General features: G+C 48.1%; 6 protein-coding genes across 12 annotated transcripts; 1 reads left to right on the forward strand and 5 right to left on the reverse strand.

Annotated features, from left to right (window-relative positions):
* Positions 1-236: 236 nt before the first annotated feature.
* Positions 237-1,679, reverse strand: LOC135395915 (uncharacterized). The gene has a single exon (XM_064627001.1). It carries the CDS (start codon positions 1,677-1,679, stop codon positions 237-239), a length of 1,443 nt encoding a protein of 480 aa, XP_064483071.1.
* Positions 1,680-1,783: 104 nt separating this feature from the next.
* LOC135395916 (uncharacterized) lies at positions 1,784-3,535 on the reverse strand. The gene has a single exon (XM_064627002.1). It carries the CDS (start codon positions 3,533-3,535, stop codon positions 1,784-1,786), a length of 1,752 nt encoding a protein of 583 aa, XP_064483072.1.
* A 12,848-nt stretch (positions 3,536-16,383) lies between these two features.
* On the reverse strand, positions 16,384-25,109 carry LOC135394653 (uncharacterized). 2 transcript variants are annotated; one of them, XM_064625501.1, is made up of 2 exons: positions 24,986-25,109; positions 16,384-23,498 (listed from the first exon to the last, which is right to left on the reverse strand). In XM_064625501.1, the coding sequence occupies exon 2, from the start codon at positions 23,489-23,491 to the stop codon at positions 17,000-17,002; it is 6,492 nt and encodes a 2,163-aa protein (XP_064481571.1). In that variant the 5' UTR covers positions 23,492-23,498; positions 24,986-25,109; the 3' UTR covers positions 16,384-16,999. The 2 variants fall into 2 exon arrangements, with proteins under 2 accessions (XP_064481571.1, XP_064481570.1); XM_064625500.1 differs by having other exon boundaries at positions 24,857-25,109.
* A 3,696-nt stretch (positions 25,110-28,805) lies between these two features.
* LOC135395917 (N-acetylgalactosamine kinase-like) lies at positions 28,806-30,045 on the forward strand. Its single transcript, XM_064627004.1, has 2 exons — positions 28,806-28,815; positions 29,122-30,045. Exons 1-2 carry the CDS (start codon positions 28,806-28,808, stop codon positions 29,577-29,579), a joined length of 468 nt encoding a protein of 155 aa, XP_064483074.1. The 3' UTR covers positions 29,580-30,045.
* Positions 29,931-32,456, reverse strand: LOC135395918 (N-acetylgalactosamine kinase-like). Its single transcript, XM_064627005.1, has 4 exons — positions 32,317-32,456; positions 31,923-31,958; positions 30,259-30,416; positions 29,931-30,179 (listed from the first exon to the last, which is right to left on the reverse strand). Exons 1-4 carry the CDS (start codon positions 32,381-32,383, stop codon positions 29,931-29,933), a joined length of 510 nt encoding a protein of 169 aa, XP_064483075.1. The 5' UTR covers positions 32,384-32,456.
* A 13,671-nt stretch (positions 32,457-46,127) lies between these two features.
* Positions 46,128-63,890, reverse strand: LOC135394655 (uncharacterized). Of its 6 annotated transcripts, XR_010422956.1 has the most exons (3): positions 63,558-63,890; positions 47,118-47,505; positions 46,128-47,048 (listed from the first exon to the last, which is right to left on the reverse strand). XR_010422956.1 is itself a non-coding variant. In XM_064625502.1 (2 exons), the coding sequence occupies exon 2, from the start codon at positions 58,979-58,981 to the stop codon at positions 54,629-54,631; it is 4,353 nt and encodes a 1,450-aa protein (XP_064481572.1). In that variant the 5' UTR covers positions 58,982-58,988; positions 63,558-63,856; the 3' UTR covers positions 53,336-54,628. The 6 variants fall into 6 exon arrangements, 2 of the variants coding, with proteins under 2 accessions (XP_064481572.1, XP_064481573.1); XR_010422955.1 differs by having other exon boundaries at positions 46,128-47,505; XR_010422958.1 differs by lacking the exons at positions 46,128-47,048; positions 47,118-47,505 and adding an exon at positions 52,220-52,430.
* Between the last annotated feature and the right edge of the window lie 4,524 nt (positions 63,891-68,414).

Consider the following 68,414-nt stretch of genomic DNA (forward strand, 5'->3'; position numbering starts at 1 on the left):
GGATGCAAGGCGCGAGGTCACGAAGCCAGCGGTGACTCATCTTCCTTTACACTCCGCCGCCCGAAAAGGTGGTCAGCTGTCTGCTTCCAGTCTGTAGAGAAGCTGGACCGGCCTGTTGAGTGTCCGTCCTCCTGGCAGGGTCACTTCGCACGACCGTATCCTTCCGTCTAGGCTGACCCTGACCTGGCTGACTCGCCCTAGAGGCCAAGATATTCGTGGTCTCTGCTCAGCGGATATCAGCACCAGGCCACCGACCTTAACACTGCGTGACTGGACAGGCTTGCAGATGTTGGCCGATCGCAAGGAAAGGATATATTCTTTCGTCCACTTTTCCCAAAGTGCAACGAGCAGGAGGCTTCAGAAATGTTGAGAGCAGTTAACCTCCGCGGTAGGGAAACGCGAGCCAGTAGGGGTACCTGCCTGCACCACGTAGACCACGTGCTCATGAGATCTTCTGGTAGCCGGTCGTCCCAGTTCAGCTTTGCCAGCCAAATACGTTGTAGCAGAATCTTGGCCGTGACAACGTATGGCGTCACGTAGCCGAAGGGATCATAGATACGCGCAACGGCTTGAAGCACATAGCGCTTAGTGCCGGTGTTCAAGTTACTCTCGAGGAACTCAGTGATGGATTTCAGGGAGTACGGGATTTCATCGGTGCTGATGTCCCAACCGAGTCCAAGAACCTTCCTCTGTGACGTAGCGGATGGGCTTGCAGTTCCATCGGCCTCGAAAGTTCCCTGAAGCTCCGAGCGGTTGGTAGTCCATTTCACCAGCTTCATGCCAGCGTCACGAAATATTGCTTGTGATTCGTGGTAAAGAGTGAGCGCCTCCTGGACGGTGGCGACGCCGACAACGAGATCGTCCACATAAAAGTGGTTTGACAGCAAGGGAGCTGTCTGCGGGTACGATGTCTCTGCTGACTTTAGATGATGACGTATAGTCGCTGCAAGGAGGAAGGGGCTCGATTTCGCTCCGAAGGGAACCCGTGTCATCCGCCAAGTCTCAACCGGTGGCAAAGGTTCACCCGTCTTAGGAGGAGCGGCATACCACAAGAATCGCAGACAGTCACGGTCGGATGGGTCCAGTTGAATTTGAAGGAATGCCTTCTCTACATCCGCCGTTAGAGCCACTTCGTACGTGCGAAACTGTAGCAACAGTTGTAGGACGTCGGGGTTCAGGTTTGGTCCAGCGTGTGAGGCCTCGTTGAGGGAGATGCAACCAGGGGACTTCGACGACGCATCAAATACAATACGGACCTTTGTAGTCTCGCGGTCTCTTCGTATGACTGCATGGTGCGGCATGTGATACAGAGGTCCAGACACTGACTCAGGCGCAGAAACACGCTCAGCGTGATCGAGATTAAGGTATTGCCGAATGGTAGAATCATACTCTTCCATCAGTGCTGGATCTCGTCGTAGTTTCCTTGTAGTAGCCTCAAGTCGTTGAACCGCTAACGCCTTATTGTCTCCTAAGGCTGGTTGCCTTTCCGATTTCCAAGGTAGGCGTACAACGTAACGACCGTCAACCAGCTTTGTGGTGGCCCAAAAATCCTGCAGAACGGAATCGGTGTCGAGGTCAGATGGATAGGGGTCAGTAATGCCTAAATGTTCTAGTTCCCAGAACGCCTGTAGCTGAGAGTCGATACTCGCAGTATCTTCGGATAGCACCCCTACCCGCATCACCTCGACGTTTCGACTGCGGATGCTGCCGTCTCGACTTGCGCCTTGAACTGTCCACCCGAAGAGCGTCTCTGCTGCTACCAGGTACTCGGACAACCGGACTGTTACGCCGGTGCTTTCCAGTAAAAGTCGGATCCAAGTAGCAGGGAGATTTCGGTAGGAGCTGAGGGCTCGTCGGCAAGCTGGAGACCCATGCTTTTCACATGCTGTGCCGCTGTCGAATTCAAGGACGGTAAGCTGTCCGAGCAGATGTCGTCGTACTCCACTGCTTCGATCACGATACTCGAGGAGGAGAACTGGCTCCGTAAAAGCACTTGAACGCAACGGTACTTATTGCGGCGCGAAGAGACGTTGCCAAGAGTATGGACCCTCAAATTTTCGGTTCTGATCATGTTGCACCCGATCTTCGTCGATACTTCTTGACGGATGAAACTACGCTGGCTGCCACCGTCGAGAAGGATTCTGGCTAGGATCCTCCGGCCGTTGCTTCCTTCGAGCCACACCTTAGCAGTTTGCAGCAGTACATCAGAGCGTGGAGATGAAAAAATAGTTGATGACGACAAGGACGTCACAACGTTTTCGGTGGAGGTAGTGGCGGCAAGCGCAGAAGAGGGATTGGAGGCGGCAGGCTGTTCAGTCCTCGACGAGCCCAGGCATAGCTGAGTGAGATGTCGCCTGTGACAGCGTCCACATCGGAGCTTCCAGCAGACACGGCAGTCCTTGGAGCGGTGGCCCTTCTTTCCACAGAGGAAACAGCAACCTTCGCGACGTAGGGTATTTCTGATTTCATCTGGGCTCAGCCCTCTGTCACAGCCTTCGAGAAGATGCTGGGAGGACTTGCATAAGATGCATGAAGAGTCCGTTGCATTGGCCGTAAGTGACAATGCAGAAGGTGTTAAGGGTGCCCTGCGTTTCGGAAGCGGAACGTCCTCCGCTGAACGTCGAACTCGCTCGCGGCACTCAATCTCAGTCTCAAGGAAGTCCAGAAGAGATGTCAGTGTGTCAACAGTCGACTCTTCATCCTTCTGTTTATAGTATTCCAATTCGAGTTCCTTGGGGATCTTCCGCAGGACAGCCTCACGAACGGCAATCGCGTACTGGCTCAGCGTGACTCCGAGGCTCTTCAGGTTCCTTATTCTGACTGTAACCGTCTCGTGCAGCTCACGCAAACCCTTGACATCGCTAATAGACGTCACCGGCTTGAGATCAAAGAGCGATCCCATGTGTTCGGTCACCAGAAGCTCGCTCTTTCCAAACCGCTTCTTAAGGATCTCAACTGCAGTCGCGTAATTCCCGTCGAGGATCGTAAGGCCTTCAATGGCACGAGCTGCTGGTCCGGTAACGAGGGAGACAAGATATTTCAACCTGTTGACGTCAGTCAGACGCTGGTTATCGTGAACTGTTGCCCGGAATTGGTCCCAGAAACCCTGCCATTTAGACAGGTCTCCGTTGAAGGTGTCGATCTTCAGCTTCGGCAGGGTAATACCATCTGTAGGGGATGCGAGACGTTGGACTGTCGGCAATGATGGGGCATCACCTGTAGCGGGCGACACTTGCGTCGAGGTCAAAGTGCCCAGCGCAGCGCGGACTTGAAACCTGATTGCTATGACCGATTCCAGATAGCGGTCGCAGGCCTCGCACTCACTTTCCACAAGTTCGTCTGTGATGAGATTCTGAACCAACTGGTCTTGCTGGCTAAGGGCTGAAAACTTCTCATCCAGGAAGCCTAGTTTATCTCGTAGTTGATCGCGAGGCAAAGGCGTCGTAGTCAGAAGAGTCTTCAGTTCGGTGATAGTGCGAGTAACCGAAGATCGTGCTGACGTTCGAAGCTTCTTCAGGTGCTCGAGATTCGCCATTGTCCAGTTTCGGTACGGTCCCTCCTTCCAAGTCTTGTCAACGCTCCTTGGTCGTCTGTAGTCCGGGGCTCCCGGGTTTCGGCACCAAATATAGCAAGAAGTGAAGCCAAGACGTCCGTACCGAAGGAACCGTTCGGGTTTATTGCCAAAACGAAAAGGTTATGTCGGTGGGGGATGCAAGGCGCGAGGTCACGAAGCCAGCGGTGACTCATCTTCCTTTACACGTGTCATTGAATTATAATAAAAAAACTACACCACCTGTAATCATGCGGTCAACGGCATTTGTTCTTACTAGGTTTTTGCCACCTCCTGATGTGAATGTCGTGTAACGTTAGTTTAATTATGTAAATTTTTGCGAACTGAAGTCGGAAATTTGCCGAGTAAAGGTCACCTTTTTACCCCACCAATGTGAAGAACGTGTCTAATTTATTCAAATTAATGATAATTTACATGGATATTCAGGGCCTATCCCATCACAAAAATAGCCGAACATCATGCTCTACGGAGCTAGCGTGCGACAAATGTTTCAGCGCAGTCATTGTCATTCCGACGCCAGGAGGTTGGAAACCCAGCCCACACCAGCAACGCAGAAAGAGATAACACAGGCATGGCTTACCGCGTCCGACTTTCGCTGGGGATGGCACTTTCCGTCTCCCAATTTCAGGAACTGTCACTTTTTCTACTATCACTCTGTTGCATACCTGGGTGAATTACTTGTAAAATGTAATTATATTACATTACTCATTACTCCAGTTACAATTTAATTAAATTACATTATTCATTACTGCAACTGAAATGTAACGAAATTACAATACAATTACTACGCAAAAGTAATGACTTTACTTATCATTACTTTGCCATTATTGGCATACATGTTCCCGAGCTTTTGTGGAAGGCACAAGGGACAAAAACACAAAAGTTGACGAAACTTGCCTTCCCCCAAACTTTCCGGGAAATGTATGGTGAAAATGTAGCAACAGTTAGCTTGTACTCTTCTGTTTGTCTCTTCTACATGTCAGGCTAGTGTGCCACGTATGACGTATCGTTCCACAATGTAGAGACCAAGGTGACACAATCTATCACTACAACAAGAAGGTTGTCTGGAGGGCGGGGCCCGCAAACAATAAGTCTGCAATGCAACAAACCGTTGACCTGAAGAACGTTTGTTTGTGCCTGGCTCGTCGACGGGAACTGAAGTTCCCCGTGCCGAACAGCCATACCGGACGAGGAGATCAGCACGGAACACAAGTTGGAAGACACGGTTGGCACGGTTGGCACGGACACAAGCAACGCTGCGCAGCCAGCAGCCACCCCCACAGAAGCGGTCTATCAGGATCACAAATTAAAAACTTGGAGCCTTACACAGAAATCGTCGTGAAATGAACTCGAACGAGTTTTTGCGTGCTATTGCACACCATTTTAAGCACTGACGTTTTAAATAAATGGCCCGCGTTAGCTATGCAAGCACAACACAGAACGCCTATAGCTGTCGTAACTTTTCTGGTCTACATATTGAGACTGCTTTAGTAAGAAAACCTAAATGTCCCACCAGGTTGACTTCTCGTAACATGTCATCAGCCTGGAAAATTTTGAAGCCATTGAGTTACGCGACGATAGTGCGTTTTAGTACAGCGTAGGAACTGTACTATGCGTATGGTTAGCGTTTGAGCAACACGATATATGCGAGGTGGTATAGCGTGCTATACTAAAACCGTCTTGTGGTACCCCCCAGGTTCTGGCGCCTTCTCTGAAATAAAAGCGATTCGATGAATCGGCGTTCGATGAAATGTCACGGAACCGTCAACCCTCGATTTACGAACAGCCTTCGTTTGTCGAAAAATCGTTCATAAATCGAGGTGCAAGGTGCGCTGAAGAGAAATGGGCTGAATCGCGACAGGAAATGCACTAGATTACGTTTATTTGTGAAAACAGTTCGTTGTGCTCTGCACCATACATTAGGCTGTATTTATCCTCTACGGAAGAGACGATCGAAGTTTGGAACTTGACTCGTCCGCCTGGTCCTCGAACTGTAGATGTGATTCCACGCTAAGCGAGCTGTCACAGCTTCAGAACAATCCTGCTAGTTATCTTCACTGTCACTATGATCACCCTGGGTGCCATCATTTGACAACTTCACTAAAGCACCGCCATCGAGCGGCTCACATATGTGTTCACCGTCAGCACAGGAAATGCAGGTAGCACCCCGATTCGCCCAAATGTTTATTTCGTCCAAGTACTCACAACGTCCAAGTATACAGTACGTCCGAAAAAAATTGGACGTGGTGCGCATTGGACGAACTGAATCAGAAGGGGGAAAACTTGCCCAACCCGTCCAAATATCCGTATCGTCCAAACGCTTGTTTCGTCCGAAAAGGGAGGGGGATCCCCGAATACGAGTGAACAATTGCTTCGTTTACGATTGAAGGTAGGATTTAACATTTCCACCGAAAGATGCCATGCCATACACCGAGTAAAACGAAAAACAAATACCTGCTCTGTTTAATTATTATTACTTAAAAATTATTCTCATTACAACAACTGACTTATTAGTTGAAGGTAAGATTTAAAGATTCCCACTGAAAGATGCTATACACCGAGTGAAAGGAAAAACAAATTCTCAGCCTGCTCCGTTTATTTATTTATTTTTTCATTTGAACAACTAATTTATTAGTTAGCATGGCCCAGCAAGTGGGACATGCGCTGCAGGTATGTATTGATGACATGAGCAAACTGCTCTGTTACGTCTCTGAAGGGTGCCTCGAGCATCATTTCCCCTGAGCTGTATCTTCCGTACGCCCATGAGAAGGAAGCGCAGCCTCTTGTATCGCCGCGTTGTTCTCCACGAAATTGCGTCGTCTCCTGTTTGGCGAAGCCCCGTTCAGCAGCTGCCGAATGCGTACCTGCAAGTGGCGGTAAGAAGCATAAATACAAAGAAAGCAAGCGATGAAGTATATATGCTATATTCTATTAATTACACTATAACTATAATTCGGAGAATGTAGTTCCCTGATTATGCGAATTTGTTGCTTACAATTGCACCAATGCGAAAAGTTGTAAGATCTGTTGGCAGATCTTACCTTGTTAGCATTGTGTATGCTTGACTGAAATTCGACGAGGAACTTCGAAAGCGTCATGTGGGGTTGGCTTTTGAATTTCATGCGCAGCGAGTTATGCCACCCTTCGGCGTGATTGTTTGTGCGGAGATCGTCCTCATCCGCAAAATAATTCCAGAGATGAACGTTGGGAAGCCACTGCCGCTCGAAGTAGTCTACGTAAAGGCAAAGGGCCGCTTCAATCCTGGGGTCTTCCAACCGTGGTCTCGTTGGCTTCAGAGAAAATCTCCAGTGTGGCTCCACAAGTTCCGGCGGAAGCACACTGAGTGCGGCACACCTGCGCAGCCAAGCTCGGACGCCGTCGAACCCTTGAGCACCATAAGCAGTCTGTCTTTGAAGAGTTCCTCTGAGCTGCTTCCATCACTCGGGGGCTTTCATGGAAAGTTTTGTGAGGTGGTTTCACTAGACATAAAAGACTTGTATTACTCCTTAAACATTGGTATGTTGCTAAATCGCGTCCGTCACGTTATTGAAGACCAATTGATTCGTTTTCAGACGGCGGTGGGTGTGCCTGTCAGTGACTTTTTACGTCTCCTGGAATTGTATCTTGGCTCTACGGCTATGTCCTTCAATGATCAATTGTTTGTGCAATCTCGGGGTGTGTGCATTGGGTCTGCTGTCGCGCCGGCTCTCTCAGAAATTTACCTCAATGTTCTTGATGCTGCTGTCTGCCTAGCTTTGAAACCGTTTTCTTCTGACTGTATCATTGTTAAAAGGTATGTTGATGATATTTTGGTGCTGTCCACGCAGAAGGATCTTGTTACCCACTTAGTTTCTGTGATAAAGTCTGCCGCCCCCGAACTGGTGTTCTCGCAGGAGGACATGTCGAATCAAAAACTGCAGTTCCTTGACCTGTGCTTACGCTCAACCCCGGGCCTTTGCTGGTCCTACGGGAAGGCGGAAGCGAAACCCTTATTACCCGCCAATAGTTCTCACTCAAAGCTGATCAAGTCAGGTGTTATCATGGGTTACGCCCCATTTCGTCCAAACGTTTATTTCGTCCAAGTACTCACAACGTCCAAATATTTAATTCGTCCGAAAAAAATGGACGTACTGGACACTTGGACGAAATGAACAGGCGACTACAAACTTGCCCAGCGCGTCCAATACTCGTACCGTCCAATAGCTCATTTCGTCCAAATGAGGGAATGCCCAAAAGCCCTGCTGCTTTCGGCAGGCGACTGCATGGCTGCATTCATGAAAGCACAGGAATTGTCAGTTCGCCTCCACGGTGTTCCATTTTGACACTGGATGAACGGCAGGTGACTGTATTCATGAAAGCAAACGGATTATCGGTCAAACGGGGAATCACAGAAAACACAAACCCGTTCACAGGACCGCTGACCTACAGTGACCGTCCAGTTAACAATGTGTTGTTTTCTATATCTTTGTTCTCGCTGAGTACCGCGTTTCCCAATGTCAGTTATCTTTCCTGGAAATATCTAAGGATCTGAAAGGAAACTTGCCTTGAGTTGCTGTTTCCAGTGTGCATCGACCTTAGTACCGTGTGCAAAAAGATCAACGTCCTTTTCACAAACGGCGTGTTCCTAAAGAATTAGGCTTGGACTTGGTCATACAGGTCATTTTCCTGGTCCGCCAACCACGTACTTAAAACATCTACTTTGCGCGGTCCGTGCTAGACTGTACTCAGGTGGGGTCGATTCTGACTCGATGGCAGAGCTCCAGGGGTACCAATGGTCGAAGACCTCGAGAGGGAAGCCGCTTTTGCTAGTTCGCAGCCATGCAAATGAACGCGCGATGTACGCGTACGTATTCCACTCGAACTACACTGCACGAGATGGCGAACGTACAGCATACTATGTGTGCGGCGGATGCCGTTACCGAAAGGAACGCGAGCACGTCCAGGGATCCGCAATTCCCCGCCTCAAAGTCAAAGCCGGCGTTGGCTACGGTAGCCCAGAAGATTGTCATCACATCTGCAGTCCAGAGTCCCAGGCTGAACCAAAGGTTGGTATCTATTTCTTCAGATAACTATTTTACACCATCATGGCCCCGTTGTTGTATTGCACCTAAATTGTTTTCTTGTATAGTGTTTGACGTATCCCATCTATACATGCGCATATGTTCCAGGTATCGGCGAACCACTTCGAAAGAGCCACCAGGGAGGAGATATTCCAGGGAACGGTCAACAAGCCACGGGAAGCCTACAATGTTCTTCTGCAAAAAATTGTTGACCAGCACGCAGATGTCCCACGCGATAGACGTGCAGACATCGAAAGGCATCTTCCCGTGTTCCGGTATGTGAGCTGCTATCTTCAGTGTTATTTGGTGGACGGCCTTGTTCGGTTAACATCGACGAAAGGCCGCCGGGTGGGTGAGTGGATGGGCTGTGCGCCTGCTTGGGCACTCTACCCCGGATGGTCGTTAGTCCTGCAGCGAGCTGCAGTAGAAATTTAGGGCCCGCGGTTGTGGCGAAACGTTATTGTTAGCCTTTCTGGTCCCTATAATTGGGGGGGGGGGGGGGGGGGTTACACGTATTACAGGATTCCAATACAATGTCTCCCAAGGTAACCTGACCAGACCGTTTTACAATTAGAGCGGTAAACGGAAGCCTGAGGCGATCATTGTGGTACTTGAGTTAGAGACAGGTGCTACACCACGAGTTGCACCTGTTTCTAACTTAAACACCACAAAGATCGTAGCAGGTTTTCGTTTATCGCTTTATTCGTAAGACAGTCTGGTCAGGTTATCTCTGGACACACTGTATAGTAGATGGTAGACGCTCCCCGTGCCGTTGACTAATTATTTTCTTCTTATAATCTCTCTGCTTCTGACAGCTCGGTCCGTTCGACGGTACCCTGTTCTCCATGGAACTGGAGATCCTGCGGACACGTGGGAGGGGCTCACGAAGACGTGGGAGGACTCGCGGTCGGGAGCACCAGGATCGTACATGATACTGCAGCGTTCGGTTCCACCCTTTTTGGCCATTTCATCGGATCTGGACCTGGACATGTTACACGCTTCCCACCACTGGGTGTGTGATGGGACCTTCTCCTACAAACCGGCGATGTTCGCTCAACTCTATTCTGTTCACGGTTTCGTGAACGGTTCACGGTTTCGGCGAAGCCGTTCCACTCGTGGTGGGACTTCTGCCTGATAAAGCTGCAACGACATATGCAGCTTTCTTCCAGGCTGTTAAGGACGCACTCGAGAGGAGGTATGTATGCACTTATAGGAGACTATGTCAGAACATTCCCTGCTAATAAAATTATGCTTTATCTATGCCCTGTGCTACCGGACTAATCTTTCGGTAGCACTTGAGCAAAATGTCATTTGTCTTATTTTGCTTGCTCTCACGCACGATATATGTAAGTGATTTATTTGCCGCGATCCATCATTCACAGCTTCCATCGGTCACTTTGATTTTGAGCAAGCCGCCATGCGCGCATTTCATTCAGTCTTCCCACAGTCGACAACAAAAGGCTGTCTTTTCCACTTCGGCCAGTGTCTTCAAAGAAAGCTTGGCGAGCTTGGTCTAAGGTAACCACTCGTATGATTACTTCCGGTATTCTGTGTTATGCTGTGTAAATTTCAGAGATTACATGCCTCTCAGATATTTTGAACCAATATCAAGTGAGTTTGTCTAATCGGTGTAACCACTCTTCTCGCAGAGGAATGGAAAATCAGCGACCCAATATCCTTCACAGTTTTGCTCTCTATTTTGAGCTTGTGTCGTACTATGTTTGTGTATATACACAATATGTGTATAAGTGCATGGCTGTTATTTGTGTTGAAATTCTCTGCGCCCACATTTGCCAAAAGAAGAAGAAGAAAAAAAAAATGTCCTGTCATGTGTCGGAGGCGACAACGGACACATAATTTCAACAGATGACATGCTCTTCATTCTTATTTTTGTGTTTGTGTGTGTGTCATGAGAACGTGCCCATAAAAGTAAGGAGATATGTTATGCTCAATGCCGAGTCTCTGTTCCGGCAATGGAGCTTATGGTAAAAGGGCAAGGGTGCAGGCCAGCTGGTACATGGTGAAAAAAATTTGGAACCCGAGAAAAGGACAGAGGAGGGACGACACGACACGTTCTCGAAACACAGCAAACCCTTTAATAACAGCAACACCTACGTACCCAACAACTTCCGAATTGGTGGCGAGGGAGCAACCGACGCCACACTTACACAATTTCCCCTCGTGACAATCTCTTTGTACTCCTTTAACAGTCTGGCCACAGGGTCCCGAACAGAATCTAGGACACTTGTCTCGTCGAAGGCCGGGGAACAATTATTACAAAGTCTAAGATGGGCGACAAGTTCGGAATTCCCAGACAACGACTCCGCATTTCTCTTGTGTTCGCTGAGCCGAGTGTTTAGACACCGTCAAGTCTGACCTACATAACAAAACCCCCAACCAAGCGGTATACAATACACCACATCTTTTGCACAGGTCACGAAAGCATTTTTGTGAGAAATACTACAGCGGGTCTAGGACATCTCGGTGCAGGGCAATTCGGTGTGGGACAATTCGGTGCGGACATCTCGGTGCGCGGACATCTCGGTGCACGGACATCTCGGTGCACGGACATCTCGGTGCGCGGACATCTCGGTGCGCGGATATTTCGGTGCGCGGATATTTCGGTGCACGGATATCTCGGTGCGCGGACATCCCGCTGCACGGACATTTCGGTGCGCGGACATTTCGGTGTATGCGTCACATGTTTAGTCGTCGTTTCACGTCGTTACTGCGTCACATGTTTAGTGCAGACCCAACAGCGGATTTCCATCGCATTCACTGTGTGTATATTTCATATTGCGTCACTTTACTAAAAAAAAAGGAAAACTACCAACCTTCTTCGTTTGTTACGTTTTAGTAGGCGAATATGAAATGCCTGACGTAGCCTTGACGTTGGATCCCCACCAATTCGGGGTAAGGGAACATGGCAGGAGATGGGCAAATAATGTAATAAGCATGAGGCGAAATGGCGATAGGCGAAGTGGGAAGACACGTTTCATTTCGTTTTTCATTTCCGTCTGATAACTTTTTATTCATATAAACCCCAAAGACCCTCGTGGCACCAACATGGTAGCTACTATACAGGGTGGTATTTTCCTTTTTATCTGCAAGTAATTTTTATTCGAAAGTGAGTAATTAATCCGGCATCCCAATTGTTTCCCAGCGACGTGCGCCAAAGGTAGACTTTTACATTTGGTTACAAAAAAAAAAAAAGAAAGAAAACGCGCAAGACACGAAAAGTACCAGAGAGCGCTCCAACGTCTCACTCTCTCTCTTTTGTTCATGCAGAGCATCTTGTCGTTTTTAAAGACACGGTTTAAATAGACTTTTTAAAGACACCCTCTATATTCAAATGAACAAGGATATCGACGTAAAACATTAAGCTGGGCCTGTTTTTAAGATATGACCGATAAAAGCGCTAAAACCAAGACGAAGGACGAGATACACAGGTAGCGGTACCTGTGTGTGTCGTCCTTCGTCTTTGTTTTAGTACTTTTAGACGTCATAATATCGAATCCGCGTTTGCACATTTTACGAATGTGCAAAACTTGCTGCATAATTGTCTTTATGCTTGCAATGTATGTTTGCCGGTGCATTAATAATTATTTGCTAGAGATACCACGCAAATTATCACTTTCAGCGCTATCGACACAGCCCCAACACCCTCTTCGTCTTTTTCTTCCCTGTTGCCCGTGCACCGAAATGTCCGTGCACCGAAATGTCCGTGCACCGAGATGTCTTGCACCGAAATGCCCCTGCACCGAGATGTCCGCACCGAGATGTCCTGCACCGAATTGTCCTGCACCGAGATGTCCGTCGCCCACTACAGCCGAGGTTCTGTGAGAGGAAAGGGGCAAGTTTTGAGAGACGACATACATTTGAGAAGACAACCTGAATGTTAAATCTACGTGCGGCAGCCAAAATGTTGTGTGATACGGAATGATAGTACGGGATACAAACACGCGGCAATTTTTCTTTCTGAGAAACACGTGGACGAGCGAAACCATTAGCAAAATCTAACAACTTCCGATACAGGCAATAGCCGTAACCAGCTCTCTGCAAACGGCTCACTTGGCAACCAATACTTTCACAACCAAAGTGACAGCAGGACTTTTCGACGGCCGAACGCAAGAGGGGCATGATAACGGTAGCACCCCGATTCGTCCAAATGTTTATTTCGTCCAAGTACTCACAACGTCCAAGTACTCAGTACGTCCGAAAAAAATTGGACGTAGTGGGCATTGGACGAACTGAACCAAAGGGGGAAACTTGCCCAACCCGTCCAAATAACCGTACCGTCCAAACGCTTGTTTCGTCCGAAAAGGGAGAGGGATCTCCGAATGGCGAGTGAACAATTGCTTCGTTTTTCGATTGAAGGTAGGATTTAAACATTCACACCGAAAGATGCTATGCCATACACCAAGTAATGCGCAGCCTGCTCTGTTTATCTATTTTTCTTTTTTTCATTCCAACAACTGACGTTGAAGGTAAGACTTAAACATTCCCATTGAAAGATGTTATACACCGAGTAAAACGAGAAGAAACGCTCAGCCTGCTCCGTTTATTCGTTTTTTTTTTTTTTTTTTCAATTGAACACCTAACTTATTAGTTAGCATGGCTCAGCAAGTGGAACATGCGCTGCAGGTATGCATTGATCACGTGAACAAACTGCTCTGTTAGGTCGCTGAAGGGTGCTTTGTTTTCCAACATCATTTGACCCGAGCTGTATCTTCCGTACGCCCATGGGAAGGAAGAGCGAGCCTCTTGTGTCGCCGCGTTGTTCTCGGCGAAATTGCGTCGTCTACTGTTTGGCGAAGCCCCGTTCAGCAGCTGCCGAATGCGTGCCTGCAAATGGCGGTAAGAAGCATGAATACAAAGAGAGCAAGCGAGGAAGTATATATGCTATATTCTATTAATTATAATGATGTTGTTCCCTCATTATTCGAATTTGTTGCTTACCTGGTTGTACTTACATGGTGTATGGTTGACTGAAATTCGACGAGGAACTTCGAAAACATCATGTGGGGGTTGGCTCTTGAATTTCATGCGCAGCGAGTTATGCGTCCTTCGGCGTGATTGTTTGTGCGGAGATCGTCCTCATCCACAAAATAATTCCAGAGATGAACATTGGTAAGCCACTGTTACTCGAAGTAGTCTACGTAAAGGCAAAGTGCCGCCAAGTTTCCTTTCAGATCCCTAGATGTTTCCAAGAAAGATCACTGACATTGGGAAACGCGGTACGTAGCGAGAACACAGTTATAGAAAACAACACATCGTTAACTGGACGGTCACTGTAGGTCAGCGGTCCTGTGAACGGGTTTGTGTTTTCTGTGATTCCCCGTTTGATCGATAATCCATTTGCTTTCATGAATACAGTCACCTGCCATTCACCCAGCGTCAAAATGGCCTGTGCTTTCATGACTGCAGCCAGGCAGTCGCCTGCCGAAAGGAGCAGAGCCTTTGGGAATTCCCCCATTTGGACGAAACGGGCTATTGGACGGTACGGGTATTGGACGCGCTGGGCAAGTTTCTCCTCGCCTATTCATTTCGTCCAAGTGTTCAGTACGTCCGATTTTTTTCGGACGAATTAAATATTTGGACGTTGTGAGCACTTGGACGAAATAAACGTTTGGACGAAATGGGGCGTAACCGTTTTTCTTTGGAATCGAAGTACAAACTAAAAAAAGCGCTACGGCAACTTTATCATGGGATGTAGTACCTTTATATGTTCATGTACTGTCAAACTGTATGCCGCTGACTGCTTCAGCCCAGTGCCACAAGCTTTTCCGCTTAGACGGGCCTGTTTTATTATATTTGTAGTTTGCTTTCTTGAGTAAAATTATTATTATTATTATTATTTATTATTATTATTATTATGTAAGCGAGTGCAGAAAAAAAAAGGAATACCGTTTCGAGCAGATTTTCCAGACTGGCATTGTAAGCGCAGTGTGTAGGCAATGTTTATAGCCTAATTTACAGCCGCTGGTAGATTGAGCCAATTGAGAGCCTCCGAGATACCGGCATCCGTACTATCCGATCACACTTGTACGTCGGCATACAGTAAGTATGCACTAGTAAAACAATACGAAGAGCAACTAAAAATTCCATAATCAGTCAGTACAGGCGGTAGTGACTTGTGAAAACAATAATTGTAGCATGAATATATAAGAACAAAAAAATAAAAATAAAGTACTCATGTAGCAATAGGAGACAAGCAAAAAGACGTGAATGTCTCGAATCGAACTACGGACCTTTCGTGGCAAAGTCCGACACTTTACCACTCGACAAACAGCGCAGAGGGCGCGGGCCGCCTTAAACTCGCGAGGTCAACCATGCACAATGGGGATTATTTGAGTCGGTGGCGAACAGCGTGATAAGGACGAGCGTGGCGCCATCTAGAATCGGGAAAATCGTGAATCGGAGTTGCTGCCCGACTGGTATGTCCTCTTAATTAGAAAATTACAATTAAAGACTACGAGCAACACTGTACTAGGTATTCGAAATGAATCCGTACTCCTGACACATACGGCGGCAACCACATTGCATGCGTATGACACTGGGCCCGACATAACAATCCACCACAATCCACTATAAAATTCGCCCCTGCAATCCACACAACGATCCACATCTGAGGATAAACGGATAAGCGAACTGGAATGAAATGCTGAGCCGTTGAAAGAAAGTGTGTGAGACGTTCAAGAAGCCAGACAGCGTCGGGACTTGTTTGTTCACAGAGGTTCACAGAGAGAGTTTGTTCGTTCGAAAGAGGCCGCGAACAGAAGGAGCGCGCAGGCGTAGCAGAGAAGTAGGGAGAGCCTCCATCGAACAGCGACCAGCGCTGGGTTACTTCGCAAAAACAGGGGTTAACAGGTTAAACTGTTAACAGGGGTTTCAGAATGCATAGGTAAACAGGAAAACTAATAATATGGTTACTAAAATAACGAAGTTCCGATGTAATAGTGTGTAATACTAATTTTCAGTGTTGCCCGCTGTACAGGGGGTTGTTTGACACCAGGCGTCGCACCGCTCCACTACGCCGAATCTTTCATGGCAAATTAAAAATATTTATAGCGCGTTGTCGGTCGTATGGTTCCGCATATGGTATTTAGAAGCAACAAAGTCTCTAGTCACATCACCGGCATATCATGCTTGTCTACTGCTTTACAGTACCTTTAACGTAGTTGTTTTGAACCACCATGCTTGCCACTACTTAGAATGCGCGTTTTTCACCTGAGAAGTGAAAGAAAATGTACGAGAGTTGCCGCGGTGCCCAGTAACTTCTGAAAGTCGTCTGCTCACGCCGATGCACTAGCGCGCGCAAAAGCAGACGATTTCTGTATCCTATCACGGACTTACCCGCAGGGCGACGTGGCCGTTCTTATTGTTGCCAACACAGATCGCGGCATGCTCTGCAATCTTTATCAATTTAATTCGGTTATTTAATAACTGTGGCGTGTTCTGTTGGGTAAATTAGCAGTGTTCAATTTTTAACAAAGGACAATCCAATGGTACACTTTATGAAAGGGGCAGGGGGTACGAGACCGTCCCTTTAACCAATGTAGTAGACGCCAGCGTTCCCTCACGAATACCAAGTGGCATTGTAGCAAACAGTTGCAAACAATCAACAAAAGTTCCGGTGCAGAGTATTGTCATAGAGGCTATGGTATTGTCCAACGAACATGAATCCCTGAGATGACTTCAAATCAATGAAAGCCCACCATACCGGCAAGATTTAGGCACTGATTACACGAGTTGAGAAGAGAAGGTGAAACCGGTTTTCAGTCTGTCCTTTGACAAACTGCGCTTCCACGCACAGCTGAAATATTTCGGGTGCAGCTTGGAGCAATATATTATGCTTTCAAAATAGATGCTAACAGAAAAATTTCCGATTTCTCATCAGAGTCGCTTTAACCACATTTAACCATTATAAGCCTCCTTTCCTGCTCTAAGCACACGCAACGCTCCAGCCTGAAAAGCAGGCATGATGTGCAGCTTGTGTTGCGTAGTCTTCTTCTCCGTTCCGTGTCTTGAGGTTTTCCTCCATCGTCGTACTTCAACAGCTAGCCTGTGCCGCCTTCGTGTAATGCAACATATGCTTGCAGTGTGAGAACAGCGACACAGAAGGTTTATGCATCCAAATTTTCATTCTTCATTCATTCCAAAAGTTTATTCTGACCAAGCGTAAAAACAAACATATTAAAATGCTGAAATCAATTCCAAGTCAATTGTGTAAAAAGAAAGGCACTGCACACAGGTTGTGCACTTTCTACCCATCTAGAACCCGTCGAGAACTGAGTACTGCTTCTAGGAGGGTACCGCTTCTACGACCACCACCATGTGAACACTCCAACTTAGGTGTGCAGCCAAATTAAGATATGAGACATTTGTCCTTGCATTTCTGGCATTCGTGTAGTGGATGAACCCGATTGTGTGCACAGGGCAATGTGCACCGGTGTCCGCACTTTGCAACAACATTCGAACACTGCATCTGGCAACTGCTGCTGTCCAAGCACATCCTAGAAGCAGTATGGCCACATTCTAGACGTTCCGCGACAACCACACTGCACAGGGTGTCTCTGAAGTCTGTACTACAATCCACCCACAATGAGTGACCGCAAGCAAGTGTCCTCTCAACACGTTCCGTGCAAGGCGAATCTCTCCAAGAGCACCCTCGACGAACTAAGTGCCCACAGGGCATGCGTTTCTCCAATATTTCTTGGCAGCGAAACATTTTTCTCATGCAGCAAACAACCTCTGCCTTGTGGCCACAGTCAAGTGTGGCGCCAAGTTCTCTGCACTGGTAATTCAGGCGATCTGTTGATACGGACGAGCAAGGAAATTCCACGTGGTGTTCACAGTCTGGAAGCTTAGTGCGCACTCTTACGTTACAGGACTTTGATTTCCAATAGTTGGAAGTTGCCATCCAGCACTCAAGCAATACGGTGTGGCCACAGGGAAGTTCTTTCTCTACCTCCAATGTACACATGGATGTATCGCAACAAGTTCTGGTAACATGATGGCCACAAGGGAGTGTCTTGGTAACACGCTGCTGACACAAAAATCTTTTCTGCTCGTGACAAAGGATGGAAGCTGAATGCCCACAGCTTAGAGTGGACACACGCTCTATGCATTGGTAAGTCAAGCGATCCCTGTCCCTTGAAAAGCAAGGGAACTCTGCATGGTGTTCACAGTTTGGAAGAGTCGCTCGAACCATTACATTACATGGAGGAAGGCGTAGGCTCCTCTTTAGACGCCGCAAGGGGTCGGCAGCAGCGTACAATGCTGCATCGCTGCAGCACACCATCCTTGAGTGTCCGCAAGAGAGGGTGACACTAACTTCTTCTTTGCACCGCTCAATGTGTGCTCCCGTGTGGCATCTATTAGGACACGTGTGACCACAACGTAGTGTCTTGCCACATCGCTCTCTGCAGGTGCCATTCTCTGCGACTGCACTGCGCAAGACGCCTCTGATGTCTGTATTACAATCCACCCACAATGAGTGACCGCAAGCAAGTGTCCTCTCAACACGTTCCGTGCAAGGCGAATCTCTCCAAGAGCACCCTCGACGAACTAAGTGCCCACAGGGCATGCGTTTCTCCAATATTTCTTGGCAGCGAAACATTTTTCTCATGCAGCAAACAACCTCTGCCTTGTGGCCACAGTCAAGTGTGGCGCCAAGTTCTCTGCACTGGTAATTCAGGCGATCTGTTGATACGGACGAGCAAGGAAATTCCACGTGGTGTTCACAGTCTGGAAGCTTAGTGCGCACTCTTACGTTACAGGACTTCGATTTCCAATAGTTGGAAGTTGCCATCCAGCACTCAAGCAATACGGTGTGGCCACAGGGAAGTTCTTTCTCTACCTCCAATGTACACATGGATGTATTGCAACAAGTTCTGGTAACACGATGGCCACAAGGGAGTGTCTTGGTAACACGCTGCTGACACAAAAATATTTTCTGCTCGTGACAAAGGATGGAAGCTGAATGCCCACAGCTTAGAGTGGACACACACTCTATGCATTGGTAAGTCAAGCGATCCCTGTCCCTTGAAAAGCAAGGGAACTCTGCAAGGTGTTCACAGTTTGGAAGAGTCGCTCGAACCATTACATTACATGGAGGAAGGTGTAGGCTGCTATTTAGACGCCGCAAGGGGTTGGCAGCAGCGTACAATGCTGCATCGCTGCAGCACACCATCCTTGAGTGTCCGCAAGAGAGGGTGACACTAACTTCTTTGCACCGCTCAATGTGTGCTCCCGTGTGGCATCTATTAGGACACGTGTGACCACAACGTAGTGTCTTGCCACATCGCTCTCTGCAGGTGCCATTCTCTGCGACTGCACTGCGCAAGACGCCTCTGATGTCTGTATTACAATCCACCCACAATGAGTGACCGCAAGCAAGTGTCCTCTCAACACGTTCCGTGCAAGGCGAATCTCTCCAAGAGCACCCTCGACGAACTAAGTGCCCACAGGGCATGCGTTTCTCCAATATTTCTTGGCAGCGAAACATTTTTCTCATGCAGCAAACAACCTCTGCCTTGTGGCCACAGTCAAGTGTGGCGCCAAGTTCTCTGCACTGGTAATTCAGGCGATCTGTTGATACGGACGAGCAAGGAAATTCCACGTGGTGTTCACAGTCTGGAAGCTTAGTGCGCACTCTTACGTTACAGGACTTCGATTTCCAATAGTTGGAAGTTGCCATCCAGCACTCAAGCAATACGGTGTGGCCACAGGGAAGTTCTTTCTCTACCTCCAATGTACACATGGATGTATTGCAACAAGTTCTGGTAACACGATGGCCACAAGGGAGTGTCTTGGTAACACGCTGCTGACACAAAAATATTTTCTGCTCGTGACAAAGGATGGAAGCTGAATGCCCACAGCTTAGAGTGGACACACGCTCTATGCATTGGTAAGTCAAGCGATCCCTGTCCCTTGAAAAGCAAGGGAACTCTGCAAGGTGTTCACAGTTTGGAAGAGTCGCTCGAACCATTACATTACATGGAGGAAGGTGTAGGCTGCTATTTAGACGCCGCAAGGGGTCAGCAGCAGCGTACAATGCTGCATCGCTGCAGCGTACCATTCCTGAGTGTCCACAAGAAAGGGTCACACTAACTTGTTCTTTGCACCGCTCAGTGTGTGCTCCCACGTGGCATTTATTAGGACACGTGTGACCACAACGTAGTGGTTTGCCACATCGCTCTCTGCAGGTGCCATTCTCTGCGACTGCACTGCGCAAGACGCCTCTGATGTCTGTATTACAATCCACCCACAATGAGTGACCGCAAGCAAGTGTCCTCTCAACACGTTCCGTGCAAGGCGAATCTCTCCAAGAGCACCCTCGACGAACTAAGTGCCCACAGGGCATGCGTTTCTCCAATATTTCTTGGCAGCGAAACATTTTTCTCATGCAGCAAACAACCTCTGCCTTGTGGCCACAGTCAAGTGTGGCGCCAAGTTCTCTGCACTGGTAATTCAGGCGATCTGTTGATACGGACGAGCAAGGAAATTCCACGTGGTGTTCACAGTCTGGAAGCTTAGTGCGCACTCTTACGTTACAGGACTTCGATTTCCAATAGTTGGAAGTTGCCATCCAGCACTCAAGCAATACGGTGTGGCCACAGGGAAGTTCTTTCTCTACCTCCAATGTACACATGGATGTATTGCAACAAGTTCTGGTAACACGATGGCCACAAGGGAGTGTCTTGGTAACACGCTGCTGACACAAAAATATTTTCTGCTCGTGACAAAGGATGGAAGCTGAATGCCCACAGCTTAGAGTGGACACACGCTCTATGCATTGGTAAGTCAAGCGATCCCTGTCCCTTGAAAAGCAAGGGAACTCTGCAAGGTGTTCACAGTTTGGAAGAGTCGCTCGAACCATTACATTACATGGAGGAAGGTGTAGGCTGCTATTTAGACGCCGCAAGGGGTCAGCAGCAGCGTACAATGCTGCATCGCTGCAGCGTACCATTCCTGAGTGTCCACAAGAAAGGGTCACACTAACTTGTTCTTTGCACCGCTCAGTGTGTGCTCCCACGTGGCATTTATTAGGACACGTGTGACCACAACGTAGTGGTTTGCCGCATCGTTCTCTGCAGCTGCCGTTGTCGTTGGACTTTGTCGTAAAGTCTCGAGGGCTTGATATAAAGACAGGCTTCCCTGGGTGCCTGATGCATTCTAAGGTCAGGGGACCCAGTGAGATGTGCCTTGATGCGTTCACAATGTTCTGGAACTCTTCGTCCTCAGGAGGGACATCACCGAAGGCATAAACGGCGCACAGACTACGACTTATTGCAGCAGCAAACATTTTTCCACTAGACTTTGCACTAGCATAGATAAGAATTATCACGGCACAACGTGGGTACCATGAACGGATGGAAGCCGCCCTAATATCGATACCCCTAGCATCCAGGACTGATTGCACATGATGCACAGTGTCTCTGCTGGAGTCCAGGGTTAGAACGGCAAGACTACTGTTTCCATATCCATGACTTACAAAGTGAGCTGCAAGCTGAACGAGCATTAACAAGGCCGTGTCCCTTTGCTTTATGTTGAAGATCCTTATGTATTCCTTCACACCCCTTAAAGACAAATTTGTAGTAATCCGTGATACCATCCTTTCACCAGTGCATGCACTTAATACTGTGCAGATGTTCTGTGGCAATACATACTGCATGTTCAGCTCATAGTGCCCTGTAGTACTACCGCCATGATGAACCCGGTGCCACAAAGAGCCATTCACTTGTGCTGCATCAAAGTTGTTTCCAATGAGCACTGCTTGCTCGATGCTAGGAAACATGATACCTGGGAGCAGAAAGTCTCCAACTCGTTGGGCTCCAAGTACCATCAGAATCCGTGGGCAGAGTGCCTGTAGTAAAAATCTGTGCTCTACAGCAGCATGGGGGCTTACCACAACAACTGGCTTGCCAACGACTTGAGTTGTGGTAGATTCTTTTGAAACCCTGTTGTACACTTGACTTTCGCGGGTGACTTGCTCTTGTGCCATGCACAGTTGACGATGGTTAGAACTTCTGAAACGTGATACCCACAAGTTGTACAGAATCCACTTGTCAACAACGTCGAGGGAGTAGATACTCTTGACGTGCGCCAAATCAGGAAGACACTCATTTTGAGTGTTGCGAAGCTTCTTCCATACGTAAATGTTTTTCATGTACACATTCTGCAGGAAGTGCCCTCGCTGGAACTTCATTCTGCCTTGGACCATCCGTTTCCCAAACTTCTTGTTGGAGTTTTCATCATGTTTCAGAACGTCCTGGTAGCGTTTACATTCTGCATCGTAATTCATCGCTTCAGCATTAGCAACATGCTCGACTTCTTCAGGGATCATCCCATAGAAGAGCCAATCCCGTACATAATTTCTCTCTTGCCCCAACCTGTCAGAAAATGATCTTGTGAAGTCCTTCAATTCATCCTGATGCAGGACGCGAAGTTCTGAGGCCATAAGGACAGACGCAATGTTGACAACTCTTGCGAGAGCTTCGTCAACTTTACGTTTCGCATGAACAACATCAGGAGTAGCCGTTGCGGTTTCCCTTACAGAGTTAGGATGCTGAACCACAACGAGATGTTTACCAAGCGTGAAGACTTGCAAGCCAGAGACGCAAGCACTGAAGGGAGAGACGTCTTCTGTGACAATCAATGCCGGCTGCTTTTTTCCATACCAGACAGGTAAGTTGTCCAAAAGCATTCGCACAATGCAGGATGCAAGACGAGTAGCTCCACTTCCAGGCGGTGCATGCACCGTGGTTATGGCATTCGTAATGGCAGAACGAAGGGCACCATACTGCCGTTCGTCCAGTGTATTTACATCGTCTGGCCAGTAACATCCCGAATGTCCGAGGCTTTCAAAGTGGAGTGGTATTTGGTGCGAAAATATTGAAGATGCTGGAACAGCAGCTGTATACCCACTCAAAATATCGAAGTGTGCTCTCACGGGCTGCTCGCTAAGGGCTGTGGTTAACGCCCAGAAAAAAGAAGCACTCATCCCAGCATCTGCACCCTCCAACTTACTGGCACAGTTCATGGCAAGCTCAGAATTATACAAAACAGCGAGCACTTCCTTGTTGTGCCTGACCACTTCCCCGTAATAGATCTGCCTCTTTTCGGTGTCTTTTAAGAGTATTACTCTCCCACTGGAGACCTGCGGCTGCGGTTCTAGTGCCCAGCCAAGGCCGCGACCTGGTACGAGCCTCCGCTCTTTCAAGCAGAAGAAACCGATGGATGCTGTTGCTCCAGTGAGGCACGACCTCAGATGTTCATTAAATGCTCTCAATGGCCCGCTGTGCATACCTATGCCATCAGAGTCTGCAGTACGGAGAATTAGTTGCTCGTAGGTAGGCAGAAGGGGAGTTGTTCGTTCAGTGTTGTTCAGTCTTCCGGGCTCCAAAGTGTCTTGTCCCAAAGTTGATGCTTCCAATCTCCATGAGCGAACGGTTTTTGGTATTGCACCTGCAGAGGTATCCCTCTTACTTGCTCCTGAACCTCCATTTCCTTCAATATCCTCTTCTTGATTTCGATGAAGAGGGCCCCGGCTTCGGCAGGCCGATCCTTGCACTTGAGTCTGTTCAACTGTGGCATCTAGGATGGACGGTGCAGGGCCATCTCCTTGCTGAGCATGTTGATAGCTGAAGAGCAATGTGGCATTGGAAGCAGAAGGAATACTAGGTTGGTTTTGAGCTCGGCCTCTGTGCGCCCGTCTCCTCCGCCGTCCTGGCCCGATTTGCTGGTGCTGAAGTGATGCTGCATCATCCCCGGCAGAGCGTTGCTGATCAGAGGCGTATGCCACCCTATGTCTGCCACTGCCGCGACCACGGCCACGTTCGCTGGCAGCAGACATCTATCAGCTGTGGGCAGAGAAAGAACACATTAAAGGGGCGAGCAACTGTCATTTAGGACTGCCCGAAACTCTGCTTAATTCACAGTGCTGCCTGCCACGTAAAATATTTTTATGAATGTTAAGAAATAATTAAAATTAAATAAGTAAAATATTAAGAAATATTGTTGATGAATAATGTTTAATCACTGCAAAATCAATCGACCAATCAATCAAATAGAGTTCACTGTTGATCAAAGAAAAATACATAGTGAATATACAGATGGGGGTCCTACAGTTAAAAACCAGTTTCCAATCCAAAAACTAGTTCCAATCCAACTGAAAAAAATGCCCTGAAAAATTAACAATGTGCTGAGCAGCGAAACCTTGGAGGCAAGGTAGGGAATGACATGGGATGGGCTGGCCCGCAGGCACAGCACAAGCCTATACAGGCTACTCACAGCTTTTGACCCTGCGATAAGGGACAGCACTTGATCCACTTTATGAGCCTTTATTAGGACTCCCTTTGCTACACCCAAGAACAGAATATGAATGATGACTAAAAAGTCTCCTCGATAGCCCACTAACATCGTTTAGCCTCCATCTGCTCTCAATGTTCAAAGATGATCAGACAGTGACCGTGCACCTGGCTGCTTAAGACATGCTGCCGTCTAAAACCAGGCGCTGTGGCTGCCCTCATGAACTAGGGGAGGGCCCAGACCCCGAGGTGGGTTCACGTCCCGCGTGGATTCCCAGCGCCTGGGGGCTAAGCAAGTATCGTGCCCCCAAACAAGACACGTAACAGGAATGCATCAGAACCGCCTCCCTCCATCCAGCAGACCCCCCAATACATGGAATTTGCGCTTCAGTTAGCTTCACTTTGGGGCGCCTAGAAGATCGTTCCAACAGCGCCCAACGTTAAAGAATTGAGATTATTCTTAAGTGATAAACAGCTTTACTGTTTTTATTTCCAACTTTATTTTCTCTCTGTCAATTTGCGCCTCAAAAAAAAAAAAAAAAAAGAAATCTTGGGCTCGGGGTGACCGCCCCTACGGCCCCCTCACGCTAGGCCACTGGTTCTTTGCAATGCCTACAGTCACTTTACATGAGACCCCTTCACCATTTGCTTGGTGCAGTGTCTGCCTAACTACACAAATGCGCACAAGAAAAGTTATAGCACAGTTTTCCGTGATACATATTTTTTTTTTTAAATTCCGTACGTAAGGCTCTTTCTCTTCCATGTATTATTTCACTTGTAAACGGGTTCACGAACTTTTTAAAGCCGTAAACTACACTACACCACACTTATTGCCACTCCAGTCCAGTCCATGCACGTGCATGTGCAAAACAAGGTTGCAAAGCAAAGTACTTCAAACATTGTGATCTCACCTGACTTGTGTAAATAGTAATCATATGTGTGCAGCGACAAGTTTACTAGGCACCATGCGTGGTGAATACACGAAAGCAACTTGATCGAACTTAGACTGGACCGCTTGGACTTTGACCACTTCGACTTACGTCAGTTGACTTGATTTTCCCACGTTGCCTCTCCAGCTACCTATAGAGGCGCTCGCGTCGTCTTCAAGATGGCGCAGAAAAGAATGATTGCCGATGAACCGATGAACAAATCGCCCTGCTTCATGCCTTCTTCCACGAGACACGCTTCAAAAATTGTCCAAATAACATAACTCGCGCGTGGTTTCCTGCTGTCTTCGTTGTTTTCGTTCACGCCGCTCCTTTGATAGTATATTTTTCCTCTTCCCGACATTGAATATTCTTCTCCGCAGTAGTTTTGCACCGCGAAATTTAGCAGTTCTGTTGCTGTTTGAGTTCTGTAAGCCGGGACACTCCATCGCACACGAAGGGAAGTTGCGGCAGTTTCGGGTTAGCGCGAAATATACCTGTCGTCTGCTGTTACGGCTGTTACTATCATTCATTGAGTGCTTCTGCTGGGGTCCGCTAGGTGGCGAGCAGCCTGCTGGAGAGGGTTTCGGAATAGTTGGCGTGGCACAGCCCTGTTCAGAGTCTACAACCCACAACCATGTGCACGTCGCCGAGCAACGCAGTAACGCCAGATCGTGTTTTCCTGTCCCCAAGTGACTTCCGGGCGGGAATATCACCGTATCCATGAAGAAGACCGAGAGACACGGACACAGAAGAGGACACACGCAGGTGTGTCGTCTTCTGTGTCCGTGTCTCTCGGTCTTCTTCATGGATCTATACCAGCTAGCCTGCACCCTTTCCCTTGTTTCTATATCACCGTATCGCGTGGAAAGCGCCTGCTGCTCCTGTTTGTGGTGTCAACATTCAGATTCAGTTGCTGGTATTTGACTCCGAAGAAGCACTTGAACTGCACAGATATGGGAGAGCCGCAGTGAGCACTTTTTCCTGATGTTATTTAGTTAAACACATCGCAACGCCCACTAAAACATTAGCGTATAGATTCACACCGTAGTTGCCAGTTTACGTGTTCGCTTTTTTATGATGGCTTTTGAGCGTGATCGCGTGATGTGCTGGCCTATAGTGAAAGAGCACATTCTACAACAATTCATCGTGTGTCTGTAGTGTATGGCATGCACATAAACGCAAAGATATTCCGAAAGCCGGGACTAGACATAATGAACTAGAAAAGAAATTACACCGACTTCACATAACAAGCTAACCATTTACTGAAACAGACGTTTCATCTCCTGTCCAGGAGACATCACAACGTGCGGTATAACATGTCACGTTATCAGCCATTGCCCCATCCTCCAGTCCTCAATTGATATGTTGTGAACATCTAAAAGCGGTAAAACTTCAGTGCAGAGACAACGCGAACCACTGGACTAACAACCAACCTCTACCCGGATTGGCTAATTCTGCAGGAGAATTCCTTAAATCCTCCAGGCATCCTATCGTTTGAGAAAAAGCTGCCACGAAATCTGACATAGATGTTGATGAATGACTTAAAAGTTAATAAAGAAAAACTGACAACGTCAAGTCAAACACGAAAACAAGCTTGCGGAGATCTAGATGTCTGAACATAAGGATAAAGGAGCACCAGAATCCTCAGGCTTGTGGGTTACAGCAGATTGACTGAGCACCTCAGACACTGTCATGGATGCATGGCTAAGTTTAAAGAAACAGAAACCCTGTTTAAAAGCAAAAAAAAGTAGGTGCACTATTTTTTAAAGAGTGCACTGTCAGTTGTCTTACCTAAAAAGATTGAGCAATTCGTAATGGAGAGTGTGGTCCGACAGGGATATAAAATTTCACAAAAATAGGGAAAATTGCGACTATGCATTAGTAACTGCAGAATCCGCCAATCCAAATGGAGGGTGTGGTTTTGGCCATGCTATATAAGCTGTACGTTTGTTCAGTAAAACTTTCTTTTTTTTTTGCCGTTGGCCCAGCGGCTTGTGTTGCAGTGGCGTATCTAGGGTGTGGCAGGTGTGGACAGGTGCCATGGGCGCCAGGTGAACAGGGGTGCCATTATGTGGTCGGGTATGAATGTGCCAGGTCGGGCACTCAACCTGGCACATTCATAAATGATCTTGTAGCAGCCCCAGCGGTGCTATCATCATCCTCGTTCATCATCTCGCGCCCGCGTAGCCGCGGAAAATAAATCAGTTGGGCTCTCACCGTCAAACCAGCCGGTTCTCTTTGTCTCTCCTTGAGTTCCAACAACTGGTGACCCGAACGTTCCGTGACCGAACATTCTAGAACCTTGGCCCGTGCTCCGCCATGCCTCTCGGGGACCCGCAAGCCAGCTCTGCTCCATCCCCGACGTCTTCACTGGCTGCCGTCGCCGTGAAGCTGCCCCCGTATTTCGACCGCAACCCAGCTGTCTGGTTTCTCCAAGCTGAGGCGCAATTTAACTTGGCTGGCATAACCGCACAACAGACCAAGTTTTACCATGTCATTTCTGCCCTCACTCCCTCTGCTGCGAATGAAGTCTACGACATACTGGCAAGTCCTTCCCCTTCTACGCCGTATGACCAGCTAAAGAAGGCTCTTCTCCAGCGAACGACATTATCAAGCCGCTCACGCCTGCAGCAGCTTCTCTCGACAGAAGAGCTCGGTGATCGCAGGCCCTCTCAATTACTGCGGCGCATGCGACAGCTGCTCGACGATCAATCAGCTTCCGTGGACGATGCCCTTCTGCGTGAGCTCTTTCTTCAGCGACTCCCGCAGAATGTTCAAATGGTCCTGGCCACAGCGGCTGACATGACTCTCGACCAGCTGGCCACTCTTGCTGACGCGGTTGTGGAGGTGGCCAATCCAGCTGTAGCTGCTGTGTTCCCTGCATTGCCCCCTTCGGAACCTGCCCGACCTCAACCGCGCCAGCCCCCGCAGTCCACCATTGACGACCTTTGTCGCGAGTTCCGCTCCCCGGCCGCGCTCATAGCCGCTTCCCACGCGTCAAGACCAGGCGCCCATCCTCCAGCAGCTGGGCGTCGGCGCTGCACATGGTGCCTAAGAAGACCGGCGACTGGCGCCCCTGCGGGGACTACAGAGCCTTAAATCGCGTTACCATCCCCGACCAGTACCCCATCCCCCATGTCCATGACTTCACAGCATCCTTACATGGCGCTACTATATTCTCGAAGCTGGACCTCATACGGGCATACCATCAGATCCCCGTTGCCGAGGCAGACATCCCCAAAACGGCCATAACGACCCCTTTCGGGCTCTTCGAATTTCCACGGATGCCATTTGGCCTTCGTAACGCAGCTCAATCGTTCCAACGGTTCATCGATCGTGTCATCCGTGGCCTGCCGAATGTCCATGCCTATATCGACGACATTCTTGTGGCCAGTCCAACACCCGAACAGCACGACGCCGACCTGCGCCAGCTATTTTCCCGCCTCACCGATTTCGGCATAATCATCAACGCTAACAAGAGCGAGTTCGGCGTTCCCGAATTGGACTTTCTGGGCCATCACATTTCCTCGGCTGGCATTTCTCCTCTACCATCCAAGATCCAAGCGATCATAGATTTTCCGCAACCCACCAACTTGCAGCAGCTACGGACATTTTTGGGGATGACCAACTTCTACCGCCGCTTCATCCCGCACTGTGCGGAGACATTAAGACCACTCGAATCGTTCCTGTCCATCAAGCGCTCCGCCACCTCGTCTCTGTCCTGTATCATCATCCTCGTTCATCATCTCGCGCCCGCGTAGCCGCGGAAAATAAATCAGTTGGGCTCTCGCCGTCAAACCAGCCGGTTCTCTTTGTCTCTCCTTGAGTTCCAACAATCTAAAGCACCCGCCATTAGAGAGGTAGTAGTGTGAAACCTAGTGCGGACCACACGAAAACGCATCCCCAAGGACATCATGTTAACCATGTTGCCATGGGCGCAGGTAGCTCTAGATACGCCACTGTTGTGTTGTCTCGCGTTGTGTTGCGGTCGCGTTGCCACTGATAATGAACTGGTTGCCTTCGATTTATGGTACTAGTAGTTTGACATGTGCCGTTGTTTTGTTGTTCTCGATAGCGTTTCTGCTTCATTTCCAGAATTGCAAACATAGGGACAGGGGTTCTTTACAAATTACTGCTAAGCACCAGACTGCTTTATTTTGTCGTACAATGCATTTTTTTTTCTTGTCCGCAGCGTATCTGACATCCCTCCTGAAGTTAAACTTCCTTCTGCAGAGAGCAAATATGAGAGCCGAATTTCCGCAGCTCGTTCAGCATCCGCAAGGCTTATGGACAGGACCCACTTTTCTTCACTCATGCCCCTGGAAGGGTAAACTTGATTGGGGAACACGTAGACTACTGCGGCTATGCTGTTCTTCCAATGGCCCTGCAGCAGAACATCGTTGTGGCCTGTGCCCCAAATGGCTCCAACACGTTAAACCTTGTCAACGTTGAAGACGGACGTTACCCCAGTCACTCTGAGAAGATGGACTTGTTGAAAATCGACGACATTGCACCGCAGTGGTATCACTATTTTCTTTGCGGCGTCAAAGGAGTCGTAGAAGATGAGGATGCTGGTGATAGGCCGAGTAGAGTGACTGGGATGGATGTGGTGGCGCATGGCACTGTGCCTCCGTCTGCTGGGCTTTCGAGCTCCAGTGCAGTCGTCTGTGTTGCTGCTTTGGCTACACTTTGGTTACAAGGGTAAGTGTGACATGGTGCCAAGGCAAGATGTTTGAGGATAAAAGTGTCTGAATAGTACAGGGCAAATTTAGCAAAGGCTACACATTTTGATCGAGTCGTAAAAATCCAAGATAACGTCCCTGGCGTTTCAAACTCTGCAGGCTGATACTCATTTGCGTGAAGTTTGCGTGGACCACAAAATGGAAACTTTTAGTGCGAAAGTCACATATTGTAAATTTTGCACGAATATTCGATTCGGAATTTTTTCCCCCGTTCGATTCGATATTCAACTTAAAATATTCGGATTTGCACACCCCCTAAACATTGCACTAAGGGGAGTACTTTACTACCACAACGTCCATCCATGATTTGTAAGCTATAGATTACTGTCACATCTTGCCTTAAACTCTTGAAGATGCTTTGTGTTCTTTCCAAGCACCAACGCTTCAAACTCTGCATCATTCATTTGAAGTAGCTGGCACAACTCTGATCTCTTATAGGGCTCTGGATGCAGCACGTTCTGTACCAAGGCCACCATTTCTTCAAAAGGTGTCTTGAGCATTGCTTGAACATCGGCTAGTTGAAGCTTTTTCTTGTAATTGAGGCCTTGAGACTTGGCAATTGACTGGATGGAAAAGGAGAGAAGCATTTTTCAGTAAAAAAGAAAGCATTCTCAAACCGTAAAAGCTTCATTTGATGGTTACCTTAGCTGCAAGGTGACACTCGACAACACGAGCGTTGAAGTGGGAGGTAGGAACTTTGGTCATTTTGACGCAGCTATTGGCTACAACAAAGGTTGCTCCACTTGGTAAGGGAACGTTGGTTGTTTTTAGGGGGTTGAACTGGATTAGCTTTGCACTTCCTGTAGCATATCAACTTAAAATTAGAGCACCAGTGTTGCACTGAAGAATGATACAAAACTTGGAATTAATGGACCAGCAGTCCACCATCTCCCTCAGAAGTGCTGCCCTTCTATACCACGCAGGAGACTTTGTCCACTACAGACTGAGAGGAAACATGCATGGGCTCAGCCAACACCACCTACTAGATTATAACGACCATGTCATAATCAGCAACCCCTATGAGAAGCTCATCCGCACAATCGCTAGGGGTGCTACTCATCGGCCCGTGAGGTCTGCATCATGATTGGACAATTGAAGTTGGAACGCGCAGAAGCAGACGACAGCAACATCTCCTATGGACGCTCCTATGAAAACGCGTAGGATGATGATAATCAACTTTTCAAAAAAACATTTCCTGCGGGACTTGCACCGCGTGTACAAAAATACTAAGGTGAGCTGAAATACAAAGTATTACAGAAATTAAGCAAGCAATAACCGGGTCGATGAGTAGCGCCACCGCTAGCCTCCAAATGCGGCACTTGGGAAGGGTTCCTATGACCTGGTTGTTATAATGTAGTAGTTCGTGTAGGTCGTGCCCTAGATACAGAAAGCCTGCTTAATGCCTCCTGTCACTGCTCATGGACTACCTGGACGGTCCGCTGCCGCTGACGTTTTCAAAATTCAGCCTGTCTGTGGCTACTGGTGGCTGTTCGTGCAGCTCGTAGTGGCTTGTCACCATAGCTACGGCTGCAGTCATGATTGACAGAGTCCCAATGACTATTGCTGTCTTCGGTACGCGAAAAAGTGCAAGAGACAGTGCAAAGGAGTGCAAACGAAGTGCACGACAGGTGCTGCTGTCGTGCAAAGTACACTGAGCCCTTTCGAATAGAAAAGTGTAAGCCTCAGATAGTTTCTCACAGACATCTGCACTGCATCGCAATTTTCTGAGTGATTATTGTCTATAAATTGACTCAAAGAGTAAAAACAGGCCCATCTTAGCAAACATTTACCGACAGTATGCTCCATATCGATGACAAAACATCGTCAAAAATGACAGTACTTCATGTCGTCTGCTCCACGTTGCACGGACGTCAGAGACGGTGCAGCATTTTCGTGAACCCGTGCTGCACTACAGCTGCACTTTTTCCAATTAAATAATAAAGTGTAATGCAAAGGCTGCACCATCATTGAATCGAATGCAGGAACTTGCACAGTTTGCACTAGTTCAAAAAGTGCAGCCCAATCGAAGACAGCATATGTCACGTCTTTCGAGTGATCAGGTCTTGTTTACCTAGATATGGCAGGGGTGAAGCAGGGGGTTGTTTAGGGGAATTAACACCCCCTATATCAGTAGGGAATTTGGGAGAGGGAAACAAGGGCAGAATCCTCCTTCCCCATTTAAAGTCCCCATAGAACCCTCTCCCCCCCCCCCCAAAAAAAAAAAAAGTATCTGGCTACCACACTGCTAGATGGGGTTGGATACAGACACATTACACTGCCCCGTGAAGATGGCAAATTTTACTAACCTTGCTCAGCGAAAAATGCAATAGCCTGATCCATGCAGTAAAGTTTCCCCAATAGTTCAGGAAAATAGATTGCAGCAGTCGATGTTTAACAAGCACATACTTTATGTAAAGAAGTCTACATGTACAACTTAGAGAAGGCACGTGAGTGTTCGACCAACTCTCCTTGATGGCACCTGAGCTCCTTCTGCCTCGTTCTTTCCTTCCTCTTGCTTCCATCATCATTTTCTAGGTGTTGCTTACATCCCGTCGGCTCCTTTGAGAACGCACCGCTCCTAACTGTCGGTACCTGACACCACGAGCCACTTCATCCATTCTCACTGCCATATAAACACAACGTTCACATTCCAATCCGCATCCGTTTCCAATTCTAACACGTTCCAATTCTAACACATGCCTCCCCCTTGAGTTCCAATGTATCGTTCACTTTTTGCGCACAGCGTAGCGAGCCTCAACTTGCTCATTCTGGTGCTAGAGGGATTTCAGGAGAAAAAGCATAAAGTACGACACTACAAGAGTGAGCCAAACAGCTTCTTGCATTACAATCTCTATAGAGAACACAGCAACCCTCATCCACACCGTGCGGTAGTTTTATCTGCACTGCATTGAGTATAACTGTACGATTAGTGGTAACATATTCCAAACAGGGACTGTTGTCCTGAAGCTCAGCTATTGGAAGCTTGTGGCCCAAGCCTTCTTGTTTTGATCTACCTTCACACATTTGATAGTTTCCACTTTTCGACCCTCTGTAATTGAAACTGCATGCCTCTTAGGCCCGGCTTCACCAACGCTGGTCAACTTTGAATGGAAATCTGGTTGCTGAAACTTGAAGTTAACACTCATTCTTTCTTATGGTGACGTGATGAATGTTTCAGTAATAATACACCTTCCTTTAGTGAAGCAGAGTTAAGCGTTAAATTCAAGTTAAGGGACCGTTGATCTCGGTTGAAATGTCAACCATTGTTGGTGAAACTGGGCCTCAGTGTACTTCAATGCCTATGCCTATATACATGGTTCCCACTGGTGCTTGAAACCCTCGAATACTCTGGAATTTTCTACAGTCCTCGAAAATCCTTGATTTTGCACCTCCTTAATCTCATGGAGTCCGAACTATAGTTGCAAAACCACAGGTGTTAGCACTCGGTGCTGTAGGAATCAACCAGTCATGGGTTCACAGGAATCAACCACATATGGGTTCACAGACGATAGCGTGCCAGGAGAAGGAATGCATCCTCGACATGTCCTGGCATGGGCGTTCCCAGGATTTTCTTTTTTTGGGGGGGGGGGGTGGGAGAGGAAAGAGCTTCAAAGGGGTGACAGAACGAGCAACCAACAGATACTACCCTAGTAAAAATTCCAGCTGGAAATGCAGTGACAACTCCAGCTGGATTATTGGACTGGTTCCAGCCTGGAATATGACTGGATCTAGCCTGGAAACAGGCTGGTTCCGGCCTGGAATTTGACTGGATCTAGCCTGCAAACGGGCTTGTACCAGGCTAGAAACAGGCTGCATCCAGCCGGAGAAAGAATGGTCTAGAACTGGTTCCACAGTGGACGCAGGCTGGAACAAGGCTGGATATGCAGCGTGTCTCCAGCCGGATTATCGGGTCCCGATGTAGGAGTGCTTCCACTTCAGCCTGTACCTTCTGCTGGAACTTATGTTCCAAGGCAGGAGGTTCCGCTGAAGTAGAAGCAACTTATACAAGATATATTGCTACACAAAGCAGAAATCGGAAACACACTATAACAAATGAATAAAGTGACAATCAGCAATAAATTCAAATATTTATTTTAACAACAATAACTAACACCCCATAACAGGTATGATAATAGACATACTACAAATAGTGTACATGCAGCAACAGTGGCAACACTATGAGACGATAATGTGTCAGTTTGATGCAAAGTTTGGCATGTGCGAAATCACAAAGGTCACTTCTCAATCGCTCGTTTTCATTTAACTGTCCGAAAAAGTCCGTCCCGTGCAAGCGGGACAATGACACATCATGAAGGCAGTTCAGATAACTATAGTTAAGTATCGGGTCACTACTGCACCTCTTGTTTCAGATTTAGGACTTTGGGATCAACCGTGCTACACACGCCGCTTACCCTTTGTCGTAATAGAGCTCGTGCACGAATTCAGGAACAAAATGCATAACAGAGCACACGACTACACAAATGCAAAGACGTTCACACTTTTATATGGTCGGCGAAGGTGAAATGCAGGAGGAAACACCTAAATTACCAGGCTGCGACGCCAACACAACAACCGACGTTTCCAGTTCAAAGCAGATTCTGAGTTAATGCCGATGGCGGTTGGTCGCATTTTACGATGAGAGCATTATGGCTAAAGTTCCGGTTTGACAAACCGGGAAAACTCACATTTCGCAGGGTGAAGCTAATCAACAATTTTTTTTTTTTTTGCAATCTACTCATGTACGTGGAGTTCTGTGCATAACATTGCACACCTTTGGGTATTTATTTTATTATATTTATTTTATTATTTTATATATTTGATTATATTTGGGCATAAATTATTTGCACACATTTGTGAAATTAATTTCGGCTTTTTTTCCCCGTATATAAGCCAACATTATCTTCACAGTGTTCACAGTGAACAATCTCGCACATTCCAGCGTAGTCGCTGGAATATCTCATTTCCAGCTCGGCTCCAGCAGGGAACCATCCTGGTTTCAGAGTGGAAGTTGGATGGTTTCAGAATGGAAATCAAACAGCACTAGACCCAGCATGGAAACAGCCTTGGCCAGCCTGGGATGGCCTTTCCAGGCTGGTTCCACAGTGGATCGAGGCTGTTTTTTTTACTAGGGTAGGCAACAGAAGGACATCAGTCGAAACCTTTGATATGCAGAATATGAGATTCGGGTTATTGTGACGACATCGTGACGACATTATGAGGACGACATCGGAGTACAAATCAATCAATTCACAAAATCCCAGAGAGCTTCGCGCCGCTGTGAACTATGGGAACTTGTCAAGGGAAACGAAATGTAAATGTCAGCGAAAACGAAACGTGAAGGACCGTTCTCACTTCCTCGTGACAATAATCTCCCAGGACGCAACGCGTGCGCAAGGAGCACTGGGATTTCCTGAACTCGTGTATTTTCACGGGTGATCTTGGAGCTCCAGGAGAGGGAAAGGGGCGCCCCCCCCTCCCCATTGTTCCTCTGTCGGAACGCCCTGGTCACATGTCAGTGCACACGCCAACATACACGTGACCATAAAAATCGTCGCGTCCATGATCAGCGACCACATCGCCTGTAAACAAACTCGTTTTGATGTTTCTGTGCGTCGTTTTGTAACTTATTTCCACCTCAGGAATTAGTTGTATCCGATATCCTTGCAGTAAAACACGAATATCTGGAAATAAGGTCGTAATGCTAACCACTCCCAACGACGCCGGCGCTAACTCTCATTCAGCCGGTGCGTTGCACGCATACTTCGAAGGAACCAGCTACAATGTCGCATAAGAAGCGCCGTGATGATTTGCACAAGCAAAATATGTTCACCATATGGTCTCCACGATATATGTTCATATCTTCGTTTTACGCAAATGGCAACATGTTGGTAACGGTTAAAGCGAATATAAACAACGTCACACGACTACAAAATGACGTTCCCCATGACGTATGACCAGGACAAGATGATGGTGATTTTACGACAAGGTTCAGGGTATAGCTACGAAAATGGTGGACGTGGGACTGAAATATTGCAGCCGTCGAAAAATCCAGACAACGGCACGAATCAAACCCGCACGACTCGATTGCTGGTTCACCGTTTTGCTGCACTGTCACGGCTTGCCGACGACTTGCCAAGCAGCTTCCATTAAACGAACTCTTCTGCATGTTTTCTCGCACGCACAATACAGGACGAGGCCGCAGTCCCGCTTGATACAGTGTAAACAACCTGCCAGGGCCTGCCGTTCCGCCCCGGTCGCTACGGCTCCGCTCAGAACAGTTACTCTCCATCACGTGGGTCTAGGACATCCCTGTGTTTGCATGCCCACGGGCACATGAAAAGAGGACCATGGTGTCACAGATCTGTTTCATCGTTGCTGCGTACACATCAGCTAGAACCTCTGTAGACAGCAAAAAAAAAAAAAAAAATGTAACACTAACCCTCACACAAATTGGAGTCAAGATGGAGTCAATTGGTGCAAGGTGGTTTTTATTGTCCCCCTACTTCATCGCCTGTGTAAGTCCTGCCTTTTTTTTTCTTTTACTTTTAACGTTGCTCTTTTATATATATTTTTCCTCGTCGTCGTCCTCGAGGCTGTTGTCCTGTCGCTGGAGTGGTGCTCGGGACAGGCAGTCGGCGTCGTTGTGTTTTCTTCCTGACTTGTAAGTGACGGTTACGTCATACTCCTGTAATCGGAGGCTCCATCTCGCTAGGCGTCCTGAGGGGTCCCTTAAGCCAGCCAGCCAGCACAGAGAATGGTGGTCTGTTACAAGTCGTGTCTGTTACTACCTTGAACGGCCGTCCGTACAGGTAGGGGCGCAACTTTGTGATGGCCCATATGAGTGCAAGGCACTCTTTTTCGGTCGTCGAATAGTTCTTCTCTGCCTTGGTTAGCGTTCTGCTTGCGTAAGCGATGACACGTTCGACGCCGTCATGAAGTTGAACGAGCACGGCTCCTAGACCATCGTTGCTTGCGTCGGTGTGTATTTCTGTTTCGGCGTTTGGATCGAAGTGGGCAAGCACGGGTGCAGTCTGTAGACGCGTCTTCAATTCATCAAACGCCTGTTGCTGGACTTCACTCCAGATAAACGTGGATCCGTCCTTCGTGAGGGCATTCAGGGGTGACGCAATTCTTGAAAAGTTCGGAATGAACCGTCGGTAGTAGGCGCAAAGGCCAAGAAAGCTTCGAACGTCTTTCACGTAAGAAGGAACACGGTAATTTGCAATGGCCGCCGTCTTCTCGGGGTCGGGGCGTACGCCGTCGCTGCTCACGAGATGGCCGAGAAATCTGAGTTCCTCGTTGCCGAATCGACACTTCTGAGGCTTCAACGTCAGCCCTGCAGTTCTGATAGCCTCGAGGACTTGCTTTAGTCGTTCAACATGTTCTTCGAATGTTCTTGCGAAGACGACAACATCGTCGAGGTACACCAGGCAGGTTTGCCACTTCAACCCGGCGAGAACTGTATCCATAACACGCTGGAACGTCGCTGGTGCTGTGCAAAGGCCGAAGGGCATAACCTTGAATTCGTAAAGTCCATCCGGAGTGACGAAGGCAGTCTTCTCACGGTCCCGTTCGTCGACTTCAATTTGCCAGTACCCCGTCTTGAGGTCCATGGAAGAGAAAAATTTTGCATTTTGAAGGCGATCGAGCGTGTCGTCGATGCGCGGTAACGGGTAGACGTCCTTCTTCGTTATCTCATTGAGTTTCCGGTAGTCGACGCAGAACCTGAGTGTTCCGTCCTTCTTCTTCACTAGTACCACCGGCGATGCCCACGGACTGGTCGACGGCTGGACAATGTCATCTCTTAGCATCTCTTCTACTTGCGTTCGGATCGTTTCTCGCTCTTTGCAGGAGACCCGGTACGGCATGCGGTGAATTGGACGGGCCTTTTCGTCGACGATGATGCGGTGCTTCGCAATGGGCGTTTGTCTTACTTTCGACGATGCAGCGAAGCAGTCACTGAAATCGTTGAGCATCTGGAGAAGGGTTTGCTTTTGAGTTGTATTGAGTTGAGGGTTTACGTCGAAATGTTCGGCCTCGTGTTCCGTGGTGACCGCGATGCGAGCAGTGTCCATCAGGCAAACATCCGTGGTGGAGTATTGGTCTACGATGACGGCTATCTTCGTGCCGTTCGCCAGGTGTTGTGGCTCCGGGCGAAAATTTGTGACCAGGAGTTCGAATATTCCGTTTCTTACGGGCACAATTCCTCTTGCTATCCCAATTCCTCGTTCGAGGAGAAGTTGCGTGTTGCCTTCAGCGAACAAACAGCCAGTCGGTGCTCTCTCGCACGTAGCGGTCACAAGGACTGACGACAAGGGAGGCAGGTTGACGTGCTGAGTCGTCACGGCGGTTACGTCCGTGTTTGCGCGTTTCTCCGGGGTTATTCGTGCCCACCACTTGTCTTCTGCTGTTTCCGGCGTTTTAAAAGAGATGACTCCATTTGTGAAGTCGATGATTGCTTCGTTTTCAACTAGAAAGTCCATTCCGAGTATTACATCCCGTGGGCAGTTCGGCAAGACGGCAACGCTGACGACGTACTGGATGTCACGCACTTGTATGACTGCCGTGCATCGGCCAATCGGTGTTACGACGTGTCCACCAGCAGTGCCGATGTTAGGCTCATCCCACTTCGTTTGCACCTTGCGAAGCTTTTTAGCCAACCTACCACTTATAACAGAGTCGTCGGCTCCGGTATCGATTAACGCAATCATCTCATGGCCGTCGATGAGTATTTTCAGGTTATTGGTAATTTTTCGGGCGTCGTGTTGGTGCTGCGTTGCTGTTCGTCGAGTTGGAGGAATTGTAACTTGTCGTCGGTCCGCAGCTTCACCTCCCGGAGCTGCAGTCTTCAGTTTTCCCGGTTAGGGCTGCGCCACACAGGTCGTCTTGCCGGTGACGGTGAACGTGCTCTTCCTGGCGACCTGCTGCGGTGGGGGACGCTCGGGGACAGGTCGCGTCGCGAGCCAGCAGAAGCATTCTGCTGCCGTAGATAGTCTTCAATTGCGGCGGGGCGACTACCGGGCGGGGGGCGTCGGGTGAAAAACCGGGAAGGCCAAGTCATCGGTAGGGACATCGGCGATAGACGTGGTTGGCCTCTCCGCAATGGTAGCAGAGCGGTCTGAAGTCGGGAGTCCGCCAAACGTCCGTTTTGCGAAACGGCTGAGAGTGTGGCGGGACGCTCGGAGTAGGTTGGACAGGCCGAGGAGGCGTCCAACGGTTTCCGTAGTACGACGGACGAGCAGGTGGCACCTGTCTCACAGCGGCGGCGTAGGTTGGTCTCGGTACTTCGGCGTCGGGGTTGGCGGTTGACGATGTCTGGATTGCCTGCTGAACCTCGTCCTTGACGATCGCACCGATCGAAGACAAAGGGTCTTGAGCCTTCTCAGGACAGAGGAGAGCTCGTACTTCTTCGCGTACTTCTTCCGTAAGTAAGTCCATGGTACTTCTTCGCGTACCACCTCTCGAATCAGCTGTCTGAGCGATCCGACGTCGAGGCCAGCGGTCGTGGAGAAAGCCTCGTAGCCCTGGTGTCGTTCGTTGACGGTAGCGCGAGAGAGCAGGGTCCTCTCAATGCGGACGGCTTCCTCCAGAAAAGCGTCGGTCGTGGCGGGTGGATCCCGGGACAGGGCGCGAAAAATTTCTTCTTTTACGCCCCTCATGAGTCGCTGAACCTTCTTCTCCTCGGATGCTTTGGGGTCAGCTCGCCGGAAGAGCCGCAGCACATCTTCGACGAAGCCTGTAACGCTTTCGTTTGGCAGCTGGATCCGTCTCTGGAGCAGATGTTCAGCGCGTTCAGCTCGTTGTTGAAAAGCGAACGCCTCGCGGAGTTTGCTTTTGAAGACGTCCCAGGACGTGAGCGAAGTCTCCCGGTTCTCGAACCATGTCTTCGCGGTGCCCTCCAGGGAGAAATAGACGTTGACGAGCTTCTGGTCGTCACTCCAATTGTTGAACTTGGCGATCCGCTCATAGTGGTCGACCCAATCGCCCACGTCGTCGTAATACTCCCCACTGAATGTCTTCGGCGACCGTGCAGGGGCTATGGGCGTGGCAGCAGGTTGCGCCACTTGGGTACTGGTCTCCGCAGTCACCTTCTTCTTGCGTTTAGGGGGTTCTAATGGACCGAATTCTGCAGGCAGACCAAGCTGTCTTCTGCTTTGTCGCAGTTGGTCTTCTAGGCCGTTGGACAAGGAATGCCCCGCACCTCCACCAGAAATGTCACGAAGCGAAATGGGTCGGCGAGTCGTCGAATAAACAGCGAACGGTTTATTATACTACTTGGTAGCAAAACACAAGAGTGATAGCTCTCTGAACACAACTGAGTCCAAAGAATGAATGCTCCAGCTTGGAGCGCACAAGCATTTAAGCGTCGCGCCGAAAAGTCTAGAAACAGCACGTGCGTTTGCCAGAGAGCAGGCGATGTGTCTGGAAGCTTCTTGCTTCTTCTTCAGCATGCGCCGGGATGAGATGTACCGTTTCGTGCTTGCCCTGGAAGTTTCGCGATGATGATTCGTGGCAATATGAGACAGCATGCATGTGGGTCGTAGGAGAATCATTCTCGGTGGCTGTATCTTAATCTGAGTAGCCCGCGTTAATCACCTTGGAGACAAAGCTGTCGACCTCTGGCGACGGAAGGACGAATTCGGATAATGAAATTAATGTTTTCACCCTTGCGTCTCGCTAAAGGTCGCTGTTACATCGAGGGCATGCAGTGCTCGCTCTGTTTGCTATGTGCTTTGATATATTCTCGCGACACGGAAGTCAAGTACTTATTATACCTTTTCATTGACACTTCCTATCCCCTATCAACGAGCTCGAAGTGGTAGGTGTGCGGAAGGTTGTATTTCAAGTGAGAACGTGTGTGGGTTCGGGATAGTGCGTATGCATTTCGAGTGGACTTTCTTTTTTCGAGTTAGTCGATGCATCAGCATGGGCGTACCGAGAGGGGGGCAAGGGGGGGGGGGCGTGGCTTCCCTGGAACTCCAAGGTCGCTTGTGAAAATAGTGCGCTCTTTAGTCATAGGTCGTAATGATTATTTTCAGATAGGATAGGAACCTCTGAACACCCACACAGTGCGCAACGCCCGCCTCCAGAAAAAGATGTGGTGGTGGGTGGAGGTTTGTATGGTTTGTACTCTTGCCCCCCCCCCCCCCCCGCCGGAAAAAATCCTGAGAACGCCCATGTGCATCAGCTATCATACAGATACCGGTCCTGATGCCTGCATAGTTGCTTGTGAAGAACAGAAATGAAATTGCTCACTCACCAGATGTGGAAGAAATAGCGTTCCTGTGCCGGAGTCCTGACAGACGGTGATGGAATATCCCGGAGGTCCGGAAGGCATCCGGATGAGGTCCGGTTGAGATCTCAACCGCTGGCTCGCGACGCGTATACCATAGAAACCTGGACATAGAGCATTAGTCGCCTATGGGAGAGCCGTCGAGGGTTAGTTACGCTAATGGCCGCTAGAGGCGCCTCTTAGACTCCGTTATTGGGTAGGGTGCCTGAATATATACTAGTCGTCCGGCACCCTATTATTGGCGAAAGAAAATGGCATGTACATTGTCATCATTGCCGCTGTACAGCCTATCCAAGCAGCCTGGTGCAACCAGCTCTCGTGGCTAAGTGGTTAGCGAGCTGGCCATGTCTCGTCTAGACCGGGAGGTATACCGGTTCGAATCCCGGTGCAAGCTGTGTTGTCTGGAGTTTTTCCTGGGTTTTCCTCAGACGCTTTCTGACATATGTCGGCACAGTTCCCTTAGAAGTCAGCCCAGGACGCACATTCCCCAGGGCGTCAATCGCGATGTTGTCCAGCTCTGTGAAGCCGACAACGGCGAGTCCTTTCACCACCACAGCCTACTGCTTACTATATGCACGCACTACCTTCGTCGTCCTGGAACACACGCCTATGGCCTACCATATACCTTTTTAGGGCGACTGCACCTGTGCTAACGCGGTCTGCCTGGGTGGACCGTGTCTTGGAAATGGCCTCACGGTCAAGGTTTTGCTCCTCGGGAGATTTTTTTTTCTAAAAAAATAAACGTACACGAAGGTATAAATACGTACGTACGTTCTCCTGAAATCTTCTACGAGGAGCTCCTCGAAATATTTCTCCTAAAATGTTTTACGTGTTTCACCGCAGGTCGTCAGTCCTCCACAAAATATCGCTACGTGACGCCATCCCTTCGAGAAAGATGGCGCGCAGGGGTATATCAGGCGTTCATTGAACTCGACTATTCAGTCGCTGTATTGCTGTGCTGCGGCAGCTCAAATTTTTGAATTTGCCGGCCCTTTTCGGGATTCGACTGCTAGCCGCCGTGGTACTACAGTCGGTTGCAGCTTTTAGCAGTTGTTTCGACCCTTCCAGCGATAATTCAAGTTGCCATCACACGGCACGCGTTTCGCTTTCTGCGGAGCGGATCCGTCGAATGGGTTAGTAGGTAGGTCACAACATACACCGAATCCGGGATCTGTGCGGGTTGGAAATATCAGCCGTGCCTGAAAAGTGGCTCAACTCTTTGAGACGCTATGCGCGTCGGAGTGCCCTGCCTGTGCTTTAGTTCAGCTATAGCGGAGCATTTTCTGGGATATACCGCGACGTGGCTTCCAGACTTCGGCCTAGGGCGGAGATGCTCCCTGCCCATTTTAATCCATGTTTAATCCAGGTGTAGCTGCAGTGCAGCGCCTGCGCGCTCAACACACAGGTGCAGATATTCCCTTGTGAGACATCCATGAGTTCTATTCCGCCATCGGGGAAATGCAGTCGAGTCCCCCAGGAACAGCAGAAACTGTGGAACATACATTTTTTTTTTTTTTTCCGGTGCCATATTTCGTTTTTACTGTTGAGTTGGGCAACGCAAATATTCGACCTCCCAACTGCCGACTGGACCACTGTATAGGGAACTTGGAGCCGTTGCCGGTAGCGTGCAGAGCGCGGAAAAGTTGTCTTCGTTGATTGCAGAAATAAGTTTTCAAATTTCACCGCCGGTTTCGGTAGTGCAGGTGGTGGAAGCACGGATCCCTTCCATGCAGTTAGAGTCGCACATTATCCGGGTTTCCCAAATCCCACATTGTACGGGTTCGTGAAGTATCACGACTCGGCTCTTTGATCATGGTCAAGGTAAGCGGCTCATCAAGTTCCAGCAAGCACAGTAGGAATGTACTACTCTCCCGGAGCATCACGATTGTTCACATGACATGGCACGTACAGAAAGCAATCTCACCTTGGGAACGTTGTTACCCGGTATGTGAGATACAGTTCCTGCCAGTCTAAAGGCGTCTACCTCTAAAGATGTAGTTCTCTTTAATTGACGACAACAAACATAGAGGGACGTAGAAAAGCATAATACGCGATCCGGCAAGGAAATGTTAAGGAAAGAACCTCAGTAGGAGATTTGACGATATTTCGAACGTTCGAACTGAGACAGAGAGAACCGGAGCAGTCTCTGTTCGAAATGTCAGCGGCTGTCTACCTGAACACTTAACGAGAGTCAGTATGAGGCGTTATAGGCACCCAGCCTTTACCACTGTACGTGCTGTACGTGCACGTTGATGTCAATATGCATCAGGAGGAGTCGATCCGTGTAACCCGATGTCCGTCGACTAATGCAGTTGAAGATTAGTACCACTATGCGTCAGCACTCAGCAGTAACACTACTGTGCCGCGTGAAGCCAATGGATGTCCTTTGCACACAAATGTTTCAGATGTCGATTACACTCTTGGGGTGCGCGAAATTTGAAGCGAAAGAGTGTTAGTACACAGTGAGCGAGGGTCCTGTGCTGTTCAGGTCTTGAGCTTGGCGGTGAAAGTGCACATGCCACACCAACAGTATATGCATTGTAAGTATATATGCGTGGATGTTGCACGACATTGACCAAGGGGACGGCAGGATGCACTAGTTGAATCCTGGCGCGCAAGTATACCGGAACAACGGGAAGTGACGTCCTCGTTCGTGCGTTATTGTCGTTCCCGTCTACGCTAAAGGCCATCATTGGTCGCTTCCCCTGGTACTGCTTAGCTTGCGGAAATCTGAGCTTCGTGGCAGCGACTTCCATGTGCGCCTAGTTCGGAGATCTCCAGAATGAACTGCCATATTTGGAAGCGTTTCCTCAGATGCGGCGTGCGGAAACTTCGCCTCAGCTATACTATACGACATTCAAGTCGGGCATATAAGAGCAGGATAATTACAGAAGCAACAAGGTGTGCATGGTGGGTCTATGCTCTTAGGTTAAGCAGAAGCAGAATCATGTATAACAATAGGGAGGGGTGGGGAAGGGGGCGTACGTGCAAAAAGGATACTCATCGAGTCCTTAAATTCTTTCATTCGACCACAGCACGCTAGAAACGCGTCGACACAATCTGTCTATGTCATGTTCAAGCTAAGGACGACATTGCTGGTGCCTCCTTTTCTCCCTATACCATACGTAGCTCGCCAGTTTCTCTCTTTCCTCTATTGCCTGCGGAATGACCTTATTGGTACTTTTCCCCAAGTAAGGGGCCACCATTTCATGGTGAGGCGCACGAGGCCTCTTCTGTGGACCCGTGCTGGTCTACGAATACGTACTACCCTTTTGCTACCTTGCGAGCGGATAGACACGTCGTCACGTGGTTTCTTGAAACTTTGAGCTCTAAGACAAATGTCGGCACAGTTCCCTGTGAAGTCAACCCAGGACACACAATACGCCCCCTCCCCCTGCGTGAGCGTTGCTGATTACGGCAGGCAGTCCCATCGTCACCACCACCGCCTCAAACTTTATCTTATGGTAATCTTCGTCTCATCATCATCTTCTTCATCCAACATCAGCCACAGCCGTGACGATGCCCACAGCAGTGAGGCAAACAACGGCAAGTTGCAACACAACCACCATCCTTTTGTACCTCGTCCTCTTCCTTAATGACCCACTATTACAACCATTACCAGTGTTGCGTAGTTTCCGTTCATTGAATAATTCAGCTACCGATGGCCACCGACCTGACCGTCCGTTTTTGAAATCTACGATGGCCGCAGTGAAAGTGATGGTCGTCGGCAGAACGGGTTAGAAGTCGCATCATATGAATAGGTCAATGAAGAAATATACAATTGAGATTAGCTGAACGCACTCGGAGGTCTTCGCGAAAATTAGATGATTCCGCTGTGAGATTGGTTTCGCGAGAACGGGTGTTGCAATATCAGACAAAGCGTTTCCATTCCGTTCATTCGAATAACCGGTCGGTAAGCATGCTTTAACCGTCGCGTACATATTTTAATACTGCTTTGTTAGAGAAAATATAGTGTATATTATACATATACTTTGAAGCAACCAAAACTCCAGGCTCAGCATTGACTTTCGATTTCGATTTGCGGAGGTATCCACAACAGCAGTTAAATGCATTAGCAGCGCTTTCGTGACGCGCGCAGCGACGCACAGCTTTGGGTGTCTTCAGTCATGCCACAAAATTATGCATCTGTCCAATAGTGTTCTACGAAGTCGCTCTCGCCTAATAATCACTTCGGCCTATTAATTAGAAGTTTCCAGTTCGTGGGACGTCCTGTTTGGCAAAAGGGCTGTGGTCTCCAGAGCACGTTCGCTGTCTAAATAGATCGGCTTTAACGCCAAGCATTCCGCTACTTTGCTACATTTCAAGCTTATGTAAACTGGTCCCTTGTTCTTTTTATTCTGCACATCTTGCGACTGTTCCAGGATACCTCTGCGCAGAATCCCGTGGCTTCGAACATTCGCTCAATAACCACAAATTGGCGGTAAATTTCTTACCGCGCATTTCTGCATGCGCATGAAGAATTCGCCTACTGCTGGGAGGTGAGGTCTGGACATATCTAGCGGCTCAGTCACGATATAGAGGGCGTCTCCTTTTACTTGTTTTTTGTCGCTTACAGATTTTTTGTAATACAAAAACCTACACGAGCAACATAGATGTCATTCTTGCAGGTAAGACATACGTCCAGGCTGACACCCTCTCGAAGAGGGTACGCATGTACAAGATAACTAATTACCTCAGTTAATTACCTCGTTATCTGGGGGATTTCTGGCAGAAGCGATATAGAGCGGAATGGGAGACAATCCTCGTTGAAAGTAAAATGAACAAAACCCCAGTGCCAGGGAACACAGAATAAGCGACGCGACACACAACATTGCATTTATTCTGTGTTTCCTGGCAATGGGGTTTTATTGATTTTACCATGGACAACCGGGCAGCCCAGTTTTTAGCAATCTTTGGCCTACTCGTTGAAAGCAGTTCCATTTTTAAATACCCTGAAACTCGTACCTGCGTTGAAATATCCACCGACGGATTTTGCTAATGAAATGAGACGAAACCTAAAGCGCGACGACCGGGAGCGCAGGGAGCACAGCGATCACTCACGGCCACGTGCTCTTGAGCGATGAAAATGTTGCTAATAAGGTAGTAGTTGGAGTAAATTTACACGCAAGGATACGTAAGGTGTGTCAGCACCAGCTCGCGTGGCCGAGTGGTCAGCGTTCCTGGCTGTGACAGCTACAGGAATGCTACAAAACGAGACTGCTGCCCGAGAACAAGTGTTTAATGTCAGATAACCAAGATGGCGACCGAACTACGTGCGCCAAACCGTGACGCTCGCTCCCACGCTCCAGGTATCAGCTTCATCCTTCAGCTACTACACTCCTCCCCCTCACGTTGTGGATACCGTACGGGAGGCCGCCTACGTCGTTGAGGGTACCGCGATGCCTCGATGGCGGAAGCTGGCAGCGATGGTTCCTATGACATGCATGGCGTTTGATCACAGGCATAGTGACATAGTTTGACATAGTGGCGTTGGTAACTGCTGTCTGGAAAAATTGGAAACAGGCGGTGAGGACACTCTAGCCTTCAAGTGATCTGCGCGGACGCGACGATGTTTCAGGCCTTCTAACTCCACCTCGTAAATAACTCGACCAATCCTTCTCCGAACAACACCTTTTACCCAGTGTTGCTTTCGTGTAGGATCCTTAGCCCACACATTGCCGGCAGCAGCAAAAGTCCGTGAGGCTTTCGTGCAACCATCCTCATTTACCGGCGCTTGTATGCGTTGCGGACGTACAAAATCCAGTTCTGTTCGAAACCTCCGCTTATTCAGCAACTCCGAAGGTGAACATCCAGTTGCGATATGGGGAGACGCTCGATACATAGAAACTTTCGTGCCTCTGCTTCCTCTCCCGTAATTGGATTCAAACGCTTCAGTGCAGTTTTGAAGGTAAGAACAAAATTCTCCGCTTGCCCATTAGGCTTGGGGTGGTAGGGCGGTGAGAAAATATGTCGAATGTCTTTAGACTCTGGGTACTGTTTAAATTCTGCGCTGACGAACTGAGGACCGCTGTCGGAGACTAGTTGATGAGGAAGTCCCTGCCGGAAGAATATTTCCTCAAAAGCCTCTATGGTGTCCTTCGCAGTTGTCTTGCTCAGCCTAATAACTTCTGGCCACTTGCTGTATGCGTCGATCACAATAAGATAGTGCTTACCGGCGTACTCAGCAAAATCTGTATGGAGTCTATACCATGGTGCTTCCGGACGTTCCCAGCGATGAAGTGGAACTGGCTCCATGTTGTCCGCTATGGACGCGCAGGACTCGCAGCTTTGACTTGTGTGCGCAATGTCCTTGTCGGTTCCAGGCCACCATACGTAAGATCTCGCCAGCATCTTCATCTTGGTCCGGCCCAAATGTCCTTCATGTAGCACTTCTAGCACTGAGCTGCGAAGCTTATGCGGTATGACCGTTCGCATTCCGAGCATAATGCATCCATTTAAAACTGACAACTCACTTTGTCGTTTGCGAAACTTCTGGAACTCAGCCTTTCATTTGGTTCCATTCTAGACTTCCAATATGCAACGATAGACGTCAGACAAAACGCTGTCCTGGGCTGTCTCCTTCGCTATTGTGGCAGCTGTAAGTGACGAAACAGAAATGAGTTCTGAGCAAACAATGTTAACTTCCTCCACTTCTACTGAACCAATGTGCTTGTCGAAATCGATATCTGGACCTTCTGCCAAACGTGAAAGGCCATCAGCATTTCCGAACAGTTTTGCTGACTCGTACTGAATGTCGACACTGTACCCCATCAAAATTAAAGCCCAACGTTGTAACCATGGGCGTAACCATAGGCAGGAACGGTGCTAGGGGTGTGCGGGGCCTGAGGCAAAGGCACATCGCGGGGCCTGTTTCACACCAGCGGTAATGAAAAGATAAGAAATGATAAGATTTTCGCAGTGGGAGACATAAGCAGTGCGGGAAATGGCGGCAGGAGAGAAGGGTGCGAAATCCTCGGTATATAGCTTGCAGGGTTGGCGGATTTTTCTTAAAAGTGGGACTTTTTGTCATCACATGACGGAAAGCCACATAACACATTCTTCTGTCATTTCTGTTTTAGTCGAAGATCGCGCCTCCGATGAAGTGCATACAAAAAAAAAAATAAAAGTAATCCCTGGTGAGGGCTTCGTGCGCGGGGCCTAAGACGGTCACCTTACTCGCCCCCCCCCCCTTATCACCGGCCCTGCTCATAGGGGTTGTCGATTATGCCATGGTCGTTCTAGTATAGGTCGTGGCTCAGACACGCCGTCTTCAGCGAGGGACGTTAATGTGGTGTGCCACGTGTCGAGATTTCGGCGCCCATTAAAGGAGCAGTCTAGAGACATACAACTTTATTTCTGTTTTTGGTCGGTACGGAATGTTTGGTGGCCGAACATAGTTTTCCCTCTTTCGCCTTCACGATAGACACGTGATGAGCGCCGCCACACGCGTCACAATGTGACGCAAGTGGTAGGGACCTCCTCATTGGACCTGGAATCACATGAGCGAGGTGAGCAACACCGCGCAGGCTGAAGCGTCCGCTGCCGCTTGGGAGACGCCATGCGTTCTCCGGCTGCGTGATGTCCGAAACGGAGGATTTGAAGGCTGTCAACGACACGACCACGATTTTTTGGGACCGCTGACACCACAAGAAGAACGAGTGGTGCAGCCCGAAATTAACTGTGTGTTGTACAGCGATACCCCAGCGCTTCCCTACAGTGTGCAGCCGTGCAGCCACTCCGACAGTTTTCACCGCACAATTCGTTGGTTCAGTGGCTAACAGGTGGCGCCACAATACCGCCGCGATCGCTTGCTTTCTGCTACTGTGAGGTCTGAGATTGCACGAAGCCACGGATATATTACTCTTGTGATTGCAACCTTATTTTGTCAGGCTGCATATATGTTTTGTTGTTTGTTTGTTTTTTAATAGAAAACGGCCAGGGAACGACTGTTTAATCAGCATGCATCCAGGATTGCCAGATTGGGCTATAAACCGCCAAATTGGACTACTTTTTGTGGCGGGGTCTTTTCATCTTGGCTATTTGGCTGTTTTTGGGCTATTCCAGCGTTCCACGCGCACGTGCGCTCGGACGACAGCACATAACGATTTTCACCCCAGTCACCCCACTTCTCTACACTCTATTAAAGCTTTTACTTTTTGTAAGCACGTGGCAGGCACGCATTCGTGTTCCGGCACATAATGCACTGCCGTCTGTCGAGACTGAAAAAAGTAATGCGTTCCCAGGTCGGACGTGTTAATGGACAGCAAAATAGATATGAACAGATACGAAGACACACATGTCGGAACCATTTTTCGGAATTCGGTGATCCTGTGGCGGACACAGGCGGTGATACTGCAGCGCAGCTTTTGTTCGTGTACAATCAGAATTTCCAAGTTCAAAGGAACCAATTCCCGTGCAACTTTATTCTTCTTCTGAAGGTGCTGAGTTTGAATTACTTACGCAAACTGGAGAGAGTGTGTAGTGCTCGCTGGTGTTCCATTATTAAAAGCCCGAAAACTAATGCTGTTGGAATATTAAAGACTAACAGGTCTGTGCACACTTCAGTAATATGGTAGATGTTTCCGAAACTGTTGGGTCTCAGTCAAAGCCTTCTTTGCTTGCCACTTTCTAACGCGGCAGTCGAACGCGTATTCAGCCAAATCACATACGTTGGCGAAAAAAGAACTTAGGAATAAGAATAACACCAACAACAACTTTATTTTTTGAGACTATCAGATGAGGCTTGAGAACACTCTTCACGTGAAATTCGCTCTGTACACAAATAGACGTTTCTGTAAAAACTTTGTCGTCGCTCATAGCCACAGTTGCTTCGCGGCGCTAGCACGGAATAAAAAAACAAAGTACTTGTGCCACCCGACGCCTTCCTGAACAGTTTACAAGCGAACTAATGTATATATCAATAAACCAAGAGTTTACGCATATGCGCTTCTCATAACCCATGTGCATATTGCATCTTATGCTGTATTTTCTCCCGGTTTTGTTAACAGAGTAACGAAAACGCTTTTGGCTATTTTTTCTTTGCGGGATTTTCTGGCGGGAGACAAGTTTGACATCTGGCAACCCTGCATGCATCATGGCGGCTCGATCCTCGGGGTGCGTGCCACCATATGCCAGGCACGGAGGAGAAGTAGGCCCGGATTCTCGCTCCGCCCTGAGGGTTAAGTGCACGCGCAGGGACCCTTTCGTCCATTCACGAAGCATGGACAGAAGGGCCCCTTCGCGTGCGCTTAACACTGAGGGCGAACCGAGAATTCGGGCCGTAGTGCCAGGCAGCAGGTGATGCTAAGGTGGCAGGCAACTCGTCGTCTTCCAGAGCCGTATATTAAAAGGGAGTCTGGCCATTAATGGGTCATGCCTATACCTCAAGCTCCACCCACTTTTTCAGCTTTCCGACCAATGAAGTCTTGAAATATGGGGCGCTATCAATAAACCTATCCTCACTTGAGAGAACCTGAGAGAACTGATGTTCTGAGGCTGGAACAACATAGAAGGGAAACAACACCAACTTTATTTTGACCTTGGAGAGTGGGGAGTTTCATCGCCACAGGCGATACTCTACCCCATTGCTGGTTGGAATGGGGGGAATAAAATAACGAGCCCCTTCACAATAACGATCGAAGTCCGATGGTGTCCAGAAATGTCAGAAGAGCTTTGAGCGCAGAGCGTTGCTGTGCTGGATTGGGCCAGGGACCAAGCAATTTCGATAGGGAGAAAGGGCGAGAGTCCAGCTGACGAAGAGACTCGGAGAGTGTGGTTCGGGAAGGTTGGTAGTGAGGGCACTGAAGAAGAATATGCTCCAGATCCTCAAGAGCACCACAGTGGCAGCAGGTGGGAGAGTCAACTTGTCTCAAGCGGTAACGCCACTGAGCTGTAAAGGCCACATCGAGGCGCATTCGGTGGATTAACGCAGCATCTTGACGAGAGGTGTTTCGTGGCATGCGGAAAGCGAGCGTTGGATCAACTCTGCTCAACATAGAGGGGGGAAGAATGTCGGTTGTCCGTTGGCGGGAAGCCAGGGGTGTCACTAGGCGTCGCAGAATTGAACGGCTGTCTCCTCTCAGCAGAACAATACGGGTCCGGTTCCGATGCGAGAGTGCTGCTTCTGCGGCGCTGCCGGCCTGCTCGTTCCCCACGACACCACAATCGGCTGGAACCCACTGGAGAACTAGCCTGTGGCCTGCGGCGTAGATAGTGTGGTAAGCCATTAACACATCTGTGACTAGGGGTGCGGATGGGCCTCGTATGCCGGAATTTTCAATTGCTTGAAGTGCAGATTTGGAGTCTGTAAAGACTGCCCATTCCCGGGGTGTAAAATCAGCGATGTGTTGTAGAAAGAAAAGGATCGCATAGAGTTCCGCAGCTGTGGAGGAGGTTGGATGTGAAAGGCGTCTTCCGTGCACGACGCCTTCGGATGGAATGACGAATGCTGAGGCGGACTTGTTGTTTCGGGATGCGCCATCGGTATATGCTGCCGTAAACGTAGAAAACTTCTCGTCTACCAGAGCATGAAAATGGGCTCGGAGAACTTGACGGGGGACGTGATCTCTTCTTTCCAGTGGGTTTGGGAGGCGTACAAAAGTGGGCGGTACCGGTAGAGACCAGGGGGCTTCCGGCGGTATAGTGTCCTTAGTTATGAAGCCAGTGAGAGTCTGGCGTGTCCTCTGCGGTACTCGATAGAAGTCGCTTTCAGGGCGGTATCGAATTTTCCTGAGGAGCGGGTGGTGGGGAATATGAGCACGCAAACGAAGGTAGTGCCGAGCCGTTTCCCGTTCACGGAGAACTTCAATCGGCAGCTCACCAGCTTCAGCCAGTACTTGCCGTGTTTCAGCCATTCTTGGAACTCCGAGGCATCGACGAAGGCTTCGAGCAAACAGGGACCGAAGCTTCAGGGCATACAAAGCCTCAATTTGCCTAAGAAATTAACGATGAAAGATGAAAGTCACTGAAAAGGTTAGCCAGCTGTAGGAGTCGAACCCGTCGCGTCGATCATCTGCGTCGATCCCGTGATATGAATGCGCGTATGAGTGAGCAAAAATGTAAGAGTGAAAGGAGGATGGGTGAAAGAGAGTGGCTGGTTTGTCCCTTCAGATGACGCACCCTGGAAGTCGCTGAGAAGGTGTGTTAGCTTAGCTCAGTTGGTAGAGCGCTGAACCGGCAATCCAGAAGATGTGGGTTCGACTCCTACAGCTGGCTTCAAAAGTTAGCTCAGCTCAATTGGTAGAGCCCTGGACCGGCAATCCAGGAGATGTGGGTTCGACTCCTACAGCTGGGTAACTTTTTCAGTGACTTTCTTGTATCCTCACTATTTGTCCCCGTATCCAACATGGGCAGCGCCATTTTGGGTGGCAAGTGTTCTGGATGGGATTGAAATGGATACTTCTCGCAATCTGCAAAACTAGTGGAGTTTTGGTGCAAATTTGATGAACGCTACCTAGGGAGCGTAAGGCACGTCGGGAATTGTCGTCTGCTTCCGTCGTTGTACCGCTGCCGGCAGAACCACCTGCTGGGACACCTTCTGTTGCCGGTATGATTTTTAAACAAATCTACATGAATAGTTGGAATATAAAAGGCAAGAATGTTTATATCGATGAAATCCAGCAATTAAATATAAGATTGTACAGCACACTGCCGTTTATGTTATGATTTCATTATGATCGCTGTGTTCACTAGGCCTAACACCGGCGACAAAACGTATTATTTTCAGTCAGATATCGGTGGATGAGCATAAGTTGAAACTGATTTCCGAGAAACGTATATGGGGATGTACATTTGCAGTGTAAAATCAGAGTAGTCTGTGAAAATTTTTTGTCACGAAATCCCCGCTTCACTGCGTTTGTTTTCGTCGCCATTTTGGGTGCCAGTAAGGTGTCATGGCGACCCCCTTGGTAAAAAGGAAACCAATCAGATGACCGAAACTCCGATTGACAGGTCGAGCCTCTTTTGGTGACTCCTCCCAATGGCAGGACTCCCTTTTAATATAGAGATAAGCAGGGGGATGGAGACAAAATCTCTTGTGTTTTTCTCTTCAAATTCAGGATGAAGGCAAGGAAACTGTATCTTTTTAGCACTATACACGGTCATGAATGGGTTCTAGAGTCCGTAGTTTATGGTCCGCAGAAGCTTTTGACGCCTTGCAAAAGCATTACAGAAAGAAAAAAAAGGAAAAATTAATAGATAAAATGAGAAAAACATCACCCCTCCCTCTGCCTGCTTCCGGTCCAGCAAAAACTAATAGGTATGAGCGGACTTCGTTTACTAAGCCGACTTGGCATTACATCTTTCCCCCTCCTAAGTTGTACCCCAAGACAAGTTATTGTATAAATATCATGTTGAATTATGTATATTTCAAAAATTTTATGGTTCTTAGTGTTTGATGCTACTCATGTCACACAGTGAACAACTTGAAGGAGCTCAACAAACCACGCCCATCGCAGTACATCTACAATAGGGCTATTAGCGAATGTTTCCCGTAGACCAAGTCGTCTCTGTTTTTTACACAAAGAAAAAATACTTTCATTCAGTCCTCGTCAAGTTAAGGCTCCCCTTCCATGAACAACATATAGACATCACGAAATGCTGCACGTTCGAATCAGGCGAAGTCTCCTTTATATGTGTAGATCAGTCTTACATAAGAACAGAGTGCAAAGATTGCAATAAACTTCAAGGATATTTAAAAAAGAACCTTTGCTTACGCACTCAAAACGCAAGCACAAGGAAAGAAAAAGTGTACACTTCCAAACAACTATAGAAACACACTGCAAGCCATAGCCATACGCGCAGGCACCGGCGGACACGAAAGTCGCCCCCCGGACGATCGCCGCGCCACCACTCACCGCTCGGCCGCCGAACTGAAGTTCTCGCGCGAGTTTCCTGACCAGAAAGAGTATTGAGTGACCGTTGTACCAATGTGGTAGACGCCAGCATTCCCTCGCGAAGACCAAGCGGCACTGTAGCAAACAACTGCAAACGATCAACAAAAGTTCCGGTGCAGAGTATTCTCCAAAGAACATGAATCCCTGACATGACGTCAAATCAATGAAAGCCCACTATATGGACAAGGTTTAGGCACTTATTACACGAGTTGAGAAGGGAGGGTGAAACCGGTTTTCAGTCTGTCGTTTGACAAACTGCGCTTCCACGCACAGCTGAAATATTTCGGGTGCAGCTTGGAGCAATATATTATGCTTTCAAAATAGGTGCTAACAGAAAAATTTCCAATTTCTCGTCAGAGTCGCTTTAACCACATTTAACCATTATAAGCCTCCTTTCCTGCTCTAAGCACACGCAACGCTTCAGCCTGAAAAGCAGGCATGATGTGCAGCCTGTGTTGCGTAGTCTTCTTCTCCGTTCCGTGTCTTGGGGTTTTCCTCCATCGTCGTACTTCAACAGCTAGCCTGTGCCGCCTTCGTGTAATGCAACATATGCTTGCAGTGTGAGAACAGCGACACAGAAGGTTTATGCATCCAAATTTTCATTCTTCATTCATTCCAAAAGTTTATTTTAACCAAGCGTAAAAACAAACATATTAAAATGCTGAAATCAATTCCAAATCAATTGCGCCAAAAAAAAAGGCACTGCACACAGGTCGTGCACTTTCTAGCCATCTAGAACCCGTCTAGAACTGAGTACTGCTTCTAGGAGGGTACCGCTTCTACGACCACCACCATGTGAACACTCCAACTTAGGTGTGCAGCCTAATTAAGATATGAGACATGTGTAATTGCATCTCTTGCATTTGTGTAGTGCATGTACCTGATTGTGTGCACAGCGCAACGAGCACCTGTGTCCGCACTTTGCAACAACATTCGAACACCGCATCTGGCAACTGCTGCTGTCCGAGCACATCCTAGAAGCAGTATGGCCACATTCTAGACGTTCCTCAACAACCACACTGTACAGGGTGTCTATGTCTCTACTACGATCCACCCACGGTGAGTAACCGCAAGCATGTGTTCTCTCAACACGTTCCGTGCAAGGCGAATCTCTCGAAGAACACACCCGACGAACTAAATGCCCACAGGGCATGCGTTCCTCCACCATTTGTTGGCAGCGAAACGTCCTTCTCATGTAGCAAACAACCTCTGCCTTGTGGCCGCAGCCAAGTGTGGCACCAAGTTCTCTGCACTGGTAATAATGGCGATCTGTTGATGCGGACGAGCAGGGAAATTTCACATAGTGTTCACAGTCTGGAAGCTTAGTGCGCACTCTTACGTTACAGGACTTTGATTTCCAGTAGTTGGAAGTTGCCATCCAGCACTCAAGCACCACGGTGTGGCCACAGGGAAGTTCTTTCTCTACCTTCAATGTACACATGGATGTATCGCAACAAGTTCTGGTAACACGATGGCCACAAGGGAGTGTCTTGATAACACGCTGCTGACACAAAAATCTTTTCTGCTCGTGACAAAGGATGGAAGCTGAATGCCCACAGCTTACAGTGGACACGCGCTCTATGCATCGGTAAGTCAAGCGATCCCTGTCCTTTGAAAAGCAGGGGAACTCTGCATGGTGTTCACAGTTTGGAAGAGTCGCTCGAACCATTACATTACATGGAGGAAGGCGTAGGCTCCTGTTTAGACGCCGCAAGGGGTCGAAAACAGCGTACAATGTTGCATCGCTGCAGCACACCATTCTTGAGTGTCCACAAGAGAGGGTGACACTAACTACTTCTTCGCACCGCTGAATATGTGCTCCCGTGTGGCATCTATTAGGACATGTGTGACCACAACGTAGTTTCTTGCCGCATCGCTCTCTGCAGGTGCCATTCTGTGCGACTGCACTGCGCAAGGCGCCTCTGATGTCTGTATTACAATCCACCCACAATTGACCAGGTTTTCTCTTAACACATTCCTTGCAAGACAAATCACTCGAAGAGCACACCCGACGAACTAAATGCCCACAGGGCATGCGTTTCTCCACCATTTGTTGGCACCGAAACTTCTTTCTCATGCAGCAAACAACCTCTGCCTTGTGGCCGCAGTCAAGTGTGGCACCAAGTTCTCTGCACTGGTAATTCAGGCGATCTGTTGATGCGGACGAGCAGGGAAATTTCACGTAGTGTTCACAGTCCGGAAGAGACGTTCGAACCATCACGTTACATGGACGATGGCGTAGATGCTTATTTTGATGCTGGAAGGGGCGGGCAGCAGAGTACAGCGGCGCATCGCTGCAGCGTGCCATTCTTGAGTGTCCGCAAGAGAGGGTCACACTAACTTGTTCTTTGCATCGCTCAGTGTGTGCTCCTGCGTGGCATTTATTAGGACACGTGTGACCACAACGTAGTGGTTTGCCGCATCGTTCTCTGCAGCTGCCGTTGTCCTTGGACTTTGTCGCAAAGTCTCGAGGGCTTGACATAAAGACAGGCTTCCCTGGGTGCCTGATGCATTCTAAGGTCAGGGGACCCAGTGAGATGTGCCTTGATTCGTTCACAATGTTCTGGAACTCTTCGTCCTCGGGAGGGACATCACCGAAGGCATAAACGGCGCACAGACTACGACTTATTGCAGCAGCAAACATTTTCCCACTAGACTTTGCACTAGCATAGATAAGAATTATCACAGCACAACGTGGGTACCATGAACGGATGGAAGCGGCCCTAATGTCGACACCCTTAGCATCCAGGACTGATTGCACATGATGCACAGTGTCTCTGCTGGAGTCCAGGGTTAGAACGGCAAGACTACTGTTTCCATATCCATGACTTACAAAGTGAGCTGCAAGCTGAACGAGCATTAACAAGGCTGTGTCCCTTTGCTTTATGTTGAAGAACCTTATGTATTCCTTCACACCCCTTAAAGAGAAATCTGTAGTAATCCGTGATACCATGCTTTCACCAGTGCATGCACTTAATACTGTGCAGATGTTCTGTGGCAATACATACTGCATGTTCAGCTCATAGTGGCCAGTAGTACCACCGCCATGATGAACCCGGTGCCACAAAGAGCCATTCACTTGTGCTGCGTCAAAGTTGTTTCCAATGAGCACTACTTGCTCGATGCTAGGAAACATGATACCTGGGAGCAGAAAGTCTCCAACTCGTTGGGCTCCAAGTACCATCAGAATCCGTGGGCAGAGTGCCTGTAGTAAAAATCTGTGTTCAATAGCAGCTTGGGGGCTTACCACAACAACTGGCTTGCCAACGACTTGAGTTGTGGTGGATTCTTTTGAAAGCCTGTTGTACACTTGACTTTCGCAGGTGACTTGCTCTTGTGCTATGCACAGTTGACGATGGTGATTCCTTCTGAAACGTGATACCCACAAGTTGTACAGAATCCACTTGTCAAAAATGTCAAGGGAGTAGATATTCTTGACGTGCACCAAATCAGGAAGACACTCATTTTGAGTGGTGGAAAGCTTCTGCCATACGTAAATGTTTTTCATGTACACATTCTGCAGGAAGTGCCCTTGCTTCCCTCGCTGCAACTCCATTCTGCCTTGGACCACCCGTTTCCCAAACTTCCTGTTGAAGTTTTCATCATGTTTCAAAACGTCCCGGTAGCGTTTACATTCTGCATCGTAATTCATCGCTTCAGCATTAGCAACATGCTCGACTTCTTCGGAATTCATCCCATAAAAGAGCCACTCCCGTACATAATTTCTCTCTTGCCCCAACTTGTGAGAAAATGATCTTGTGAAGTCCTTCAATTCATCCTGATGCAGGACGCGAAGTTCCGAGGCCACAAGGACAGACGCAATGTTGCCAACTCTTGCGAGAGCTTCATCAAGTTGACGTTTCGCATGAACAACATCGGGAGTAGCCGTTGCGGTTTCCATAACCATAACAAGATGTTGATCAAGCGTGAAGACTTGTGAGTCAGGTATGCAAGCATTGAAGGGAGAGAAGTCTTCTGTGACAACCAATGCAGGCTGCTTTTTTCCGTACCAGACAGGCGAGTTGTCTAAAAGCATTCTCACAATGCAGGATGCAAGACGAGTCGCCCCACTTCCTGATGGTGCATGCACCGTGGTTATGGCGTTCGTAATGGCAGAACGTAGGGCACCGTACTGCCGTTTGTCCAGTGTACTTACATCGTCTGGCCAGTGACGACCCGAATGTCCGAGGCTTTCAAAGCGGAGTGGTGTCTGGTGCGAAAATATTGAAGATGCCGGAACAGCAGCTGTGTACCCGCTCAAAATATCGAAGTGTGCTCTCAAAGGCTGCTCGCTATGGGCTGTGGTTAATGCCCAGAAAAAAGGAGCACTCATCCCAGCATCTGCAACCTCCAACTTACTGTCACAGTTCGTGGCAAGCTGAGAATTATACAAGACAGCGAGCACTTCCTTGTTGTGCCTGACCACTTCCCCGTAATAGATCTGCCTCTTTTCGGTGTCTTTTAAGAGTATTACTCTCCCACTGGAGACCTGCGGCTGCGGTTCTAGTGCCCAGCCAAGGCCGCGGCCTGGTACGAGCCTCTGCTTTTTCAAGTGGAAGAAACCGATGGATGCTGTGGCTCCAGTGAGGCACGACCTCAGATGTTCATTAAATGCTCTCAATGGCCCGCTGTGCATACCTATGCCATCGGAGTCTGCAGTACGGAGAATTAGTTGCTCGTAGGTAGGCAGAAGGAGAGTTGTTCGTTCAGTGCTGTTCAGTCTTCCAGGCTCCAGAGTGTCTTGTCCCAAAGTTGATGCTTCCAATCCCCGTGAGGGAACGGTTTTTGGTATTGCACCTGCAGAGGTCTCCCTCTTACTTGCTCCTGAACCTCCATTTCCTTCAATATCCTCTTCTTGGTTTCGATGAAGAAGGTCCCGGCAGGCCGATCCTTGCACTTGAGTCTGTTCAACTGTGGCATCTAGGATGGACGGTGCAGGGCCACCTCCTTGCTGAGCACGTTGATAGCTGGAGAGCAATGTGGTATTGGAAGCAGAAGGACTACTAGGTTGGTTTTGAGCTCGGCCTCTGTGCGCCCGTCTCCTCCGTCGTCCTGGCCCGATTTGCTGGTGCTGAAGTGATGCTGCATCATCCCCGGCAGAGCGTTGCTGATCAGAGGCGTATGCCACCCTATGTCTGCCACTGCCGCGACCACGGCCACGTTCGCTGGCAGCAGACATCTATCAGCTGTGGGCAGAGAAAGAACACATTAAAGGGGCGAGCAACTGTCATTTAGGACTGCCCGAAACCCTGCTTACTTCACAGTGCTGCCTGCAACGTAAAATACTTTTATGAATGTTAAGAAATAATTTAACTAATGAAGCATTATTAATTTAATTAATTAGCTAATTTAATTAATTGAAATAAATAAAATTAAATACGTGAAATATCAAGAAATATTGTTGATGAATAATGTTTTATCACTGCAGAATCAATCGACCAATCAATCAAATAGAGTTCACTGTCGATCGAAGAAAAATATGTAGTGAATATACAGATGGGGGTCCTACAGTTAAAAACCAGTTTCCAATCCAAAAACTAGTTCCAATCCAACTGAAAAAAATGCCCTGAAAAATTAACAATGTGCTGAGCAGCGAAACCTTGAAGGCAAGGTAGGGAATGACATGGGATGGGCTGGCCCGCAGGCACAGCACAGGCCTATACAGGCTTCTCACAGCTTTTGACCTGGGGATAAGGACAGCACTAACAGCACTGTTGCAGCTTTCAGAGTGTTCGCCATCACTGTACTTTGGCGGAGCGGACAAGGGGGCATGTCGTGGAACTGTTCCAGGCAGTGTTTCAGCCCGGGGGGTTTGGTATACGTGCCCTGAGGGCAGGCACAGCGGGACACCCGCGTGTGGGGGACCCCGAAGGCGAGAGATGAGCTCCCTGTCTTTCTGGAAGTTGAAGACTTTCCCTCTCTCTTTCACTGTATATGTTAGTTTTCACTTGTTTTTAGAATAAAGTAGTGTGTATATGTCCACTATGGAGAGCGGGTGTGTATCTGTTTCCTCCGCATGAGAAACACGGTGGCGATTACAGAGCAGCGTAGCTTCAGTCAGATATTTTCTCTACAGAGCGGATATTTTATGAATTTCCGCAACAGCACACACATAAGGACAGCACTTGATCCACTTTATCAGCCTTTATTAGGACTCCCTGTGCTACACCCAAGAACAGAATATGAATGATGACTAAAAAGTCTCCTCGATAGCCCACTAAAATCACATAGCCTCCATCTGCTCTCAATGTTTGGAGGTGCTCTGGGAAGTCGAACCTGGTGGGCACAGCGTCAGGCCCCAAACGAACGATCTGCCCCGTTCTGTCGAAGCAGCTGTCAAAATGTTTGCTGCAGACCACTGATGTCTTCGACGGTGTCCAGTCCTTTCGCCTGACGTTCACCACCCACTCTTTTAAAAGATCCAGGTGGCTGTGAGGGAACCTGCATTAAACCATTTATGCCATGAATTGCGGCCATGGTGACAAGGCTGATCCAGGTAAGCAGTTGGCGATACCATGAACGCCTAACTCAGTGGTAGATCCCACACCTGACAAGTGCGCTTCAACACCTGCTGTGTGCTGAGACCATACAGAGAACTGCATGAAGTCTGTACTATCAAAATGACTTTATCCAGATAAAGTACTGCTTAAAGTTTAACATTTAGATCTCGAGGTACGAATCAAAGTGCCGCGCACATGCTTGACGGCTACGTTTTGTCGCCTCGCTCGTGGACTAATAAATCACATATGTATATTTATAGAACTAAGTCACTTACTTGTGAAATGCCGTTCCCGGTGCCTTGCCAGTATGTGCAGTACATCCATAACCACAGCAGGCGGGCATGACACGATAAAAATGTTACGCAAAGGCGCATGCAGAATATGCAGCTGTAGTCGCGAATGGCAATGTTTTGAGCTTCCCAAGATGGCGGCCGGTGACCGTACGGTTGCACCCTCAATCCGCTATCCAGCCTATTACTCATGGAGGAAGGAAACACAAGGAGCGGCTCTTCCCTCCAGACTAGCGTAGCCACCCTCTAGTGGTCGCTCGAGTCAAAATCGCCATTGCTTCCTGTCCACCACGTGATCCCCTCTAAAGTTTCGGTTTTGCAAAGCTTTGTTTCTCGCGCTGCTCTCCGTATGATTTTGCTTTTTGGAAGTAATCTATTGTGAAAATGTGATCACCGTCGTAGAAATGACGTATGGTAATGTGTTCCTGTCCCGGCTGCGGCTCTCGAACTGAAAAGCAGCTCTGCCACGGGAACGCGTTTGTTCGTAGTATACACGGTAACTTGCTTTAGTTGCCCGTGTGTCTTCGTGTTATCTTGAATTGTCCATTTGGGACCTCAAACTCTGCCGCAGATTCATTTCATATATTCTGTTGTTGTGCAAATCTGATTAATGAAACGGCATTCTTTACCACTTAGTCAGAAAAGTACATACGTAGTAACCGTTGCCACACAAAATGTTTCCGGTCCCGCGTACTCCTTTTGCGTTCTGCAGGCCTGCGTTTGCGTCCTGCCTGCAACGCAGGCAGGAACAGTAAACATTCGAACACACAGAAATAAAGTGCAAGCACGCGTTCAACGTAATACTGCCATCTGAACTGCGACACAACTACAGCTCGCGTCGTCTGCTTTGCTGGAGGCATGCTGTCTGGAGGGTCACGTGAGCGGTCACGTGGTAGACAGGAGCATCCCAGAATGCAATGCGAGGCCGGCTACGCCCGTCCCCATGGAGGAAGCCCGTCCCGATAGAAAAATGTCGGAAGGGCCGCTCCTTGTGTTTCCTTCCTCCATGTTATTACTAGAGATCAGTGGTTCCATGTTGTTTTATACGTATCCGGTCCTGTTAGTACATCCCTGTATGTGTGAGGGGGTATACCATACCCGTCTTGATAATAGGTATAGGTGTGCACATAAGTGAATTTTCTTTCTTGGGGTAACTTGAAACCTCGTTGCTGCTTGTTATATCACTGGCATTTTGAAGTGGGCCACGAGGGGGAGGAGACAGCCAACACCAGCGCCTTATCCAGGGATATGCCTGGCAGATTTAGCATTGCTTTTTTCTTTTCTTTTTCAACACAGAATGTGTTTATACGACACTTTTCGTCGCGCTTGACCCTTACGCAACAACATCGGGAATCTCTTTGCATAAAAAGCCCAAAGAAACAAACTCGTCACCACCTACACCCTTCATGTCTTTTTAACAAGTATCTGTCCGTTACCACCTAAAAGCTGCACACCGTGTGAAGGAGTGGGAGGCGCTCATTATTTGAATAAAAATTCAAATGAGTTTCGTAAAAAGACAACTTCTAAAGCAGGGCGCTGTCGGCATTAAAATGGGTACTAACCCTTTTGGGACCTTCAGAGCACCCCTTTTAGAGAAAAATGTGCCACTGAAGCGGGTCATTTGTTGCAGTAATTAATTAGTATGGGTTTACATATTTTTGTCGTGGGTGGTCGCAGTGAAGCGCAAGAGGACACTCTTCCACTCCCTTATCCACCAATGAATTATGTCCTTACACCATTGACTTACACCAGTGAATTACGTCCTTTTGTGCTTCACCGCGACAAAATACATAAACGGAAACATATTAATTACAGCTACAAATGACCCCGTTCGGTGGCAGATTTTTCTCTAAGAGGTGTCCACTGAAGGTCCCAAAAAGGGGTAGGAACCATTTTAATGCCGACAGCGCCCTGCTTTGGAAGATGTTTTTTTATGAAACTTATTTGAATTTGTATTTAAATAATGAGTGCCTCCCACTCATTCACACAGTGCGCAGCTTGTTGGTGGTATCGGACAGATACTTGTTAAAACGAAAGTTCGTCGATTGGTGCACCCGTCCGCAAATTATTTAGCCCGGGGAAATAAGTGAAACACCTGGTGCATGCCACTGCCACAACTGTAGCGAGAGGACATATCATGCTATAGCATAACGATAGCACAGCGATGAATCATGAGGCCCGCTGAGTACCAAGCAGTGCTGCAGCAGCTTCGAGCTCACCTGCACCAGGATTAAGATCAGAGCAAGCTTGATCTTGCTGTACCGGTATGCTACGCTAAACACATTCTGTGTTATGAGGCCTTTGTCAGCGTGACCAAGATTTTGTTTTACATTATTTCACTTAGAATTTTTGTCTACGCCTTTGTATAGTAAAGAACATTTATAAAACAAAATATGTATATACATTACGCATGTGTGTGTGTGTGTATCTAAACGTGAACAGTTCACATATATAAATTCTATGTTTGTTGGTTTCTCTGGCATAAGTTCTTCACTGTGCGGCAGCAGAAATCTGTCAGTCAAGTAGAGTTGCTATCGCGTCACGAGCGAAAATGCGACTGAGCTTTAAAAGCACACACCCTGTATAACGACGTATGTTTCTGTGCTGTGCAGCCTAATGCAGCCAACTCGTAGATAGCAGAAGCTTATCTGTCTCGTACGGAGCAGCATGTTGGTTAGTTTATTATGTTAGTCCAATTAAGTTAAGTGTTTGCATTTCCATGTCCAAGCGGTCCAGGTAAGTTCCCCGTTGGCAGTTTCCCGCGCGCGACTGTGCATTTTATAGCCTGACAGCATTTGTTTACAGTAGGATTTCGACCACTTCATTTCCAGGTACACCCGTAAGTATGCACGTATAAACGGAACCAGTGAACGGAACTACACTATAGTACACCCCTCTAACAATTTATATATGGTCACTCCGGTCAGTTCAACACGTGCAAAGCAAGTAAACATTTTGCCCTCACCTTGTTACTGCAAACGTGTTTTCACTAATAACGTGTGCGGGGACGAGAGGGAAGGCACATTTGAGACTTGATGGGCTTGAAGCGCACGTTGCCAGCTCCATAGTTTCGGAATACGTGGCAACGAGCTAGGAAGACTAAGCCTGCCAAGTGCAAAGTTCGTTCAATGTAGAGATAACTTGATGCGTCGAGATAAGTTAGCGGAACGCGTTCCGGTTATTTTTCTCGACACATCAAGTTATCTCTACACTGACTGAGACTGCATGCCAGTGCTCCCAGCACTGAAGGAAACGAAATCGGGATTCGAGAGGCACGAAACACAGAAGGACGGACGGACAAAACCATAAAACTCTTTGTCGCTAGTGATGGGCGATACTATCGATAGTTTTTGACTACATGTCCAACTACCCAGTGAACCGAAGTTTTTGGACTATCGATAGTATCGTGAGTTCGTGACATATGTGGTGCTAAAGCTTCACTATGGTGGCTAGATGAATATTGTCTGGTGTGAGGAGCGCCCACAGCCTCCTTTCCAACGGAGCGGGACTCTTGCGGAAGACGGCCACCAGGCAAGCTGCTCCACGGATGTATGCTAGTTTCTGGCCGCGCTGGCTGGTCCCCGGGCGGAGTTCTTTCGCCGTGACATATCAGAGGGTGGAATAGCGACGCTGTCACGTCTTTGAAGTGCTTTTATTTTGCTTTATTGTCGGCTGTGCATTGTTTCTGTGGAATGGTGAGCCTTTAGCAGGCTTCTGACGCCCCTGTGAAGAAAAAGCGGCGTGCAAAAACGAACAGAGCGCCGACCATCCGTCGTACATGAACGAATTCAGCAGGGGGGCCCACGCTACTAGTCAGAAACGCTCTTCAAGCTTGTCTCCAAACTTGAAGATACCTTCACAATGCTGTTTTCATATCATAAAGGGCATGCAGACAGCCTACTAGAAGTATTGGCATGTGCTAGGGGCAGTGATGGGCAGTACTTGATGTACCAAGTACTCAAGTAGAACTTTAAGTACATTTCTGTGTACTTGTACTTTGCTTTAAGTACATTTTAAACCGCGTACTTTGTACCATACTTAAAGTACATTTTTCCAAATACTTTCCCATCAAGTACTCAAGTACACAAACTTGGGCTCCAGACAAAAAGTCACAAAAGAGTACCAAAAATGCTCATCAAATGCCCATCAGTGCTTTTAGTGGGATGCTGTACCAAGAGTCCGTCTGACATTTTACCAAAAAGGATTTTTGTGCTGTTAAAGAGCATATTTGTTGAAGCAAATTTATTGTTGAGAGGCTTGGAACGTTGAAAAAGTATCAACACTTCTATGATTATGTAAAACGAATGGAATGCATAGACATCCCACATTATAACACTGCAACAGGCAGCACAACGACTTGGTCAATCGTCATTTCAATTCTTCCAATGCAGGGTTCTATGCATTTTTATATTGTTTCGTTCACTGGCAATGGATAATCATTTTATATCACAGTGTGTGATTGCATTACATGATGAACACTCTGAAAGACACACATATGCTTTACTTTTTACATTTCACACTAGGCAGGTGATCTTCGATCAGTCAGGATATAATACATAATCAGAGCCCAGATGACTCATTACCTCTCTACATGTAACTGCAAATTATGTCATCTGATTAAGTCCATATTCACGGGTTAGCACTTAACCTAGGACTTTATGGCTTTAGAGCATTTGTCAAGAATGCTCGCTAAAGTTTTGCCAAACAAGCAAGACACATATACTAAACAGTGAAATGCAAAGCGATATAAATTAAATTCGCAATGTACTTGATGAATACTTGAAGTACTTTGCCTAGTACTTTGTACTTTACTTGAAGTACATTTGGAATTGGACATTTGGACATCAGACTCATGTACAGTGTTCTTTGCTTTCATTGTGTGCATATGTATGTACATATATATCATGATGAGGGGACGACACAGGCTGTTGCTATTGCTGTGTATAATAAATCTTGTTTTGACATTGCGAGGTTGAAATTTTGAGATGATCGTGTCTTCATTGACTGATAGGAAACTTTATACATCGAGGAACAAAAAGAAAGATTAACCGGCCTCGTTGCTGTGACATTCAAAAAAAAAGAAAAAAAAGAAAAGAAAACAAAAGAGCTAAAAGTAAGAATGAACAAAGAAAAGTAACCTGATAAAAAAAGAGATACAAAAGTTGAAAAGGAGGGTTACCATCAGCTTTGCGACGTCAAGCTACGCATGGGACATACAAAGCTGAATACTTGTTCCTTTGCGTGCTTGAATAAGCGGTCTTCAATGTGTTTTAAGCTATTACCATTACTGTTTTGTTTTCCATTGATATTTATCCCCCACCGTTCCATTCCTCCGCAAAAGTTCTCGGCCACATGGGCGAAAACGGCCCGTTCAGCAGACGCGCTTCGGGAGCGTTCGGGAGAATCTTCGCACACATCCGTGTTGGCGCGCCACCTGACGGCGTCTTCCGCGAACGGGCCGCCTCGGCTGCGCCGCCCCTCACACCAGACAATATTCATCTAGCCACCATAGCTTCACGCTTCACCGAGCACCTCGCTTGAGCCAAGCCAATCCAATCTAGCACGTTTTCCGAAGTCTGAATTTCTTATAGCGAATTCCGGTGGTCATTTCGTAGCAAAACGGCCGAGCGCTCGGAAATTGCTAGGTCGGCGACCGAGTTGGATCACGTGACCGTTGCCACCCGAACATGATTGCTAGAAATCTAGCGGTTTTAGGTACTTGGATCACGCTAGGGGCGTCGCGGTCGCAAGTCTTCGAGTTCTGTCGTCTGCTAAACAACATGATTTCAACATGAGGGCCAATGAGAGCACCCGCAGTGCTGATGTGACGACACCGGATACAGTTGAGCAATCTGCTACTCGGTCGTTTTGAGACCGGGCAAAAAAAGTGCTAGCTAGCAAACTCCGAGTGCTCGGAAACCGCCACGCGAACATGCGAGATTTGCTTCATTTTGACCAAGCGAACATGACTGCTCGAGATCTGTCAAAAAAAGTTGCTCCGAAATGACCACCCGAATTCGCCATTAATCATATTTCGCTCCTGCAAACTATCAATAGTTCTTTCACTTCTAATTTAAAATTGGGGCAGGTTATTTCTTCTAAAAACGAAACCTTCTGAATCCGCTTTTCGTTCCTGCAAACTATCAATAGTTTGTTCACTTAGACGATTTTAAAATTTTTAGCAGGTTTCTTTGAAAAACGAAACAGTCTGAATTTTTTTCCGATCGCGGTTTGTATTCGTAGACAGTCCTCTCCGAAACAAAAACCAAAAGAAAGAAATATGACCATCGCAATAATGAAACATTGGCATATTATCTGCACGGCTTTTAAGTGGGCATTGCGCCTCCCGAAATGGCAGTCTGGACTGGGGTTCCGAAGGAAGTGGACGCTTCAGTAAACCCGGCTCATAATGTAAAGAAGTTGTCTTTCTTCTTTTCCTCTAAATTCTTTATCATACAACTGGTGACCCTCCACACTTCGCAACAGACAGTTGACTGTCAAATGACTGCTGACCATGCGTTGACTGTCAACTATCAGTAGTTTCTGTCTCAGCAATATACTTGTTTGTGACAGTTCAGGACATGACCACAAGGACATGCATGAGCACAAGAATCCACAAAATCTATTTTTCTGCTTGATTGGTTTCCGTTTGTGTTTCAGAAAGCTGGTCCTCTGGTTTTTTGTTTTCATTATTTTTTCATGCTGCTTGTCCAAATCTATTTCAAAAATTTCAATAAAGGTATTTGAAAGACTCATAGTACAACTGGGACCATACCTCTACATTTTTGCAGTAAGCAGTTTCGGACTGTGTTGAGCTTACAGGAGCATTAAAGTGGTATCTAACATGGCCCAAAACTGCTGTCATCTTGTAAAGCAGTATGTGAAAAGCATTCCCACAAAATATTTATGTCCAAAGTTGTATCACCACGGTGCAATTAATTTGGAAAATCGCTGCCGCGGTGACAGGCCGGAGCGCTCCAACTGCAGACCACACCCACTCTAGTGTGACGTTCGTGGTAGAGAGCCCCTCATTCGTTCGTAGGAAAAACCGTCTGCTACGAACATTGCTAGCTGCTTCTGGTTGATTTTTATTATTTATATGATTTATATCACGTTTTCTTTAAAAGAAGAAGCATATACGCAGCCTGAGAAAATAAGATTACGATCACAAGAGTAATATATCCGTGGCTTCTGTGCAATCTCAGAATTCACAGCAGCAGAAAGCTATTGCGAAGCTGTATTGTGGAAGCGGTATTGTGGCGCCACCTGTTAGCCACTGAACCAACTGCGCGGTGAAAACTGTCGGACAGGCTGCACACTGTTGAGAAGCACGGGGTTTTTGCTGTACAAACGCAGTTAATTTCGGGCTGCTCCACTCGTTCTTCCCGTGGTGCCTGCAGTCCCAAAAAATCGTGGTTGTGTCGTTGACAGCCTTCAAACCTTCCGTTTCGGACATCACGAAGCCGGTGAACGCATGGCGTCTCCCAAGCGGTAGCAGACGCTCCGGCCTGGGCGATGTTGCTCACCTCGATCATGTGATCCCAAGTCCAATGAGGAGCGTCCTCACCACTTGCGTCCAGGGTGTCGAACCGAACCCGAACCTGAACCGAAAACCGTACCCGAACCGTTATTTTTGCCGGAACCGAACCCGAACCGAAATTTTCATGACACTGTTGAACCCGAACCGGAGCAGAACCGTAAAAAATAATAGCGGTAACCGGTTCGCACAAAACGGTTCGGACATAAAAGAAGTCAGCGTAAGAGTTCCTCTCTATCCCCGAACGAAGACACGTTGGTACACTCTAAATCGTTTCACACCTTT

This window comes from Ornithodoros turicata, chromosome 5 (genome assembly GCF_037126465.1).
Source record: "Ornithodoros turicata isolate Travis chromosome 5, ASM3712646v1, whole genome shotgun sequence".
Lineage (NCBI taxonomy): Eukaryota > Metazoa > Arthropoda > Arachnida > Ixodida > Argasidae > Ornithodoros > Ornithodoros turicata.

Excerpts from the sequence above, each read along its gene's own strand:
- LOC135395918 (XM_064627005.1), bottom strand. The coding sequence starts at position 32,383 with ATGAGCAAGTTGAGGCTCGCTACGCTGTGCGCAAAAAGTGAACGATAC. Across the intron at positions 31,959-32,316 it reads CATTGGAACTCAAGGGGGAG|GCATGGATCAGGCTATTGCA; the intron begins GCATGTGTTAGA and ends GGAAACTTTACT. Across the intron at positions 30,180-30,258 it reads AGTGTCACCTTGCAGCTAAG|TCAATTGCCAAGTCTCAAGG; the intron begins GTAACCATCAAA and ends TTTTCCATCCAG.
- LOC135394655 (XM_064625502.1), bottom strand. The coding sequence starts at position 58,981 with ATGTCTGCTGCCAGCGAACGTGGCCGTGGTCGCGGCAGTGGCAGACAT.
- LOC135395916 (XM_064627002.1), bottom strand. The coding sequence starts at position 3,535 with ATGGCGAATCTCGAGCACCTGAAGAAGCTTCGAACGTCAGCACGATCT.
- LOC135394653 (XM_064625501.1), bottom strand. The coding sequence starts at position 23,491 with ATGTCTGCTGCCAGCGAACGTGGCCGTGGTCGCGGCAGTGGCAGACAT.
- LOC135395915 (XM_064627001.1), bottom strand. The coding sequence starts at position 1,679 with ATGCGGGTAGGGGTGCTATCCGAAGATACTGCGAGTATCGACTCTCAG.